The 71677-nt window shown below is 47.1% G+C and overlaps 2 protein-coding genes and 1 long non-coding RNA gene across 3 annotated transcripts; all 3 read right to left on the bottom strand.

Moving 5' to 3' along the window:
- Positions 1-22446: 22446 nt before the first annotated feature.
- Positions 22447-29328, bottom strand: LOC126539173 (uncharacterized). The gene is made up of 3 exons (XR_007601247.3): positions 28002-29328; positions 25529-25676; positions 22447-22694 (listed from the first exon to the last, which is right to left on the bottom strand). It is a non-coding gene; the product is annotated as an uncharacterized lncRNA (long non-coding RNA).
- Positions 29329-31955: 2627 nt separating this feature from the next.
- LOC126539166 (A disintegrin and metalloproteinase with thrombospondin motifs 18-like) lies at positions 31956-45477 on the bottom strand. The gene is made up of 8 exons (XM_050185916.3): positions 45077-45477; positions 43885-44002; positions 43678-43758; positions 42387-42533; positions 40778-41034; positions 39084-39243; positions 36545-36634; positions 31956-34160 (listed from the first exon to the last, which is right to left on the bottom strand). The coding sequence occupies exons 1-8, from the start codon at positions 45436-45438 to the stop codon at positions 33969-33971; spliced, it is 1407 nt and encodes a 468-aa protein (XP_050041873.2). The 5' UTR covers positions 45439-45477; the 3' UTR covers positions 31956-33968.
- Positions 45478-53099: 7622 nt separating this feature from the next.
- On the bottom strand, positions 53100-71276 carry LOC126539167 (A disintegrin and metalloproteinase with thrombospondin motifs adt-2-like). Its single transcript, XM_050185917.2, has 9 exons — positions 70906-71276; positions 67821-68230; positions 67292-67424; positions 63817-63897; positions 63014-63160; positions 60878-61137; positions 57790-57949; positions 57288-57377; positions 53100-56806 (listed from the first exon to the last, which is right to left on the bottom strand). Exons 1-9 carry the CDS (start codon positions 71038-71040, stop codon positions 56594-56596), a joined length of 1629 nt encoding a protein of 542 aa, XP_050041874.1. The 5' UTR covers positions 71041-71276; the 3' UTR covers positions 53100-56593.
- Between the last annotated feature and the right edge of the window lie 401 nt (positions 71277-71677).

Below are 71677 nucleotides of genomic sequence, written 5' to 3'. Positions count from 1 at the left end.
TTCACGCTATTTTCCGATTAATTTCACTTGTCAGGCTGTTCACATTTTCCGCTTTCTTTGTACGGAGTTCTTTTGTGTTGCTTCATTGAATAAGTTCCAGCTCACCCAATTGGTAATTTTTGGTAGTGGTATCATTGGTCACGCAATATAAATGTGGCATCGCTAGTTCTAAATTTTTATTTCTTTAATTTTTGAAATAGAAATTTGGTAATAAACATTTCTAGTGCCTTCTTAATACTTCATTCCGAAAGACTACAAGAAGCATTGGCATACTCGATTTTAGTGTGTGCGAAACTGTTTTATAGGCAATTAGCAGAGCGATAAACAATGGAAAGATCACCTTGCCGGCCTGGCTTGTACAGTACGCCACAGTGTTGCCCGGACCCTTGACCCGGTGATGACACACGAAAGGCCAACGTCGTTTTCTCCCGACAGATGCGTGCAGGACACGACCATGTCGATCTTGTGCGGTTCGTTCTCGGCACCGATGAAACAAAATAGAAAAGAAAGGACATCGTATGTCCATGTGAGAAGCACGGTGAAAGAGACGAAGACACGGGACCTTGACTTTCTTCTATACACCACCAGATAGCGAGCTAGGCACAGATCCAGAAACGCTTTCAGCTCTATACTTGCACTAATCCGGTGTGATCGCCTCTGAAAATTACCGCCCGAGACGTGATAACCCATAACACAAGATGTCACTCCCAAACCTCTAGCTGTCATCGCCTCGATGATAGTTCTTCGCCTAAGTAGTCATATACACAGCAAGGCCAGCTTAAATGCAAAGGTACGGGCCGTGGTCCTCTCTGGCAAAACATTAATATGGTGATGGACAGTAAAAAAACACAGGCAAACGGAGTGAAGCACACGAACAAAGCGCTAACCCTATACAAATGAATCATTCTGAAAAAGGAGAGGATAAGTACTATGTGTTATGAGAAAGAAAAATCGAAACGGATGAACAAGGAGCGAAATTGTAGGTTCTGCAGAAGGGCTTAGGCGACACACTCCATGATACCGCAACTCCTGACGTGACAGCATAGCCGAACCCATGCGATGCTAACACATTGTAAACCCAACCGCCATATGTTTTTTTTTTTTTTTAGGGAAGAAAATTAGTGGCGTAAGGAAGTTTGAAATCATAAGATGGAATCAGATGGCTCAAGTCAAGTGTTATCAGAAATTGCTGGTAGAACAACACAAATACGTTGATAGTGATGATAATGACAGCTTAATTTTGTTATTCTGTGGGTTGGCTCCCTATACTTATTGATGCCCGTCACCTTGGGCTACTAATGCTATGAAGTGGAATGGATAACCAGACGAAACGACAGGGTGAGTTTGGGCAAGAACTAACAAAAAGCAACAAATACTCGTGAAGAAAGGAAATATGCCAGTTGGTTTTGTTGTGCGTGAGCGTGAAGGAGGTTGCCCTAGCGCAGTTAAGGTTTCCCAGAATTCTATTGGGTTATATTGTACTTTTTTTCAATTATTTGTCTAAAATTTGCCCTGTATTCATACGCATGGCTTGTACGTATTTGCCCATTTTTGCACTGTCAGGGTGCTTGTTATATACTACAAACTAGCAAAGTCGTAACGTTTCTATTTAACAAATCTGAAATAGTGACCTACTGATAACATTTCGACCAATAAGACCAGTGTTACACGACCATCAGGATAGCTGCAATGCATCCTCCAAATCGCCCAATTGTGTAAAACTAAATTTCTTCTTTCAAATATTACCACAGGTGAAAAGCACAACTAGGCTTCTTTTCCATTCCTGTAACATTTCTACGCTCTCCAATGTCCCATTTTCGCAACTGCGATCGCTTGGCTACGCTCATCGTAAGAACAATGAGTCATGAATTAAGTAGGATAAAATGGTTTCTCGATTAGCAATATGAACAGCAGAAATTACACACGTTTGACTAGTATTTGATTGGTTTTTCCCAGAACAGCGTAGGATACATATCAGCGGCTAATATATAAAGAAAATACGGCAGACAAAATGTAGTAAGGTACAAGGAATAAATCTATGGTTTGGTATCGAATTTTGTTTCCTGCATTGTCACGCTGTTGTGCAACTTCCAATGAGCCAGTCGGCCCGAATTTACACTGATAGATGTCTGATACATGACAGAGGAAGAAAATGTGCAGATCCGATGCACTTTTTGGAATCTATGTTAAACGAAGCTGAAGTGAAGCGTGTAAATAAAAGTCACGCATCAAAAGGCGATGTATAAAATCGTGCTTACTTCAACCTTTGCAGCGTTTAATCTCGAACACTGTATATGTTTATCCACCAGAATGGTCACAATTTAAATCTGCTGCAATATTTTATGTTCATAGACTACACCGTTCACAAGCTATGGCCAATTTCCACCAGAAATCAGGGGGCTACTCAGTATTGGAAGTCTACGCTGCGATGTCATGTGGATAAAGGCTACTTATGCTTCTCGATGCAAGAATGGCGATGACAGGTGTATTCACAGAAAAGTACGACACATGTCTAGATACATTTAGAGTTCTGTACCTCTTGTGTCGCAGTGGCACATAACCGTACTGAAATATTGACCAAGAATCGCCACACACCTAGTGAAACATACCGAATGGCTAATTCAAAGAAAATCAAGTGCACTAAAGGATGACTTTATTGTAATGACCTTCTTCATTAGGATGTCTGTGTGTTTCGAATATATATAACCGCTGAGGTGCCGACCGACCCAGCACCAGCAGCCATGCCAACCACAGGAGGGTATGGACAAAAAGGCGCCAATCTATATGTAAATCTTTGCGAAACCTGTGGATTGCGCGTATAAGGTTAGTCGTACTACACTGTTGAGGTTCTTCGGATGATCGTTACGCTTGTCTCCACTCCGGCTAGCCTTTCTGCATGCAACCTAAGGTGAAGCTCCACGCTGTGTTACCAGATGGTTCAACTCTCAGAGTAAGGCGAATAATTTGTGTACGCATGTACGTGTGCGCGCGTGTGAGAGAAAAATAAAAATTGAGATGGCAAAGGTTTAACGAAGACCACGCATTGTGAACGACGGCAACGGCATTGAAGTACGGCACAAATGGTGAGGACTTCATGGCGACAGTGATAGCTCGAAGACTGCGATGATGTCACGAGTACGACCGCGGCAAGACAACGATATGCCCGACCCGGTGATGTTTTACTGCAACGGCAACATGACGTCGATGACATCACCATTTCAGTGGTGTGACGAAGCACCACAAAAGCGAAGATAAAGATACGGAAACGACGACGATGACATGGCGCCATTGACAAGTAGATGATGAAGACACCGGCATGCTGAGCAGGACAACTACAAGATTACGAAACGACGGCGATATGACAACAGAACACCTATAACACTTAGAGAGGGGAACTGCACCTTCCGCATTGCAACTGAAGGAAAAGTAGCGGTGGCATCGTGTACTTAACCATACGACTGAGAGATGGCACAGAAAAAAATCTAAACTAATATCATCATCACTATATAGTGAGTAATATGGCCGCTGCTTGAGCGGCTAATCGCACTGCCCACTCGCTGATTTTGGGCGTTTTATTAGCGCTGGCGGTATTCGCTTGTATGGTACTCCAACATGGCTACATTAATCTTTATTATATTGCCAAGTAACCGAGATGTTTCAACCGGCAAAAAAAACTTCGAACAAGAAGGCTGACATTGTTTATTGTCAATGGTGAATGAAGTTGCACATGCTCACAATTTCCGCGCAGGTCATGTGGACCTCATGCTGTCAGTCGCTGAGTTTGCAACATATAGAAACAAGATAGCCATTTATTTATTTGACTTCAAGGCTAAAATGAACGAATCTTTCCCATCTTCTTCGGCATGCCGCATAAAGCAGGAAGAATGAAGTTTCATACAACGATATTCATGCTGGGCTATCCTTGCACTGAAATTGCGTACAGTGCTACTTAGAGTGTTTCACACTGTGCGTATGTAGTCTGCGTCCTATCATTTCAGATGGTTAAAAAAAGGAGAAAAAGCGGTCGGTAAAGATTAAGCGTCAGCAAGCTCCCGCTGAAATGTCCTATTCTGTTCATAAAACAATGGCGAGAGGCACGCAGTGTAGGAAAACAGAACTGCTAAATTTTCTGGCACATATAATCTCATCTCGATATTTCAGCAGCACACTTAGTGTACAGGTGCGGGCAGTAAAGGCTTTGACACAAATGAAGTACTCGCAAGGAACGTTGTGGAGACAACAGTGCTTACAAGGACTCCTGCAAAGGTTGTGTGAATAAACAAGGAGACTAATTAAACAGATACACAAGCCTAATTAATGCTCACATATCCTTCAAAAACTTAAGTCATGGTTTCATATAATAAAACAAAAATCTCAGTTTATGTATGTATTCAAACATGGCATATACGTTGCAAGGAGATGAAAACTTCAATTGAGTAACAGAGGGTAGCAAGAGAAGCCTTAGCCTGGAACCAACGTATCAACAAACACACATATTTGTGATGGCCATGATGAAGACAAGTTCCCACACTGAGACTTTACACTGTTGACTGACTAAACGTTAAGCCAAACTAACTATTTTCCGAGTATCTTTCAAATTTTGGGGGCGGGGACGCACTGCTCAGGTTTATCGTCTGTTGTTTGAAGGGAAAGAAAAATAGTGTGTAATGATATGTCATAGTTGTAAAATCTGGAGTAGGCCAGTTTTGTGAGCTTGCCTTTTCTAGCATCTCTTATCTTAGTGGGCAGGGCTAGCCTGATTATTTATTTTATGCTAACTTCTCATGAATCATGTAAGAGCGACTGCCAGAGATTCAGTCACCATGAGCTGCAATTTCCTGAAAATTGCATTCAACGCTTTTGATAGCTTTAAATTTCTTTTTATTTTCATGTAAAAAATTATCGTTTTAAGGGAGCATGTGTCACTGAAGTAAGGCTTGTTGTTGAGGAAGTCAGTTCATAATATCAGCAAAATTTTTACCTAGGTGAATTCTAAACTGTGTGTGCGTCTATGTTTCTGTTCACGTCGTGTCTTCCTCAAGCAGTTGAAATTTTGCTGAAGAATGTGATTGTTGGTGGCAATGCCCGCCAAGCTTATCTGCAAAGAGCAGATGACACAGTTTCTGCATTAGCAAGTACTAACTGGCTATCTTGTTCTGTTCTGCTTGTCATCGTTCTGATGGCCAGAAACGAAACAAGTTGGGATTCAACGTCTTTGGGAAATTTGAGATCCGACGGCCTTATAAGCAAGTAGACTTGTATGTCGAATTTTAGTATTCTTGATTGGTACGATACAAAACTCTAGACTGCTGCTTTCCTGATTGGGCTCCCACCATTCTACATGGGAAACTTCCAAACATTTCATGGTGAAGCACATGGTTCATGAAGACCTGTTGTTATCGTGGTGACCATTGAGCTTCTTACGGCTTGACGTGGGCAGCTTGCGCATCAATCATCTCTTTTGTCAGTCTTCCTGAAAATATAAATGATGAAGCCATGACAAACATGCAAGAAAAGCATGATGAAACACATGTTTGTTCATTGAATGAACAAGTCATGGTTCTAGGTGTTCAGAAACATACCTTGTGAGGATTCTGGCCCTTGTTACTTCCAGTGGCGACACTTTCACTGTCAACTTGTTCGTCCAGAGACAATGAAGTCCAAAGGGGTCAAAAAAATATGGGCAGCGTCTTGAAGGCTGGAGTCGGAAGAAACCTTTGAATTACTATGGTGGAAGTGTGGGCGGTTTGTGATTCATGTCTAAGAATAGTGCAAAAAACGCTCTATGACTGAAAAGCACACACACGCACACAACACTCTTTTGCGTGTACACATTATTTAATGGCGTACTTGGGTCGGCTGTGCTTAGTCAAGCCTCGATTACATGGTAATTTCTTCTGCCAGATTTTAGTACTATTTTATTATCTGTCAAATGCAAAACTTTACCACACGAAGTTACTTTACCACTAATGTGCAATAAATGTAACATTTATGCAGAAATAGACAAACTACTTATTATTTATGCTGTACCCCGTGTTAGGAATTTTTTGAACATGGCATAATAACAATAGACTCGTTCGGATTGTCTTTGATGGGCACAAGTTAAATAATTATTACCCGCTTTGAAGAAATGACTACAGGAATCTGTTTTATCCGCCTCGCATGCAAAGCAATTCAATGTTGAAAACAAAGCAGTGCTTTTTTACTCACCGTTGCATACGGCCAAAGGCTGAAAGGTTAATCCGCTGTCGTTCGTAGCCTCCAAGCAGACTGTGCTCAGTTCCAGCAATGAATTTTCGCTCTAGCTAGTGTTTTTGTTTTTGAGCACCATGTCATTATGCGTCCAGATGCAGCAGGTCAATAATGATGAATGTAGAGCAGCCGTTATGCCAGTGAAACACCGCAGATGATAAAATTCACCGTCTTTAAACCTTTTCGGTTGGTGGCGGCTATCGAAGTTGGATGTATAAACTGAAGATATTCATATCAAAGAAAGCTTCTTTAAAACGAGCCTGCTTGATGATTCTTTAAGGAAACGACCACCCCGTTCGCAAAATTTGCCGTAAAACTGGAATCTATTGACGGCCCGTACTCCAATCGATACCAATGGGCTGCGGGTTATCGCGTGTCAGCGAGGTCTAAAACCCTTTGTTCAAGTAATAAAGCACAGATTTTAAGAACGGAACTCGTACAAAATCTATGGCTTACTTATTTTGTAAAATAATGGCATTTTAACTATGGTTGTCGGTTGTTATATGTACATTTATAATCAAATATTCAGCCGCGTTTAGCGCCCCTAGCAGAAAAAGTACGAGTTAAGGTATACGACTCAATTAGAGTTACTCCACTTATGCGTTTATGCTAGAACGCGGCGCGGTTGATTTCTCGCCCGCTGTGGTGATCGCTGAAACTTGAGAATGTGCGAGGCGTGCTATGACGAAGATGTCATCACTATGACATCGGTGCATGATTACTGAAGTACTGTGCCAAAACCACCACAAAATATTTACAGTGGGCCAACTAATGAAACACTGAAAGAGAGAACTAACTAAGCAATGAACGAATGACTGAACGAACTACCGAACGAAATAATGAACAACTGAACGAACTAATTGCTGAACGAACTAATGAACGACTGAACGAACGAAATAATAAAAGACTGAGTGACCAAAGTAGCGAACGAATCAACAAATGAACGAGCGTTTTCCTTGCCATGTCCAAACTCCTACCGCCGAGCATCCAAGAAAACGGGTGAAAGAGGCAAAAAAGCTGCTAGCTAGAAGGCCCAAACAGAAACACAGTGCGCGCTGCAGGGCCGCTGCTTTAGTATCATCGTCAATGATGACGCGCGCGCTGTACAAGTGCCGCCAATGTCAGTTAACGTCACGTCGTCAATTCGTCAAAAACTGTATGAGGTGAAGGCTGCGGCCTTCACTTTGCATAAAGATTCATGAAATTACTCGTTGCATCCACGAAAACGGGCGAAAGAGGGGAAAAAAGCTATTGGCTTAAATGTTGCGACCATAAACATTCTACACGCCGCACTGCAGCTGCTTGCTGCCACAGAAGCAAATAGCCTAGCCTACGACGACACACTCATCATCACGTTATCTCAACGTCGTTGTGTCGTAACTTTGTCGTGCTCAGCATATCATCGACGAGTTACATATACTCACAGGTTCCTAATAGAATGAAACGTAAATCCCTGGGATCCACAAATAACTCCTAAACAAGGACGTCACAATAGAAGTAAAACAAAGTTCGCGAAACAGAAACAGAATTCCCAAACTGCACACAAAGCATAGTTTCAAGGATCGTCCACAAGGAAAACAGGCACAGCAAAAAAACGCTCTGGTATGCGATACACTGGAATCACTCTTAAAGCAGCATGGACAACGTAAACTCGATTATTCCTAATCTTAGCCTACTGCGTCGACGAACACCGAAGAAACTCTTTCCCACATTGATGAGATCGCTCTTCAACGTTACTCAGCGACATGAGCACGTGGCCGCAACAGCAAAGGGCAGTCTGTTACCGCCTAGGCAGACCTGCCGAACCACTTTCTGTCAAGGTTGCAGCTGCCTCGAATACGCGCGACTACAAATCTGTTCTAGCTCTCTGTGCATACACCTGTCATCAGCATTCTTATCCCTCGACAAGCGTAACACATCGCCTTTGTCCTCGTGACATCGCTACACGGACGTGTCACACCGTGCATCTGCCTGAATGGGTGTTTGCATATTTCGGAATGCCTTCTTTACCGTCTGCTGCACAATTATAAAAATTGGCCACTGTGAAGGTTCTGCATAAACATTGCATAAGTTTACTCCTTGTATAGGACGAAATTAATAATTGTACGCATCACCATTAGTTGTCTGCATTTATATAAAAAGCTTCGCTTCAAGTACGTTCCAGCATGTGCCTTGAGCCCTTCATAACGTTTTTCTTTCGGCATAATTTTATCGTTCTCGGCACGCACCTGATTCTGCATGCTTTCTGCCCATAGTGCCACAGCAGAAACCAGCAAAAACATGAAGAAAGGTCGGCAAACGTAAAGCTGCCGCAATCACCCTTGAATTTGCCTTCAGCAAGGTTTCAATCGTGTTTCGGAATATGGAACGAACTGGTTACGCTTTCAGCGCGCCGACATCAAATTCTACGACGTGCTGCATTGAATTGGCAGATCTAGTGCGCTTGTCTAACGGTTGATACACCGACTTCGCGAGCAGGAAAAAAAGCATTTTACAGCAAAAATCAAACGAAGGGAAGCATGGCATAGCTGCTACAGAAAAAGTTAATTGAGAGTAATTGCTTCTCTTCAAAGCAATCGAAATGATTGCGCTCACCTTGTCACTTGGGAAAAGGAACTTGGCCCGTTTTTTCCGTCCCCCCCACTGTTCGAACCATGAGCCACATGGAAGTCGTCCTACATGCACGAGCAGGCAGCATTCTTTTAACCAATTTGTGAGGCCATCGAAAAAAATTGAGGCCTCGCGGCACAATCTAATGTTCACGAAAGCATGTAAACCTTCTTGCGCTAAATCACATCCACCAACAAATTGAAATGGCAGCCAACGCAAAAGCAAGCCGCGATATTGCTGCAGGCTACATCGCTTGCCACTGTGGCAAAGGCAACGTTGAAGTACGAGTAAATGGCCGCAACCAAAAAACGCGATGGGGATGAATTTATATTTTCGACACGTCGACATCAGATTCAGTGGAATACTGCACTGGACTGGCAGCTGTATGGATTTCGTCTAATAGTTGATAAACCTGATTGGCGAGCAGCAGAAAGAAAGCCTTTTACAGAAAAAGGTGTGGAAGACACTTCACATAGCTGCTACGCGAAATGTTCATTGTGCGTAATTATTTCAAAACAATTGCAAGAATCGATCTCACCGCGTCTGCTTGGAAACGCAGCTTGACCCGGCCGGCCGTCCCCAAGTTGTTCGAGCCACGAGCCACGGGAATGTCCTAGAAAGATGAGCAGCCAGCATTCTTTTAGTCAGTCTGTGGTCCCTTCGAAAAAGCGGCGTGAATTGTGGCGTTACGCCGGAAGCTAAATCTATTCACGAAATCAGGTGAGCACTCTTGCACGCAACCACATGCACCGAAAAGGGCAAAATGACAGCCAAGCCGCGATATTAGTGCAGGCTGCATCGCCCGCTATTGCTGCGAAGTCCCAGTGCAAAAAAAAAAAAACTGTCAAAATCAAACAACGCCAAAGGAATAAAGAAAAAGACGCTGATTGGGACGATGGTAGCCTACCAAGTCGCCCAATCTACTGTTTTGAGAAAGAAATTGCGATATAAAAGCAGGGAGAGAGGGAAACAATCTTTTGCCGCATGCGATTCTTTAGCGTGCGCTAAAGTTTAAATTTAGTTCTGATTACCAGCACAACTAAATACATTGGCCTTCTTTGTATGTCGCCATACGTAGTTGCAGTATATATTCCGTTCAATATGTACCAACGTCCGTATTTAGGATACCCGAAGCATAATGGATTAAGGAAACCGGCTCTTACGAAAACTTTGCACGCGTCTTGCCACCTTTTAAGTCAATATGGTTTAAAGGGCGGTGACTCCGACTAAGACGTTCGAGTTGGGCGACGGCGACTGAAGGTCTGGCGTGAAAGCTCTTAATGTCGCACATAGGATGCAGTACTTTTGGCGAAGAGTGAATGAAGTTATGTGCTATTGTTAACGCCTTTTAGGTAGTCATGAACGTTGCTATATCACGGAAAGCGGGAAATAGCTGAAAGCGAGACAACACAGACAGAGCTGCCTGCCATCTGTGTTCTCTGAAGGTACTGCACTCGGAATATACGTGGACGGCTCATCTTTACAAAAACTGACGGCATAATTACCTGAACGAACAAGACATGCGCCCTTATATGGCAGTAAAATAAATATTCAACAATGTTCTCAGTATTTTTCAACTTGCTGGCATCTGTGTTGCCGGTTTTGATATTGTGCGCCTAGGTTCAAGCGCGGCCACATAAGACTTCGTACGTTGCTCTTCCCGAGCGACAACGCTTGATCAGAGTGTTCGTTTCGCCCTAGCGAAGTGCTCGCGCGCTTTACACATCAACAGATGGGTCTGCATAAACATTTAGGACCGTCCAGCAATTACTCCAATCTTACTAGGCGAATAACTGCAGTGAAGTTAGGCTCCTATTCAAGTAAATTTCTCGAAGCGCCATTGTTCTTCTGTGTTTTAAGAAGCACGCTCAAAAACAAAAGCGCACCTCCTCCGAGGTGCGGCTTTCACAGAAGTCGCCCTGGGTGCTATTGCTTGCTCGTTGGTCATGAGAAGAGTTTTGTACAACACTGTCCCGTCATGTCTCCCTTTTCGCTGTCCTTCACGTGCGTCGGGAGTGGCTACTACAGAGTTCTCGAACTTTCTCGAAGACAACGAGGTTGAACCTGGTCGAGCAATCCTTTCCGTCAGCGTCATCTGAAGAGCGCGCTCGAACCTATGGCGCACCCGCGGTTCGAGTTGACAAAGTAATTTTTTTAATAAATTGAGAGCCACTTTAGCGAACTCCAAAGAGGGTGACGGCGAAATCCTGCGTACTCAAGAGACATTCAATAAATTACGTGACATTCTCATTCGAATGCGTTGTTACTTCTTATTACTTGTTTTCTCCCAACAAAGGTCGGGGGTTCGAGTGCCTTAATTGACGCTACCTAAATAATTGTGTATTAATTATCTTCGCTCCAATTAGCCTCGAAGATCATGGGTTAGAGCGGCTTAATTAACTCTACCCAAATTAACTTTGCCTTTTTTTCTTTTTGGCATGACGAGCGGCATCGGAGCCAGCTGTGCAAGAAGACGACGACGAATTCTCGAGCAGCGGCACGAGCGCATGTGTGCGCCAGGCGAGCTCACGTTATTTTTTTTCGATTGCACGCCGTGTTTTCCAGAGCATCGGAATCGTGAGCCACTTAAGGCTTTCGCCTCTAAAGAAGGGCAAGATCGTGGGCCTCACTTGCCTGTCAGTATCAGTATCGCCAGTATCAACAGTAAATCAATATCTGTCTGACGCAATCCGCGCGGTAAACTCGTATCAATCGAGCCAACGTGCGTTGCGATCGTGTGTGTCGTGGCACATGAGACTTGACTGTGCAATTAGTATCTCGTAAAGATTAGCCTTATCCCTGTAATGCCCAGCGTATCATTTATACTAGATTTAAGCAAATGAACTTAACCCGTAGCCCATCCTGGCGTCTTTAGTACGCTGGAACGATGTTTTACTGAAATATAGTGTAAAGCAATAGTTAATAAGAAAACGAATTACTATTCTAATAAAACTTTTACTGATACAACAATTTAATGGGCCCTTGTTTTTTATTTTTACAAATGTGCTCTTCATGGCCAGAAATGAAGGGGAACAAGTTGTTTTTATTATCTGTAATATTTAACTGTGTTTGGGCGTTACGGGATTAAGCGGCAAGATATTGCTCGTATATAATGCGTTTTTCTAGAGTAGCAACTAATTTACAAAATTTTGTCCACTAAATATATTATTGCTATTTAATTTACTGTAAGGGGACGTTAGAGAAGTGAGGGGCCGGATTTTTATTAATTAAATCACAAGAAGCCAACAAACAAACACACCAAGCGGGCCGTTGTTTTTTCATCCACTTACATTTCCATTAATTTATGATTTCTTTAATTCTATGAGTAAGTACAAGTAAGTTCCCCTATGTTGTCATTGGTGTCATTGTTTGTTGGCTTCTTATTCTTATGTTTGTTGGCTTCTTGTTGAAATGTCACAATAAAAGTAAGCCAGTGCTTAAAGTGTAGCAGTTCACTATAGAATCATTGTGTCTTGCAATGTTTCGCGAAATGCCGACTTTAATATATGCGACGACATGCAGTGCTGCCCCAGCAACTTAGTAGCAACGTAGTGTGTATTTGCGCTGGCAGCGGGAACGCATTCCCTGCAAAAACAAAGCATTTCTTTGCACATTCCGATGTTCGATGTTGGCGCGAGCCACAGGGTTTCAGGATTGCGCTTTCAGTCCTAGCTGACATCAGCTCTGCAATTACACCACTCGTTTCGAAACAAGTCTTCATTACTGAAATTAAGTTGCTCTAGTTCTATTCCCTGAGCTAAATGAAAAAGTTATTCTACACGTGGAATATACTTCCATTGCTCTGTATTACACTGCAGTTATTGTACCAACATCTATTGCGTAGATTAGAATTTCCGCCACTTCTACGTAGTGCGGCCAGTAGTAATTATTTTCTTAAGAACCCCCGCTCTTTTTTCGTTTCTTTTTTATTATTACGGATCTAAGATAGACGTCGCCGAATAACACGCGGAAATAATGCAGCGAACAATTTTTTATCGACAAATACACTAAGCAGGTTGTGTTTTTTTTTCTCGCTTTTTTAAATAACGCACTGTCTCTATTGCATTCATTTCGCTCCACACACTTTTGAGTAGTCTTCAAACTATAGTTGAGTAGTCATACGCATTATATTCATCCTGTTTACGAATGTTTGGAAGCACAGAACACGCCAGAAGTGAGAGGCGCCGCATGCATCAGGCTCGTATTCCTGCGTCCAGTAGGTTAACAACTGGCAAAGCCTAGCAACTGCATTATGAGAAGCGAGACACCACAAAAATAAGTGGAAAAAGGATTGGAATGGTACTCACCGTCGACGCCTGGTCCCGCCCATGGCTGGTAATGTTTAGGCCGTTACACAAACGCCGGCTGGATGCCGCAGCTTTTCTAATGCTCGTTTCATCTTGGCCGATTTGGCTTTTCGTAAAATACTATTAAAACACAAAAGAAACGTGCTTACATCCCTCAAGGCAAGGTAGCGGACCGACGCCCTCCACTGTCCAAGCGCCATTTGCAAAGTGAGGGGCCGGATGTTCTCAAGCACACCCAACTTCCGGCAAGCTTGTACTAACAGAAAAAAAAATTGAATCCGGCGGATCTTAAGCGCCAAATGACGAAGCAATGCGTGTAGCTCACGCGCGTTCCACCCCCCGCAGGTATGCGGCGTTTGGCAGCCGGGTTCGAACCCTTGACCTCGTGGACAGCAGCGCAACGCCTTAACCACTGCGCTACCGCGGCTTATGCGCCTCGCGTTTTATTTGCTGGGAATAACATGCCCGAAAACATTTCTGCGTGAATTAACAGGTTTAGCGTATCAGTTAGTGTCATTGTGGCGCAGAAGCGAACAAAGTGCGCACAACCGCTAGCAAACGTGCCCCGAGGCCGTATGAATAACGCCATATCCCGTACAAACAACGTGATCTTGCTAGTAAATTACCGTTCTACAATAATATATATATATATGCTAATTTCTTGAGAGGTAGCCTGCTAAGCCAAAAGAGACGGGAAGTCGAACGAGAGGTGTGGTCCAGGCGCCAGATCGCTGTGACGTCATTACTCATGGCATGTGCTCGGGCTCGGTTAATTTTTCATTGATCCTTATGGACTATTTGGCATTCTGAAAGAACGAAAGAGTGAACTCGGCAACTTTTAACACTTTTTAATGGGCCAGAACGACCCAAATAGCGAAATCATATTTTGAAATCCGTGACGTCACACTGACGTACGGCCTTGTGCTTACGCGCGAAATCTGAAAAAAAAAAAAAACTTCGAACCCCATTTTTTCTTCGAATAACCAACCTATTAACGCGAAATTAAAGAAAATACAATTTTAACGAATGCTTTATTCATCTAAACATATTTTCATGTTTCTCTTTAGTGTCGCTTTAAATATAGATTGTTACGGCACTTCAGGCAGACAGTATCATATCTCTAGGAGGCGTGTCTGTATGTACAGAAAATGGGCTCTGAATAAAATAAGATAATATACTAAAATGATGCACCCTGCGAAATTAAAATAAAAAGGAAAGATTTTCAGTTATACTAGGGCTTGAACCACGGACCTGCGAAGTTTCGGCGAGTCCAGAATCGAACCCGTGACCTTGAGGTCCGCGAGGGAGCGGCGTAGCCACTGCACTACCGAGGCGGACGAAAGAAGCCGCGCTCATTTAGGCTTTTTGGTGGCCGTTAACGGTTGGCTTAGGCACTGCTTCACCGCAAGGAGCAAATAGGAGGCAGGCTCTCGACTTTTTATACATCTTATTGAGGTGATATAAGGAGACGCTGGCAGAAAAGTACGGCGCAGGCGACTTTAATTCGCTCTTGAATACAACATCAAGTTGCAACTCACAACACGCAAAAATTAACATGCCGTTACAACAAGGTTGCGTTTTCGCATACAAGTCCAAATAGCACCACGACATTACAGAGACACGCTTAAAGCAATAATGCGAGCAACAGTATCACATAAGAAGCCCTGAAGCAAAGATGTTAGTTAATTTAGACCACCCGAGGTCGACCCAAAGCGCGGGTATGCGCTTGTTTTCGCGAAAGCAACAAACGGAATACGGCCCGGGCAGTTGGCAATCGAACCTGCGACCTCGTGCTCAGCAGCAGCCGCTTGATCGAAGAAAATGTTTGCTCGTAAAGGCTATCCTCAGCTGGAGGAGTTATTTGCCGGCATGGAACCTGCTGTCCTGGCCACTTCACGACGTGCCGTCTTCAACGAGTTGAGCGCAAGATCGTAACCAAGCGTTGTAAAAAACACGCATTCACTTTCTTTTCCTGCTTTCACGTGTAGAGTGTACGGCTTGGCTGCTATACGTAACGTTCTAGAGTCGCTTCCAGGATAATGTCGAAAGGAATTATGTAAAAACTTAGAACCCTAAAGGAAACACGGCATCTTGCGCTATATCGACATTAAGCGGATATATGCCCGCGAACGGTGGTCAGGTCTTTCTTTTTTTTTTAGAAAGATGTGGTTCGCATGTACATTATTCTGCATAACCTATCGCATGCGGCGGTACTGGTGTGTGAAAGCAATCCTTAAAGAAAAAGATACTGGCAGACACCCCTGAGTTTTTGGTTCGATTAACTCAATTACTGCGCACAGCAATTGTACGAAGGCAAACGCCTGCCGCTCTCCATTGGTGGCGTGGAGCAGTGACAGGGCGAGCTGGCTCGAAGCGTCTTGCCTATCGCGGTGCCAAATCGCACTGGTAGAGCCGCGCGGAACGGATGGCCACGGCACCCGACATGACTCGGCGGTCGGAGAGGCACGTGATCGGTTCTGCATCGGCGCTTGGAAAGAAATGAAAGTACGCTCACGCGAAACACGGGTCCACTTGGCAGAACGAGGATCATTTTTCTATTTTTTTTTCTTTTAATGCTTCTTTCTATCCTTACAATCACCATGTCGAAGTCCTTTCTTTCGTACTGCGCATTGTTCTGCGCAGCCTTGTAAGTTCACTCAGCCGAGAATGACACCGTAAAGAAAGAAATTCGATAAGAGCAGACACTGCTATACAGCCCAGCGGCCGAATCGACTAGCGCAACAAGCCGCCGGCATTAATCGCTGAACCTCACTTCCGGTTTCGGTTTTGGGCGCGCGCGTTTTGAACGGTACTGGTACGCGTCACGCGTGACATTCTTTCTTTTTTTTTCGCTTCTACTGCTCAAACGCACTCGGTCTGTGCGCTATCGTTTCTTTATTTAGCAAAAATGACTGCGAACGATCTTTACAAGCCTCCATCGAATCTGTGCGACGTGCAATTTTATAAGGTAGACGCAAGACGCCTTGTGAAATGGGGAAATGTTTATTTTGCTCTAAGTGGATGCTCGTTCCGGGCTCTTCGTCCCTTCGTCCAACTCTCTGTCACCACGTAAACAGCAGTGTTTCCAGTACCAAGCTCTACCGGACGGTCTCAGCTGAAAGAAGTAAATTACAAGCATGTGGCATTTTAGTATTTAGACCTTATAGGAAAACGGCGCGTAGAGGCAAATGGGTGGCATTACAAACGAAAATTCGCTTTTACATACATGGCGTAGAAAATACCCGACTCATTGCGAACAATATCATAAGATATGAAGAAAACATTTGATTTCCAATCATTCCCGGGCACTACTTCCTGTACTTTAAAAGCGTGGGTGCAAAGCCTGTTTTCAGTTGCTCAGAAGGCAGAATCTTCGAGTTAAAATTGTGCCTGGCGTAATTGTATCGAACATTCGCCCATATCTACGATAAGTACGCCACGCGCTGGAATCGAACCATTAACCTCGCCTTCACGTTATCAGGAAGTCTGATCAACGCCAGTCGAAACCACTCGGCTACAGCTGGAACAGTTTCTTCGGGTGACCAGCAGGCATCGTGAGCTTGATTTGGAGACCACGTTACGAAAACAGCAATTTTGGAACAACAGTGCGACGAGTGCAGTGTGCATTCTAACTTTTTCTCGCGATGTTACGAACCAAGCAAGCCCCTGTTTTTTAAGTGAAACTTTGCCTGTCGGTTCTTTACGGGAGTTGGTGTGAGCCACTTGCGCTAATAACGTTGTAACACACTGCGAGTCATTTCATGTTTCATTACACTCCAAAACGTTTCAATAGGAAAGAAACTTTTGATAATATGAATTTCCCGCCTGTAAAACATTTAGATGGCAAACGTGTGCTGGTGTTTATTGGAACTAAAGTACGGAATAGCATACCGCGTAATATTAGGATGGTACAAAACTTGTTAAGATCACTGAAAAGGTATTATTTTTAACTAATATTTCTTGCTTCCTGAAGTCATTGGTTTTTCTGTTTTGATTTTGTCAATTGCTGTGTAATTTTTGCGCCTTGTAGACTTGTACTTATTGTCAAATGTTGTATGCTTCTATTATATTTATCAGCTCAAGAGCCTCACCGCGGCGTCTGTGCTGATCCGTGCTCCCTCAAGGGCTGCAGAAGAGTGCCAACTTTTTCCTTCTTCATAAAGAACTACATCTCTCTCTCTCTCTATCTATATCTTTCTGTAACGTATATTTTTTCTTTTTTTCTTTTCCTTCTCTATTGGGCGACATGTTTTGACATCTCTTCGTAATTAACTCCTGTTTCTGTATTCGCTGTACTATTGTACTGACAGTCCTACAAATGTATTTTTGCACCAGTACTAGCCTTTTTTCTATGGGGCCACAACCATGTTGTGTACCTTCCCGAATAAAGTGATGCGCAATAAAGAACTCGGAACTTTATCGTCGTTTCTTGACTAGTTACTGCAGCGGGGTGAAAGCTGTTTCACTGAAGCTGGCAAAACCCCTACAAGATTCCTATCGGCAAAGTAGTCCAATCAAAGGTCGGCTTCCTTAAATTCAGTCAGTCTGGTCAAAAGCTCAACCCCGCAATGAGTAAGTATGTCCTCTCGGCTATCCTCTATATCCCAGTCATTTCACTCCTCTGTCACCCACTCTGGCGACAGTCATTCTGGTGTTAGTAGCCTCGCGGGAGATGATTACAGCGTTGTCTGCAGTGATTTCCCTCTTTCCCTCCTTTTTATTTTACTTTTATATTTTATTAGACAATGCAAGCGCGTACATTTTATACTACGCAGTGGCTTTACTGCCAGAGATTGCAAGTAGTTGGCTTCACACAGCACAGACCATGGGAAAAAATTTTTGGCCTGATTTCTCGAAAGATAAGCCTCGCGCTGCATGAGTAACGCCACCGTTTAAAGTTTCGCGCCACTAAACTTTTTCCCCGTCTTCCTCCTTTCCTCGGGCCTCACCCTCCCGTTCGCCTTCTTCCTATTCGACTATACGTCACGTGACGCCACTTCTTTCTTGTATATTAATCGACTCTCCGGTAGAAGGCGCCGCTTAACTTTACTAAGCATTGGCTTCACTGCAAGGCAAAACGCTGCAAGTAGTCGGCTTCACTACAGCACAGACCGTGGGTAAAAAGTTTTGCCCTGATTTCGCGAAAGATAAGCTTCTCGCTGCGTAAGTAACGCCACCGTTTAAAGTTTAACTTTTTCCGCGTCTTCCTCCTTTCCTCGGGCCTCACCCTCCCCTTCGCCTTCTTCCTATTCGACTATACGTCACGTAACGCCCCTTCTTTCTTGTATTTTAATCGACTCTCCGGTAGAAGGCGCCGCTTAACTTTACTAAGCATCGGCTTCACTGCAAGGCAAAACGCTGCAAGTAGTCGGCTTCACTACAGCACAGACCGTGGGAAAAAATTTTTGCCCTGATTTCGCGAAATATAAGCTTCGCGCTGCGTAAGTAACGCCACCATTTAAAGTTTCGCGCCACTAAACTTTTTCCCCGTCTTCCTCCTTTCCTCGGGCCTCACCCTACCGTTCGCCTTCTTCCTATTCCACTATACGTCACGTGACGACACTCCTTTCTTTTTTTTTTAATCGACTCTCCGGTAGAAGGCGCTGCTTAACTTTACTAAGCATTGGCTTCACTGCAAGGCAAAACGCTGCAAGTAGCCGGCTTCACTACAGCACAGACCGTGGGAAAAAAATTTTGCCCTGATTTCGCGAAAGATAAGCTTCGCGCTGCGTAAGTAACGCCACCGTTTAAAGTTTCGCGCCACTAAACTTTTTCCCCGTCTTCCTCCTTTCCTCGGGCCTCACCCTCCCCTTCGCCTTCTTCCTATTCGACTATACGTCACGTAACGCCCCTTCTTTCTTGTATTTTAATCGACTCTCCGGTAGAAGGCGCCGCTTAACTTTACTAAGCATTGGCTTCACTGCAAGGCAAAACGCTGCAAGTAGTCGGCTTCACTACAGCACAGACCGTGGGAAAAAATTTTTGCCCTGATTTCGCGAAAGATAAGCTTCGCGCTGCGTAAGTAACGCCACCATTTAAAGTTTCGCGCCACTAAACTTTTTCCCCGTCTTCCTCCTTTCCTCGGGCCTCACCCTACCGTTCGCCTTCTTCCTATTCCACTATACGTCACGTGACGACACTCCTTTCTTTTTTTTTAATCGACTCTCCGGTAGAAGGCGCTGCTTAACTTTACTAAGCATTGGCTTCACTGCAAGGCAAAACGCTGCAAGTAGTCGGCTTCACTACAGCACAGACCGTGGGAAAAAAATTTTGCCCTGATTTCGCGAAAGATAAGCTTCGCGCTGCGTAAGTAACGCCACCGTTTAAAGTTTCGCGCCACTAAACTTTTTCCCCGTCTTTCTCCTTTCCTCGGGCCTCACCCTCCCGTTCGCCTTCTTCCTATTCGACTATACGTCACGTGACGCCCCTTCTTTCTTGTATTTTAATCGACTCTCCGGTAGAAGGCGCTGCTTAACTTTAGTAAGCCTTGGCTTCACTGCAAGGCAAAACGCTGCAAGTAGTCGGCTTCACTACAGCACAGACCGTGGGAAAATATTTTTGCACTGATTTCGCGAAAGATAAGCTTCGCGCTGCGTAAGTAACGCCACCGTTTAAAGTTTCGCGCCACTAAACGTTTTCCCCGTCTTTCTCCTTTCCTCGGGCCTCACCCTCCCGTTCGCCTTCTTCCTATTCGACTATACGTCACGTGACGCCACTCGTCTCTTGTTTTTTTTTAAGCTCCTCTCCGGTGGAGGGCACTGCTTAACTTTAGAAAGCATTGGCTTCATTGCAAGACAAAACGCTGCAAGTAGTTGGCTTCACTACAGGACAGACCGTGGGAAAAAATTTTTGGCCGGATTTCGCGAAAGATAAGCTTCGCGCTGCGTAAGTAACGCCACCGTTTAATGTTTCGCGCCACTAAACTTTTCCCCGTCTTTCTCCTTTCCTCGGCCCTCGCCCTCCCGTTCGCCTTCTTCCTATTCGACTATACGTCACGTGACGCCACTCCTTTCTTTTTTTTTAATCGCCTCTCCGGTAGAGGGCGCTGGAACAGGAAGCAAAATAGGAACACGTGCTGTGGGAACACTGGCGCCAAGTTTAAATGAATGGAATGTGTACGTACTCACGGGCTTCTAATGGGCCCAAATCGGCCTAAAAAATTTTCCCACGGTCTGTGCTGTGGCGAAGCCTACTTCTAGCGGAACTTTGTATTGCGGTGCAGTCAACGTACGCAAGCGTACCTTTCGCTCAAATTACATGACTATTTTTGCGCAGCCTTTATTATACATATCGTGCTGAGGTCGACGCATTCTCTATGTCGTTGGCATCTTTGTGGCGTCAGTCGGAATACTATTATCCGCATCGATTGTGACGTGAATACGTGTTTTTTAAACCTGACCTTGATGTCTTAAGCGATAATCTGAACCGCCGCTTGGCTTATCTATTTGTCTGCTTGCAGGCACAATTAGTTACAACATTTATTCGACGTTACTACAGTGCGTTCAAGGGAAGGACAATCGTGAGCGTTACTTGCGTTAACATTCGAGCCTTCCTGTGAAATGGCGAATCGTTGCATAACATTAGAGCTTCTTTAGACAATCATTGACCCGGAACTGATGGTACAGCTATTGCTCTGTGCAGCCATAAATTAAATATGAGCGCAACTACTTAAAAATGAAGTTAACAATGAAGAACCAAAGCGCTGGAATCGATCCAACGACCTCGCCTTCATCTTATCTGACAGCATGTGTCAACGTTCGTCGAAACCACTCGTCCACGACCTGAAGTGGTACCTAAGCTCAGCAACAGGCTTATATAGATAATATTGCGTTTGATTCCCATATTCCCTTACCCCAGCGCAGGGTAGCCAACAGGACTCTTGACTGGTTAACATCCCCGTCTTCCTTTTATCTCTCTCTCTCACTCTCGCGTTTGATTGAGCGACGAAGTTACCAAAACCACAATTTTTTAGCAAGTTTTCGGTCGTTTCGCGAGTAGCTCTGGAACATTCGGCCTCGCCTCCTTGAGCATATTGTGCATGATATTCCAAGTATCAGGGCACAGCCATAATAAGTAATTAATGTTTGCCGTATAAAGATGCGGTAGTGTTTTTTTCCTACCTTTCCCCGTGGTTTGGCAGTTTCTCGACGATCGTGCAGGCAGGGCTAATTTGACTTACTGTTCTACGGAGGTTGCAGTCTGCGTCGTGCTTGCTCTGATGTCCGTCGCTATTTCTGGATGATCCTACTTACCTTGTTTCAGTCTTGCCTTGAAACGACGGCTTTCGTTCCCGTGAGACTTCTTTGTTAGTAAGGACTTGTGTTCGGAAGCCTTAGTGACGATTTTGATGTACTATGCTGTGAATCACACTTCTCTAGAGTGATCAATTGGTCTATTTAGCCATCTTCGTTAAAAGAAAGAAAGAAAGAAAGAAAGAAAGATAGAAAGAAAGAAGGAAGGAAAGAAAGAAAGAAAGAAAGAAAGAAAGATAGAAAGAAAGAAGGAAGGAAAGAAAGAAAGAAAGAAAGAAAGAAAGAAAGAAAGAAAGAAAGAAAGAAAGAAGGAAAGAAAGAAAGAAGGAAAGAAAGAAAGAAAGCAAGAAAGAAAGAAAGCACAGGCCGACGTTGAATGAGACCGCGCATGGTCAGACCCCACTCTTGGTCAATATGCTGAAGCACAAACATAAGTAGAATCTTGCAAAAAAAGGGCCACTCGACCACTCCAGACAAGTGTTGTTCACACTGCACTACAGTAGAGTGACTCACTCTTGTTCTTCTCTTTTCCCCTTTTGTCTCCAAGTGTGTGCGATTGCTGGCACGTCGTTAGGTGAGCATTTTTGCATTATCGTTATTTTTCGGACCACCTTAAAGTTCAGTCTTAATCTGAGTAAAGGCTCGTCAGCAAGGAAAGACTCGAGACTAAATACTGGTGGCGATGCCTCCTCGGAGATCCTGGAGAAGCTCATGGTTACCTCATGGGTTTGGGCGCCGGCTTGGGACTGTTTGTCGATTGAAAGTTCGATTAGATTGCCTTCTAACGCTGCTTAGAGACTTCTACCGACAACTTTGCAAAATTACCGCGCAGAAATAACTGATACTTAAATGTATAAATAAAAGGCCCGAGGATGGGGAAATAATGAAATTCGTGACGTTTTGGAAGACCAGAAAAAAAAAGAAGTTGGTCTTCAGTTCCTCCGTTGTAACAACCAACCTTTGGACCCCAAATAAACAACATCAGCGTGATGGAAGAACATTTTACCAGCACAATTTGACTGAGTGTTCCCTCTTTATTTGTTCCTTTATTATCAAGGCAGTGTCATCCCGTGTCAGTGGGGCGGTTTGCGCCTTGTATGCAGTCTACCACATGTCTTCTCCTTGAGCGCTATCCGCATAGTTCCCGGCGTTCCTCAGCCGTCGCGTCTTGGCACAGGGCCTCGGCTGGAGCCCTCGACGCGGGTCTGGGCCTCGGCGGGCACTGCTGCTTCGTGGTCCTCGTGAAGTGGTCGCCGACCACCGTCTGGATGAGCTGCAAACATACGTTTCCGAACTAGGAAAACACGGCACAAGGGAGCTTCTTTAGAGTGTCTCGATAATAAACTGAGGGACTTCATTCATTCATTCATTCATTCATTCATTCATTCATTCATTCATTCATTCATTCGTTCGTTCGTTCGTTCATTCATTCATTCGCTGCACAAGAAGTTCGCAAATTCAGCGCTCCTTTTGAGTGTTTTGTTAATAAATGGAGGCCTTTCACTGCATTCATTCATTTCCAACAAAAAAACACCGCACGTCCGTGTTTCTCTTGAGTGCCTGGTTAACGAATTGAGGTATTTTGTTGCGTTATTTAAAAAATAATTATTTCGGCGTACTTCTAAAGGCCGTTCTCCCATTTGCACAATACATGGAGGAAGGGAGGTGGGGAGAGGGTTCAAGAATAATTAGCACGCAAACTGGTGTGCAGGCGTTACGATTTCCTCACACTTAACAATTGTGAATTATCTTAAATGTGAGTAAGCAGCTAGTACAAGCAAGAAAGCCGCAGTGGCACCTAGATGAGGCACGACACCATCAAAATCTGGAGCGCGGCCCCGCCATGTGCAACGCCGCTTTTTTTTTCTTTCTTTTTTTAATGTACTCGGCGATCTCTACGCCCACCATTTTCCCCTCCTCTTCACCCATTTTCCAACCCCTACCATTTCTTTAGCAGTAAGCCGGTATTAAGACGAGCTAAGTTAAGGCAAACTATCGGATATAATGAACGCTGTACATTTAGTGAGTTTCCGAGAGCCCCAAAGTGAAACAAATTAGCTTAAAACAAAACGCTAATTCGGTTGAATCGAACTTCCTTGGTCTTACCGACGCCTGGTACTGGGCCGAGCGAAAGGCCCTGATCGGTAAACGTGGAGGCGACTCTGATAGCCACCGAAGAAGCAAGGGATGATTCTGTAAGCAAAAAACAGCTATGCAAGTGTCGGTGATGATGCGGAAAGCTGAAGGGCCGACACTAAAAACAGTGATTGAAAAAGCCCTCAATGTGCCTCTGCAGTCTAACGAATGTGGTGAGGCCACCGCCCAGCGGTGCTGACCACATCAATCTGATAATGGCCCGGATCCTCTGGTACGTTTTTTTTTTTCAGCAAATAAGAACAATTAAGACATGTTTATCGGGGGGGGGGGGGGTGCGGAGTATTCTGTAAGAGTCAGCCTTGTGGCCTGCCCATTTCGGCTTCTGCTGACTCGCGAGGGCCGCTCGTTTCGTCCTCTCTCTCGCAGCTACACCCAATCAGCAGCGTCCGAAATGGACAGTCTACTAGGTGGACTCTCATCAGCTTGAAGTGCATAAACCAATTCTTTGTACCATGAAAATCTAACAAATTACTTTTTAAGGCAAAAGCCGGTGTGCCCCACGAAGCGAAAAATCCAGCGTCCGGTGTTGACATCTGATGGCTAGAAAATTCACGTGATTCACGTGAAGACGTCACATTCCCGGCGCTGGACCTGCTGCAGCTCGCACTGCGAAATCCCACGGTGAACAGCCACGGCCTCGGCATAACGCCGTGGCCCACACCCAAAACTGGATTAAGGTGGATTGAGATGGATTAAGGTGAATTAAAGAGGATTAAGACGGTTGAAAGGGAAATATGGTGGATTAATGTTGGTACAAATTAGAGTAAGGTGGATTAGGATAGACTTTCAATTTAAGGTGATAATTTACACAAGTGTTATCGCTTTGGCATTCACGGTTTCGATTTACGTATGCTTCCAGTGCTCCTTGACTGTGCAATGCTTCTATGACTTTTGGTGTCCCTTATGAATCAAATGCATTTTCTTTCGCTATGAAAGCCATTGTATTCCGCAGATTTCTCAATTACCTGATAGACGACACGAATGTCAATCAGGTAATTAAATGTAAACGTTCAAAAACAGATATTGGTTGTGGTTCTTAGAGGCTGGAGGGCGTGCCGTAGGTATCTTAAGAGTGGGGAGCCTGCCTACGCACGTCTGGCTCAGGTTATTAGTCATCGAGAGTGTGCAGCGATGTCTTTGCCGGAGGCACAGCGCGTTGGCTGCCCGTCACTCCCTGACGTAAGCAGTGACGTCACCCAGAGGAGGATGGCTGCGCGCGCTGTTCCGCCTCCGCGTTTGTTTCGCATGCTCTCAGAGCTGCAATTTGCCGCTCTATAGATAGATATTTTTCAGAATGAAAAGTTGATTTTCCTTGTACAAAGAGCTCGCCTCAATTCCCAATAATGATGAGCCCGCTGAAATTAAATGTTCGAAGGTTAATTAGGAGATTTGTGCTAATTAGTGGCTCATTGCCACAAGCCACTTGTAACCGCCTAATCACCACGGCTGAAGGCATGTCTTCGCTGGACCCGTACTTTTATTTAAAAGTAGCAATTTTTAAATGTTGCTTATGTTATTCGTAGAAACACCCAAAATAGCGGCTCGCGATGATGACTGCCGCTGAAGTGCCATAGGTTCGCGAATGACATGGGCAACCGGAGACTGGGGGAAGCCAACGTTCCTGCAGTAAACTTAAGAGTATGATGATTATGATTATTAAGCGAAAAGATACGGTGAAACCGCACTTGCTTATAGGTAAGTTTGCCGGTGAAAATGAAGGGTACGTGTGGTATACTAAAGTGGAGATGTTCTCGCACGCGGAGGTTTTCAGGTTTCAATTGTTCAGGCCCGTTTAGGTGCCTTTAGAGCTGACTCCCGGGAGCAAGCCGTTTACGAGTTGTGTGACGGCATAGACAGAAAAAAAAATTTTTGAAAAGAGCTTCGAGCACTGGCACGGAATAAAGTAGTGCCACCGTGCTCAATTTTTTTTATCTCAATTGTCTGGTTTACCTGTGTACGAACAGTTGGCTCAGCATCGAAGAGGCGTGGTTGCCGAGGCCTCCTTGGTTCATGAGCCGCGTGGCACGTTCTCGTCGAACGAGGGAAAGGAGGGCGCGTACGGAAGCACCGCCAGGTGGCGGCCCTGAAGCAGCACGGTCTAGGATATTTTGGAAAAACATAAACTTATCAGGCAGGAGGTCAACAATAATACAACAACATATCCTAGGCTAAGAAGGAAACAAAGTGGAAGGAGGTGCGGTATTAAATTACATGCGAAAATTAACAGCCGAATCTTTTCAAGGCAACGACTAGGTTGTATCTGAGGGGAAAAAAAGAGCACGAAAGAGAACCAGATGAAAAAGGAGCTGGCCCTGAACAATTTCAACTAGAAGAAAGCCGAAGAAAATATTCTTAAGAGCACACCTACAGGGCTAGGCGAGATTCCAGTTAGGCTGATTAGTGAACTAGGACCAAAAAGCAAGGAAGTTCTGTTGAAAGCAGAACAAAAAAAAGACCTTAGAAGGTAGGCGAACACCAGATAGTTGACGATAAAGTCGAATGAATTTAATTTATGAAGGTAAAGGGGAAAAAGACAGAATTCACGCATGTATAGCGTTGACCACTATATCGGTAATGTACATATTAGCAATGCAGGCGATTAAATAAAAGCTGCAAGCATGACTAGTGAATAGTGTCATACTGGGAGAACTTCAGAATGGCTTCAGAATCGATAGGATGATAACCTGGATGATAATTTATCTGTCCTCATTTAAGGTATTGAAATATCCAGAGGAAAAAAAGGAGACCGCTATATGCGACCTTTTTTAGGCATTACAGGAGCGTATGACAACGTAGACCACAACATTTGTGGGATATTTTGGAAGGGGAAGGCTTAGGCGACGATCGTTTATAGATTTCGAAAGAGATTTACCTAGAAAATACAATTTGCGTTTAAAGGTAAGGGATGAGGAGCGAGGAGAAAGTTCAGAAAGTGAAAGTTTAGAAAGTGCCCTTTATCCCCACTTCTGTTTATGATGTACTAGGTAAGAATGGAAAGGGCACTAGAGCGAAGTAATGTGGGGTTTAATCTCTCATACAAACAGGCAGCAACAGTAGTAGAGCAGCAGCTTCCAGGTTTGTTTTATGCAGACGACACCATATTGCTAGCTAACAAGCAAAGTGAGATGCAACGTCTGGCTAATATCTGTGGACAGGAAGGCGAGGAGGCCTGAAATTCAGCGTTCAAAACTCAGGTGGTATAATACCCAATGAAAACAGTGAACAGACAGTTTCAATACAGGGCCTGGAAATACTTCGGGTAAAATAATGTAAATACCCTGGTATATAGATAAACGAAGGCAATATATATATATATATATGTATATATATATATATATATATATATATATATATATATATATATATATATATATATATATATATATATATATATATGGAAACACAGAAAAATACAATAACAGTAAAGTGGATGAGAAGTGCAGTCATGAAACACAGAGCGCTACAGGAACACAATAGGTACGAGTTGCTCCGAGGCGTGTATAAAGGTGCAATGGTTCGAAGAGTTACATTTGGAAATGCGGTTGTGTTTTTGAAATCAGGGGTACAATCAGGACTCGATGGAAACCAAAGGTAAGTGGGACGCTTTGCATTGGGAGCACACGGGAAGACTACAAGTGAAGCAATGCAGGGTGATGTAGGCTGGATAAGCTATGAAGTGACAGAAGCACACAGTAAAATTCATTATGAAGAACGACTGAGGGAATATGGAAGAAAGTAAATGGGCTGGGAGAGTGTACAAGTATTTGTACGTGAAAAACATCGATTCACAGTGGAGGAAAACAACTCGGAAGCTTATTAGCAATTATACGACCGGTATGGAGAGCAACATGGCAACAAAGAAGGTCAAGCGGAAAGTCAGAGAGGCTGAGATAATCTCGTGGGCGGCGGCAATGGAAAGGAAACCTGCTATGAGTAACAACTTAAGAGGAAAAAGCGAAATCATGAAAGAAACAATTTATGATAACTCAAACGAAAGCTCTTTACTTTTCGAAGCAAGATCAGGACGCCTTAGAACACGCACGTATAAAGCGAGATACAACAAGGAAGAAGAAGCATATGCTTGCTGAGGTAAAGCTAGGGAAATTATTGTGCATGCTTTATTAGAATGTGAAGAAATCTGCCCAGTGGTCGAATTAGGCGGCTCTGGCCTCCTTGAAGCCCTTAGGTTCAGCGAGAGCAGGAGGAAAGTAAACATGCCCGCAATAGAGATTAGTAAGAAGCGATCGGAGGATTAGTGGAAGTAGGGAAACGACAAACAACAGAGGCGTACAAAAACAAAGTTCCCAATAGGGGTCCAGAAAGTTTGGTGATGAGAATTCTTCGTGGTCTTTTTCTTCTTTTTTTTTAAATATAGGTAGGACTTTAGGCAATATAGTAACAAGAGCTTGGTGGCACAACTCACCACTCCGTTCCAAGGGAGACGCTTATAGCATCCATCCAGCATCCATCCGTCCATCCGGTCCACTGGGCGAACCCGAACTGTCCGGCGGCTGCCTAGCGGTCGAGAATATCACCGCGATTCAGGGCGACCGACTGCCAGTTCTCGACCAGAGAGTTCCCGAGACTGCACAAGGTTAACGCCGTTTGCTCTCTTCACGTCGCTGCATATAAGGCACCGCCGAGAATCGGTAAGTTAAGATGGAAACACAATATATGGTAGAAAGCGCCTTCAGACACTTCGAACGAGTAACAGTGGTGCTTATTTCGCTAAGCCATAAAAAAGTAGGTGAAACTACAGCACTTTCGAGACAGTTAAAATCACACGCATTATTAGGTACACATATCTCCCCTGCGTATGGTCTAACACTGCGGTGTATAATGCGTCATGATGAACGGCCAATGCCTGGTCATGAGTGCGACACAATTTACTGTACGCTTAGTCTAATTCCTAGGTTTATGTACGTATGTATTCCTATGTTTAGTTCGTGTTCTTCCTGATTATTTCATTCGTAGTTAATAATCAACTATTTAAGTACTATGTTTATAGCAGACATATCGAGATCATGTGTCAGAGCGACTTCAAAAACACAAATTTTAATTGTTTGCGACAAGCTATATTTTGCGCGGTTCTTTCCGTGTGTCCCGCTTGTCACGTGGTGTATTGTTATATTTGGAGGGCTTTCTTCTTACACAATTAAAACTGATCCCATTCGTAGTAGCCCTAAAGTCAAGTATCGATATGTCAGCCGTAAATATACTAATTAGAAAGTTAGTCGATAACTAATTACAAATTAATTAGTAAAACCACAAAACGTACGAGACACTCCTCCAAATTGCTGCTAACGACAAGTGATTGGTTTCATCCATGTAGATATAATTTAAAATACGCCATACGTCATACCATAACATGTCAAAATGCGGGCCGATGTTGAAAATAGTCGTCTAAAAATGTAAGCCGATCCCGAAGTTATTACGGTCAAAATTTAAAAAAAAAATATCAGGAGTCCGATGCTCCTACTCCCATCACGCGAGGAGTGACGCGGTAAAGTGCCGTGCGCAGCGACTCCGCTCCTATCTCATCCCTAACTTGCTCAGGAAGGCTGTCTTTTATCGGCTTCAGCTGAGGGTTGAATCCCCTTCCAAGATTTTTTTATACTCATTGATAATTACGTCTCTAGAGCGAAAAATCGGGACTCCGACACAGATGGGATTTTTCACTGTTCTGTAATGTTTATTTATTTACTTATTTATTTGTTCTTGTTCTTTGTTTGCCTGCTTGTTTGTTTGTTTGCTTAAAAATCCATCATCGTGATGGTGCAGCGGCAAAACGCAACAGTAGAGTTGCCTGACTATAGGCTTCCAGCACCACCCAACAGGAGAAGCACACCAAGCAGGCCGCCGCCGCAAGACCATGCACCATGGTAGTGGAAGTGCCCTTAACAACTTCGTTCTAAAAGAAAGGGGTGTGCATGGGAGGGAAACGAGCGTTTAACCAAAGGGAACTCACCTCCAGTACTGCCTCTGCTCATTGACCCGGGTCTCGTCGCAGTTGTCGCTGCTGCAGTTGTCCCGTCGCCTTGTCGAACGGGAACCGCTTTCGTCCCGTTCTGCGCCAACGTTTTCCCGGTTCCTTGGCGCTATATCACGCACCAGAGTATGTTGCAGGCAGGAAGCGTTCTGGGTACAATCCGACGGCGCGTTGCGCCGACTGTCGCGCTGCTCCAAAATACTGACCACTCACCCGCCTACTCTCCGGACGATGACTCCCGACTACTCCGACTACTCGCCGACTCACCCTTAATCTCCAACGATAAATTCAGCGACAGATCTGCGATAGAGGCGCTCGATCTTCTCAAGCTACCGAAGTTCTGCCTTGAGAACACACACTTTTGTGTTTCGGGATGTTGTCTACAAACAAGCGCACGGAACCGCGATGGGTGCTTCAACTTCACAGTTACGGCGGCTAACCTTGCCATCGAGTTAGTGGAGAAACGGGCTTTGACTTCCTTCGGCCGCTCCTCACCCCCACCCCCTCCCCCGAAAGATTTGTCTGCACTGTATTGATGTCTGTTTTTGCATCATCAAGAAGGAATCTTTCGATGCATTCCCGGCGGATCTAAACAGCATAGAGACAGCCATTCAGTTTACAACTGAAACGGAAGTCTATGGTCGTCTTCCTTTTCTAGATGTGCTGGTAGAAGGCAAAAAACGGCCGCCTTTCTTTTGGTGTCTTCAGGAAGGAGACGCACACCAGTCGCTCGTTACGAGTCTATTCACCAGGCCTGCCACAAACGCTCAATTACCTCCTCCTTGATAGAAAGAACGCATAGGATTTGATCCAGCGAAGATGACCTTGCCTCTGACCTGTTCAAAATGCACCGCGAGCTTCCCGGTTGCGTTTACCCTATTAGTTTTATTCATTCCGTAGAACGGCGCACAAGCAAATGGCGCTTTGTCGCGCACGATGCGGCCCCGGGCCCACGCAGCCGTCGCCTATGCGCCAAGGGGTCGGCGAGACGTTGGCACGGGTTCTGCGGACATTTGACGTACACGTGGCGCATGTTCCCGCCTGGAGCTGGTGCACGTGAAAGACCGGCTCAAGAAAGACAAGTTTCCAGTCGTTGTTTATAAAACTCCCTGCGTGACTATGTTTATTTCGGCAAAAGCGGAAATCTCGAAAGACGGCTGAAAGACCATATGAATGATGTCCGAAAGATGAACGTTCTCTCCAACGCACATACGAAGCACGTGGCAACTTCTGATCACATGATAATCAAAATCAAATTTACTTTTCTTGTTCGAACCCTTCTACCGCCCGATTCATCGGCGATGTCCCAGACTGCGTTTTGCACCCTTTCACTGAGGAACGACCAATCAACCAACACGTTAGCGTGCCCGGTCCGAGCGTCCGCGCCGATAGGCGTCGATAGTGCTCGAAGACATGTGCGCATATAGTGCATTTAATTCGTTTTGTACTAATGCGCAATGTGTTTAAGGGGCCTACGTACGAATAGATGAACTTGAAGGTACACCCGTGAGCAAAAGTATACTGACCACAGGGTTACCGAAAAAATACAGAATTTCTTTGTAATTGACACACATAAACGCAAACTGACAAGTGCACTAGAAAACTCATAATGCCAAGTTTGGCCTTCACTCTACTTTCAAGCTGCATTCGCCGACAGAGGAGAAAATGAGTTTTATCGCGCAATCCCTGGTCCGTATACTTTTGCTCGCGGGTGTACATACGCCAACACAGATAACGGGTTGCTGCTTATAGCCGAATGACATGTCTTATAAGGGTTATAAACGGGGAAAAAGTGCCTCAGAAAGGCTGGCCCCCGTTTCGATAAGAGGACCTATCTTCGTCAAAGGCGGCCTCGTCATCCTCGGCATGTTAGTTTTAAAGGGTTAGTAGAGTGACGTCAAGTGCGGTTGTTGTCGGTGGCGGCTTCTTGTAAAGGGAGAGGTCTCAAAGAGAATGAGCGCTGTCACCTGACGTCTGTAAGCGTGGTTCCTAAGACGAGGGGACAAGAGCGGGAGAGTGGGATGGCGGGGAGAAAAGAAAGAAAAGGAAAGAATGGCATGGGAAGGTGTTCGGGAAGCAAGAGGTAAGGGAGCATTCAGGGGCGTCGTTGGCGGCATGTTTTTGTGGCTTTAGAAGAGCCGGTCAGGCGGTCAGTGCGCGAGTAACAAAGACGTAAAAATACATCAGTTGAAAGAATTACCTGAGTAGCGTAGCAGCAATGCGTCGGGTAGTTTTGAAGGAGCTAAGATGGCGACAAGGAGTCTGGGGTGCAATACATGGGGTAGCTGGAAGGCAGCGGTATGGTCTTTGCAGGGACGTTCTGTCAGCCCCTTTCTTGATTTTGGATGTTTTATAAGAAACCTTTAAAAATATTGCAGGGTTACATACTTCACTCGTGCACATTCTTTATTGCATAATTGTCACAACGCTGCGGAAAAAGCCCAAGAGGCCTACACGATCGGAAGACATCATTTCGCAATTATATGCGTATGCTCTAGCAGTAGAGTTCTGTTTCGTTATCTGCATATGGCACTCATACGTTTCACATCACCAGGAGAGCATCGCCACCACAATCCCCGCCACAAGGGGTCGGCCAGTGTCACATGGCGCACGGTCCTGAACACCCCCGGTGGCGCTAGGTGACTTGCATAGTTTTGATAGATTACATACGCTACCTAGAAAGCATGCGCAGCATGGGCAGCTGGGCTGTGCCTCTGAAACGTATAGCCAGGCATTTAAATTGATGAATTCGATTCTGGACTTTTACGTGCCAAAACCACGACACGATTATGAGGCACGCCGTAGCGGGAGACTCCGGATTGATTTTGACTACCTGGGATTCTTTAACGAACACTCAATGCACGGCACACGTTTTTGGGTTTTTCTTTTTTTTTTTTTTTGCATTTCGCTCCCGTCGAAATGCGGCCGCTGCGACCAGGATTTGATCCCGTGACCTTGTGCTTGGCCGCACAAAGCCAGGCATGTAAGACTATTATTACAATTTTTTCTCTTTTTTTGACTAATTTTGACCAAACGTGGTGCTTTAACGTGCACCCACTGTACAGTACACGAGCGTTCTTGCATTGCGCCCCCGTCGGAATGCGGCCTTCGCGACGGAATCGAACCCACGACCTCGAGCTGAGCAACGCAACGGCGTAGCCGCTAAGCTACCGCGGCGGGACGTGAGGATGAGGGGGGGGGGGGGAGGTAACGCAGGCGATAACCGACCGCAGTATACAACCTGCAAGCACTGCAGGTTGGCGACAACTGCCCAATTTTAGCCACTACTTGCCACCAGGTTCGGCAGGCCGTCATTTCGTGGCCCAAACTAGCTAGAAGTGGCGGCACACTGCCACTTCCTTTTGTTATGCGCTGTACATGTTAATGGCATGCTTTTAATTGAATTTTCTTAAAGCTAATTTCATTGCAATGCGCGCACGAAGTCTTTAACACATCAAATTTATTCGTTTAGAAATGTACGTCGCTCGAAACATCGAGAGCAAGAAATTCGGAAGCACGGTGATGCACAATTGGGTAGCATCACCTCTTCTCGTCAAGTATGTGAAGCCGCGTGGTTGCTCTGCGTTTGCATGTAAAATAAGCTTTAAACAAACGCGTTTTTCAAGGTGCTCCTTAATGAAGATTGTGCTTACTAGCCTGTCGAACAATAAGGTGTAAAAGCGTATAAGCGTGCCGCGCATCCAGCCCACATGTGCTATGTTTTAAAGCAAATACCTTTCGTTGGCCCGTTTTCGTGGTTGAAATTTCACCGCCCATGCGAAGGGCGCGTAATGTCGTGCGGCCGAGTTCGTTGAGACGCACATGCGGTCGCGCGAGAGCTCTGTGACGTCCGATAGGTTTACATGCTGTGGTGAAGTGCCCGGGAAGGACAGACTCTCCTGCTTTCTCGCTGCCCTTCCCCAGAGTGACAGCTGTGGGAGAGGGCTCGGGCGGGAGAGGAAGATGGCAGTCGTCTTCCACGCAAGCGCTCGCGCCGCTGTAGGCAATGGGGACGACAACGCGCGTATGAAGCATCGGCTTACATGTTAGCCACTTGCACTGCCGCTACAGATGCTCTGCTTAACGGCTCGTTCGAACCTTTGCGAGACGTGGCGCCTGGAGCTGTGCCGAACGACGGGGAATTGTGTGCGCTGCGTGGCTTCAATCGGCGTGAGCTGAACGTGATACTTTAGAAATCGACATATAGAGAATGCCGTTGTTGATTCGCTATCCATATACGCACGCAATTTCGCTATCCATATGCTACACTACAAAGTTGCCTCGTAGCAATGGGCTTCTGTGATACACACGTCGCTATTCACGCCTTAAATGGCGCGGAAACTGTCAACAGATACGCACATTAGCACGTGGCGTGAGAAGTCGCAAGCGCAACGCTTCCGCTCAGAACCACCTAGAAATCCCTTGACGGAACCAGCGGTCCCAAATGTTCGTGATGTCGGGGAAGAGGCCAGGGTTGCGTCGCCTCGGCACTGGGGTCGTCTTGGTAGTCTTAGTGGTTCGAGTGGCCGTTTTCAACGTAGCCGCGCTGCCGCCATCTTGAGCTGCGACCACGCACGAGCCCTCGCGGCAGTACTGCGTTCGACAGAAAGAACGAATAAGGCATGTGATTAATCAGGAATTCGAGCGATGATGATTCGCATTCGCAAACAAAAATGCCAAGCACAATGCTGGAACTACGTTCGTTCGTTCGTTCGTTCGTTCGTTCGTTCGTTCGTTCGTTCGTTCGTTCGTTCGTTCGTTCGTTCGTTTGTTCGTTCGTTCGTTCGTTCGTTCGTTCATTCGTTCATTCGTTCGTTCGTTCGTGCGTTCTTTCTATCTTTCTTTCGTTCTTTCTTTCGTTCTTTCGTTCGTTCGTTCGTTCATTCGTTCGTTCGTTCGTGCGTTCTTTCTATCTTTCTTTCTTTCGTTCTTTCGTTCGTTCGTTCGTTCGTTCGTTCGTTCGTTCGTTCTTTCTTTCTTTCGTTCTTTCGTTCGTTCGTTCGTTCGTTCGTTCGTTCGTTCGTTCGTTCGTTCGTTCGTTCGTTCGTTCGTTCGTTCGTTCGTTCGTTCGTTCGTTCGTTCGTTCGTTCGTTCGTTCGTTCGCTCGCTTACTGAGCAGCGCTACACTGTAGCAGTTTCTTCGTCTGACACACAGTTGACTCGGGAACGAACCTTCGGGTGAAAGGGGCGAGTTTGTGTTAACGGTTTTTATTGTGATAGAAATTATACGGACATTCCAAGCAAATTTTTGCCATCGTCATCGCCATCGCCGTGACGTTCCGTCTATATTTAGGTATAGGTATGCTATATGCTATGCCATGTTATATGACATGCGCTATATGCGAGTTACATTTCGACACCATTCCATCACTAAAGCTGCTCATAACAGGTTTTACATTTTTGAGAATGGTATTCCTCAGAATTTGGAAATTGCAGCCCACAAACAAATGTCATGAAATAAAACACCGACAGGGCATGCCTTTTATCTTAAATCTTGTCTGACTTAAATCTTAAAAGTGCGAAACAATAACAGGGCTCAAACCTTCAGATGACGTAATTTTGTTGGCGCGGCTTTGCATTACCTTTGGCATCGGCCCAAGAAAGATATTTCAAACGCACTAGATACGTAAAAGTGGTGGTAAACTAGCTAAGAAACGCGTTGGCTTTAATTAATAAATACAAATGAAATTGTCCGATCAGGATTCAGACAGAGGACTCCTAGCACAACAGCTCGTGTTTACTTAGTCAGGTTACGTTTACTTCAATTCATAATGCCACTGCAGCTACGAGGCTTACACTTCCCGTAATATTCTAATATGTTGCTATCAAATTCATTGCTTTACCCTTATGGCGGAACTGTGATTTCTCCCCTTTTTTTTTCGGCTCCTGACTGATTTAACGTGCGGCCGCCACTGTATTCCCTACTACGGAAGGTTGTAGAAGACCGGTAACAGCTACCAATGCAAAATAATTTGCACATCCCTTAGCGCTATGAAAAGGTCTGTAGACTGCTCGATTTCCTTCCAGCTGCTCTTCCGGGGGCGCGACGGGAACGGAGTGATAGGGCGCGGTCCGGTATGCCGCTAGTTACGCTTGCCCCTTTCATCTCCTCCTTCCCCATTCACCTGCCGCTTGCTTTCCTCCTTTCTTCCAGTTTCAAATAGGTAGGCGCGCTTTGCGGGGCACATGTTTATTTATTTATTTTATTTCTTTATTCAAGTACCCTAAAGGCCCGGGCAGGCGTTACATTAACTTTAAAGACATGCGGTATACACTTTAGACAAGACAGGACAAGCCCCTCGATTTGTCTCCTTTCCTCGTACACGTCTTTGTGCGCTAATACAGTTCCAAGGCGCAAGTAAACCAACTAGCCCAGTGGTACATTCTGTTACACATACGGTACAAACAAGCTGCCCCACCCTGTCCTAAATATATCTCTATACCCCTCTTCATTATCCCTCTACCATCGCGCGGCGGTCGATTTCGCGGCCGAGTGTAACTTCACCGTATGTGCAGACGTGCGTGGGTTTGCGTTCGCGTTCATGTTTATTGTGACGCGCTCTAACCGCAGACTGTTCTTTGTGGGGTTAATATTGGGATAGCTAGCAGGACCGATGTTTGGGCTAGTTGGTTAAAATGCACACATTAATTCTGGGGTGTTGCGCGTCAAAATAACGATGCGATTTTGAGGAACGCCGCGGTTGGAGACTTCGGATCGATGTTGACCACATGAAATTCCTTGACGTGCACCTAAATCTAGGCATACGAGCGCTTTCGTTTTTTTTTTCTTTTCTTTCCGGCTTCATAAGCATTACTCTGTAACCGCGAACGAACCTGCCACCTCGAGCACAGCAACGCAATACGCCATAGCCACTAGGCTACCGCAGCTGGCTGAACTCGTTGGCGACGATTCGTACTCATCTTTTATATTTTTTTTTAACTACGCAACTCAGTGAATATAAGGGACGTGGATATACCTTTCCAGCGGCACAGGTTGTGCCATCCAGAGCGGGGTGCGCCAAACTAGCCCACTGCCCTGCCTGGCACCACAGTTCCTGGCACACGTCCTACAGACAGAGAGAGAGAGAGAGAAAGTATGTGTGTGTAATCAGTATCTCAGAGTAAGGCACTGTAAGTAGATCGCTACACATTTAGTAAACGAGAGCGTCTCTAAGGCAACCTATCTTAATCGCACACGACACGCCGAGGAATGGCACATCATCCGTGCGCGCGCGCGTGCGCTTGCCCAGCATAAGTGTAAAATGTAGCGTTACGCATTACCAACACTGCCGCAGGCAATTAAATGATGGTAACTTTTCCCGGTAAAATGATAAAGTTCCTTTCCAACCGGAGCATACGTGCTTTGGGACACATTATACTCAAATCATTGTTTCTTCCCGCAGCGTTTTCACCGGACCGCTCCGCGTAATGGCTAACGACGATGTGAACACGTGTAGGGCAATAATAAAGAAACAATAAAGAGAAAGACTAAGTTAGTTTAGGCTGACAAATTATTCTTTCGAAGGTACATATTCTTTAACTTCACGGTAATAGGTTGTTTCCTGAGAAAAAAGAAATGAAAGTCAAAATACCATTTTTCGTGCAGCTGCCATGCGTGTCGAGAATACAGCCTTTACTGTGGACTTGCCCAGCTACAACCCCAGTTAGACGCCATCATGACGCACAAGCCAATGACAGCCTGCAAGACGAAGGCGGCCTACAGACCCAGCTCAACGTAACCTCCTATCAAACACTCCTTTCTTACATTTGGGAAGCCGGTAACTTAGAGTTTCTGCTAAGAGTACACGAGCGTGACGATATTTTGCTGTGAAGCTGTATACGGCTAGCCGATTCGTCCATCCGTCTGTCGCCTGCACGACGAAAACCCCTCCGGCGCAACCCCGTGCGCATGCGCGAAATAAAATGGAGAAAGAGAGCGCGCGATTTCCTGCACCAGTAATGACGTCGTTGCTCTCCGTCGCAGCCTAGTGCGCGCGCAGCAGTTTTTCTCCGGCTCCGAAATGGGTAGGCCACGTGTCATGCGCATTCACTACTGAGGAGCAGGCAGCCTTCGATCAGCAACGCCGCGAGCAGAACCGGGAACGAGTTCGTCTACGCAGTGCCGATGCTGCAACCCGGGTACAAGAACAGGCTCGACAAACTCACGCAGCAACTACGTACCGAGGATCCGGCAGCCCACCAAGCCGTCGTTTAATGAACCGTCGGGATTAACCCAGTAATAAACACCGGGGCCGCACGTTTCAGCTTCGCTGGTTAAACCTCTGTACGGAGTGCTTGGGCGGTAATGTTTCCCCATCCCCTCGCAGGCCTTCGACAAAGACGCCGACCAGCAATAAAGACGTTTTCAACGCGATAGGGTCTAAAGGCCCAGTCGCAGCTAAATTCGGCATCGGCGTCGGACGTCCAGTGCCGACCGTCTTAAGAGCATACCCAACCACGCAGGTCCTCCGTATAGCGCAGAGACACTACTGAACTAACTGAATTTCTCAAAGTAAAATGCGTCAGAAAAATCGTAAAGTACGACACACAACCTACAGACATGATAGCGTCGGATTGTAATTTGAATATACGAGAAAACATAATCATGTTACCCGGAAACGCAAACAGAAACTACTTTTTTTTGCAACATTCGTACCATTCATAGCGCGGCCTGCGCGGTTCCTTGCAACACCAGGCAGATGGCGCTCGCCTCCACGCATCCGCGGCCCATGCAAGAGGCTGCGTTTCTATCAGAAAATTCGTATTCGTGCATAGCGTTCGCCGTAAGCGTATCCAGGTAAACATTACGCTTACATAAACTGCAGTTGCTGGGAAGCGTGAGAAGCAGTCATGAATCTTTTAATGCTATCGCGCTTCACTCTTAAACGCAAAGCTTAAGCGTACTCCAAATTTTTACTCCACTTACCGACAAAAAATAATTACGCCGTAATAATTCATTACGTCATGGACTGGCTCGTGCAGAAACTCCAAGTCAGCGTCGCCAAATGTCTGTCGTATTTTCGCGCCTTTTCCAACTTATCCACTCTCCTCTCACGGCAAGATCTTTTTCTTCTTCATTTTCGAAAGGTAATTTACTGATACAGTCCCAAGTGATTTTTCTATTTAGTGGCCTTTAAGAATACGCAGCTTTGGGAAATGAACAGACGCACAGTTAGCGTACGCTTTCAGCCCTGGCGAACGAAAAGGCGTCGAGAGTTCAGACTGTGCGCAGTCAGTCTCACAAACTTTATTTCTTTCATGGTGGAGGCAGTACGCTAAGGTTGAATCAGCGCGCGAATGCCACTTTGCCACCCCTAGCTAAAGCTCCCCAATGTTCCTACTGAGACAGCGGCACGTTCTCGCGGAATTCTGTTAGCTCAGCGACGCTATTCATGCCCTGTGCAGTCTCCAGCTGCCTAATTAGAGTTGTACCGCAAAGTGAGCTGGTTGGCCGAGTTGTGAACGTAACAGCAAATAAAGACGTAAACTAAGTCCTTCTATGTAAGTGCAGCTTACATTGAAGGGGCTCTTGGACGAAGTGTACGCGATGTACTTTGTTCCCAGCGCCAGCTTGCACTGGTCGTCCGCCGGAAACACCTGGCCAGGGAGCGGGTCTTCGCTCAACTTCTCAACTGGGTGACTGGTCTTCGACGCCAGGCAGGACGACGTTCGGCTCCTGCAACAGGAAGTCACACGTGAGTCGCCAAGGGCCGTAATACCATACCGTTTCTCCATTCCCTATGTAGCCTTTGGCTGAAGATGCAACGTTCTCGAGTGACCATACTGTAAGAACAAAATAAAGTTGAATACCCCTACGCCTACTGAAATTGATGCTGCTGCCACTACTACTAGAACTATTATTACTACTAGCTACTGCTACTACTACAGCTACTATGACTACTGATGCTACTGCTACTAGACTGCACCGCCTCTTCTTCAAATGACTTCCAGTACTACTACTAGTACTACCACTACTTCTACTTGTGCACCTATTCCTCCTGTTGCTGCAACTGCTACTACGGCTGCTGATGCTACTTACTACTACTACTACTACTACTACTACTACTACTACTACTACTACTACTACTACTACTACTACTACAACTACTACTACTACTACTACTACTACTAACACTATTATGTTATTGGCGATCCTTTCGATCGTCCGTTCACTTTCACATACACGCGCGCGGGGCATACAACGCAATGCCGCACTGTAAACATTCGTTGGCGTCACGGTATTTCAGCGGTGCACAATTATATTTCGCTGCACGGCAAAGAAACATATGGACAATAAATAAAGGACAGGAAGCTTAAAGCGAGAGCTATATGTTCAAGGGTCTCAACTCTCTGCGCCAGCGTTGTACAGGTATGGTCACGTGCCACATACGCGCGCGCGCACGTACAAAAATCTAATCGCGATGGATGGTCGAAAGGGGAATCGAATGAATAATTAGAGATAGGCGTAAAATACCTTACAATTAAGCATCCTGCCAGATGCACCTAGAGCCCACTAACTGCAAGCGTAACATATCGTGTTCAGTGGCGAACTAGTCCTAGTACCTGTTCTGCTTAACTGCCTTTTCAAGCAGTTTTAATTCGTTCTTCAGTTATGAGAGGATATGTTCGTAAACAAGCGACACGGCTTTGAAATAAATTTTGTTGGACTTAAAGCTTAAATTTATTCTAAAGCAGTAAATAGTATAAACGTTCGTATGAATAGTTCGTTTTCCTTATTTATTTATTTATTTATTTATTTATTTATTTATTTATTTATATAATTTATTTATTTTTACATTAGCCCTACATAACTGTGCGTCCGCCGTGACCAGGAATCGAACCCACGACCGCGTTCTCAGCAGATGAACGGTATAGCCCTTGAGGAACCGAGGCAGGCCGTCTATAGATTGAGAACACTAATAAAGCTTATAGGATGTCTGCACACAGCATTTAAACCTGTAGTTTTACGCTTTTTATCAGCTATTCTCTACAGACTGTGTTCAAAAAACCAGTTAGAAAGTCTATATATATAGACCTCAAATATCTTTTGTTGGAAGGAGATCTGTATTAGGCACACAGAAGGACCAATCTGAAGGGAGACACACTAGCCAGCTTCACAGGTCATTCGAACATGGACTGTGCAATAACTATCCCATAAATCCCGTTGCACTCAGCCGTTTCTTTATGACCAAGGACGCGACAGCACTCACTTGAGAAAGTCGTCGAGGTATTGTCTCGAGCAGGCAGACCAGCTGGTCCTTCCTGCGCCTACGCTGGGTGACATGATGAAGCGGCTCGGGTTACATCTGTTTCCGGTTCCGTCGTGATCCATGCCCAGATTGTGCCCCATCTCGTGCGCCGCCTCCAGGGCCGCCTGGAAGTTCTCCGCCTGGATGATGCTGCAGCTGAAGCGGCACTGGCACATGCCTCCCACAAACGCCAGACCTATCACGTTGTTGCTCTTGCCCTGCATGCACGCGTGCGATGTGCGGATAAGCTGCACGTCTGCAAAGAGGGCACTGGGTTCTTGAATTTTTTTTTTATTTCAATAGCGCCCGGCCGAATTGCCGCCGTCCGCGTCTGGCGTCGGCGTCGCCGTGAGGTTCCACAAAAACCAAATGCAATAAGACAGCGGCCGCACGCCGTATGCTGGAGGTGTGAGGGAAAACATACGAGGGTGAGCGGCGAAGGGCAGTGGCTGGGTGCGGCGGCGTCTTCTCGCGCACGCAAGGGAGGAAAGTGGGGAATGTGCGCGCCGACTCTTCGCGCAAGCAAGAGGGGCAAGCGGGGAGACATGCACGCGCTAGGAGGGATGTGGGAATTAATTGGGCAGGTTAGCATGCATCTCCGCTTCTACTCCGGCCGCGACTGCGCATGCTACGAGTGAGCGCAGCCGCGCGCGTCCTATCCTGCAAGTAATTTGTGGTGAGTTCGAAGGCTAGGCAACCTGAGATAGTAGATGGCTTCGCGTGCGCTGTGTTCTCGCTCGCCTAGTTCGCGTTGAAGCGAGATGCAGCAGGAAAGAAAATTCACTCGTCGCTGCTGCCGCTCTTCATCATGCCAGCGTTCTGACAGCGAGGGTCCGCGGTCATCGAGTGAGATGTGTTCGCGTTTGCCAGCGTTCTGACAGCGAGTGTCTGCGTTCATCGAGTGAGATGTGTCCGAGTTTGCAGCGTTCTGACAGCAAGTGTCCATGGCCATAGAGTGATATGTGTTTGAGTTTGCCTGTGTACGCGTGACATCATGCTTGTTAACTTAGTAAGCGAATGTTTACAGTAGATTATACAGCTGATAAAATAACTAACCTTACTGCGTATTGCTGTCTAATAATTTGCTATCGCAATCAATGCTTCGCCTTTCGGGCGAAACAGCGACTTTTTCAGCCTATAGGTAGTTCAAAGAAACTTCACAGACAACGTGAGCCATAGTCAATGACAACATCATTACGCGGTCGCAGCCAGACTTGAGCACCGTTGCATAAGCCCCTGACTAATCGCTACCTGTATACATCGTTATGTCTGCTAATTCGTTTCCCCGGAGTTGGCCAGAGAACTAAGTTTCACAGGTGAAGTTTTCACATTTTTAAGATTACATTATACAAAGTGGAGGCCAAGTCTGGAGAGCGCGCACGCAATAAGGAATTTCAGGCCCGACAGCGCCATCGTGTTTTCATACATTCCCAGTCCGGGTCTAGCTACCGGCTGTAAGATTACTTCGCTATAACAGACAATTTACTACATCGAGGCTCCTTAAAGAATGCGATCCGACTTTTACGCCGCACGCTAGAGCAAATGGTGCCCACATTCAAGCAATACGCACACTGTGTAGGTCGAGTCCGGACATCAGTATCGCGTGGTCCCACTGTCCACGTCCTTGGCTGGCCGCTTCCTTGTTTCGCCTGCACTGCCACGTGCAGAAGTTGTCTAAGTAGTCGTCGATCTCACCACCGGCAGTGCTGGGACCAGACTGCGATGATAGAGTATGCATTTGCATTAACTGCGTAGCGCAATCTGGATGCTTGCTTTGACCGCTGCGGGCACATGCAAGTGCATAGCGCCTGCATGGTTCGGTAATTTTCTGATACGTACACGAAGTGGATTAAAGACAGTGATAACATCGTGACATCTATGACGTCACATGGATACTCGAAATTATACAAAATGGTGGAACAAGCTTGATGTTTGTTACTAAGTTATTTCTTATCCGCACCGGAGAGCACAATATAGAAAGTTCCGGAAGCGTGACCTGAAAGCCTAGATTGATGTAATGATTCCCGCAGTCTATCGACAATATTAGTCGAAATAATAACAATTAAAGCCCTCGTCGAATAACCAGCAGGCTGAACGGTATATTCAACTGAAGTTACCCTAAGGCCACGTATGAGTCTCTATAGCCCAGAAAGCAACGCGGTAGTTGATGCACTTCCTGAATCTTAATGTGCACTTCCATATGTGAACAACTCGCTAGCGTTTTCTCTGTCCCTCTCCTTGCACGCTTTTATTTAGTTTCATCGCTTTACCGATGTCCCTGTAGATAGGGTAGAAAACCAGACTTGCGTCTGGTCGATGTCCCTGCCCTTTCTTCTCTCTCGCCGAAAGGTTACCTGCCACGACACGAATGCCATGCGGCTTCCGCATGACATTCATGTCGTGGCCAATTGCCTTCGTTGACCAGTTGCCTTCACCCAATATGATCACATACTCGTGACGCTTGCGGCAGAAAGGATGTTCCACATCCGCCGCCAAGGCTTGTGAGTGGTGGCACTGGCTAACACTCCCAAGGTTAGATGTAGTAGTAAAACATAAATTCGCAAGAAAGTGGATGGGGAAACGGCGCCGCGGTAGCTCAACTGATTAGAGCATCGCACACGTAACGCGAAGACGTGGGATCATTCCTCACCTGCAGCAAGTTGTTTTTTCATCCACTTTCACTTTCATTAATTTATCATTTCTTTAATTTCAATTAGTACGTACAATTAATTTCCCCGATGTTGTCCTTGGCGTATTTGTTTGTTGGCCTCTCATAATACGATTAATAATAATCGGGCCCCTCGGTTAACCCCTTTCTTCTCGTTCGTGCGTCTTCCGCAGTAATTCCCGCAAGACCTCACCCTCGAGTCGAGGACTTCAAGGTGGACGATATCCAGCCCGATCGGTATTCCAAGTGACCTGTACTCCAGAATAAGCTGGATCTGCAACGAAAAGGTAACGAGAAACGTATTTCAGAGAGGTGTTTCGATATAGTTAAACTCCCAAATAGAAATGTAACGCCACTAAGGGCCTCATTTGGCTGGGTCGCTTGGTTGGTGAACGCCCACCTGTTCCAGCATGGCTATTAGCCGCTTGTGCAGCTCGTTCTCGTTGGGACTTCTGTTCCTGAGAGCGGCATCCACGAAGACTGCCAGCTCGATGGCACGACGATTGGACGCAGTAGCTCTGCAGATGAAGTACCGGTCATCATCATCATCATCATCATCATCATCAAACACAACAACCACAACCTAGTGTGCTTTAAACTTTACTGCTCCTTACTCAATGCACAGACGCTAACCTTCATTGTGTTGTAAAATCACGAAAAATTGGCCGAGATTGAGAGATAGAAAGATACATGGGATGGGAAAGGTAGCGAGGTCAACCGGAAGAGATTCTTGTTTGCCACCCTGCACTGGAGGAAGTGAAAAGGAAAATCAAACACGGAGTTTAAATGTGCTTGCAGCTTTGCCTTCCTCATAAAGTCTTGTATCCATCCACATGTTTATAACAACTTTATCACAAATATGTATATTATTATTATTGATCGAGCAAACAATACCGGGTAATTATTATTTATCTCAGGAACACATATTGCATATATAGCTGGACGCTTAAAACCAGCAGAAAAATCTGAACGAGCCTGAGTAGTTTCATCAAAATTCGTAAAGAAATGGCAAATTATCCCCACAACACATGCCCCCCACCATCTTTAAATTGCCAGTATAAGCATTAGAGACCCTAAAGCAACGCTCAGAGGCAACGATCTACAGAGGCATGACCGTAACGAAACTCATCGATTAGCAGGGCGATCTTGGGGTTGGTATGTACGACATCCGAATGACAATGTGCAATTTTATGGTTATAATACTACAAAAAAAAAACGTCACAACGGTAAAAGCCCTTTCCAAAGAAGTACAGCAGTCCCAAAGAGTTATACGAATAGGTGAAAAGTACGAACAGGCGCAACGACAGATCATGCAAGAACTTCAGTAAATTTCTATAATGGGAATCCGCTTGAATCCACGTGCTTAAGTCAGCAGGGCAGGTAACTGCGGGGCGCAGTCTCTCTCGCAAAGCACCCGCACAATGAGTACCAAGTGCGACATTTGCTCTTAAGGTGAACAGCACGGAAGAGCGACGGACATGAACGTATGGACACGAGACGTAACTAGGCTCAAACGAACCGGCAATGCGGTACGTCACGAAGTGGATAGAACAGATCCAAGAGGGAAACCTCGTGCTCGAATGGCGGCTTACCTGCGTCTTCTGGTGGACAGCTTGCTCCAAGAGGTCAGCAACTTGGACGTTGAAGGTACGCGGCGCACCACGTGTCTTCCTTCGTCTTCGCTTCTGTCGGCGACACCCCCACTGCGGTTCCGGTTGGGGGCCACCGAGATCGCTTCACCCTGAGCCGTGATAATCATGGCGTGCACTTCCTTGTCGCCGGGACACGCAATCACCACCGCCCTGCCCGTACCGCTGACACCCTGTTCGTAGACGGCGCCTTCGAAGGTGCAGTTGGCCGGCGACACCCCAGGTCCGGCGAAGGACTCGATGGCAGCCCGCTTACGCCGAAGCGGCACGTACAACCTGCGCTCTCCGGTGCGCAGTGACAGCATTTCTGGCCTGATGGCCACTCGTGCGTGCTCGTCGGGGAGTTCTGGTTCCTGAGTGAAAAAGAAAGTAAGTTGAGGCGAACGCTCTGTTTGTGTAGTAACAGGTATGTACAGGGCAAAGTTTGTCAGCGCGCTTGTTGCTTCAACGTAACTTCAAGTCGTGCGCCAAGTTACGAAAATACCTGGACGGATGGGGAAAATCACAGACACGTGACACATAGGCCGTGTCATATGCCTCTGTGATACTCTCCACTAGTCTAGATCTCTGGGTAATTTCAGAGTGCAAAGCCACTTTATGAACAGAGTCCGATTCAGAAGCCATTATTCTATAAAACAAACACACCGACCTGCTGCATCACCTACGCATCCAATAATCACAAGCAAATTGTAATATGGAATCAGACGGCACTAACATTGTGCTTCGAAAGCCAGACACATTAATCCTCAGTTGAGAAAAAAAAACTATTTACGAGTTCGATCATCACCTCTTAAAGAAAATTGATACCTTTCAACTCACCTGAGCAGCGGACACTCCATCCAAGAGAAGTACTTGCAGTGCCGCGCAGATGGCCAACAAAGCTAACGTTACACTCGATGGCAAATGGGCGACGGGGCGGGCTGAGCGTACTTCACCAGTTGCCATTTTCTTTCTTCTCGAGTAGTGCTCGCTGAAGCACTTTCTAGGTTTCAAAGATGATACTCCAGACAAAACAAGAGCAGAGGAGCGCACGTTCACCAGCGGTAGAACTCGCGCGCATGTAGCCTTGGCCCTGACTCCTATCGATAGGTAGCTGCATACGCGCATGTTATATATCCGTGCGCGCCACTCACGCTGTCTCACGGGCACACGCGCGTGGGTGGCGTGCGGAGTGAACAAAGCGTGACTCCGCGGTACCGTACACAGCGGGGCACGCCGCGGAGTCACCTGCTGTCGATAATGTCACCCACCGGAAGGTGTTGCCACACTCGGGTGCATGCCAGTGACTCGGTGTCGAAACCCTGCTCGTTACACGCCTTGTGGTCCTGCGTTGACGAATGTGACCTTTTTTGTTGTTTTCGCCCGAGTCTGTCTCCCTTTGTAGAGAATTGAGGACTTCTCGGTAGCCAACAACATTTGCGTGCACCTCCTGGGCTGCAATCGGAGTCAGATACAGGCTTGCTTTTTCAGACCGCGTGAAATTTACGTTTGGCCACAACACTTCATCGAGAATGCTGCTGCCGAAGTATGAACTTTTCACATGGTTGACAATACCCATTGGTAGGACATGTAAAATACTGCTTTCTCCAGCCTCTTCCAGACTTCTTGCCTCCGCTATCTGTCAATGGATTCGTACAGTGAAATACAGAAAACACAACACTCTGGCAATCATCAACTGTGGTCGCGCAAAGACTGTCGTTAGGCGTCTACGTTATAAAAAGTATCCTTCTCTACGCCGAGACCAAGGCAAGTTCGTTTGTCACAACGCCGGATAGAGTGACATTCCTTCTACGACCACTCTCTACGAACTCAAACCTCCCGGTTCATTAACTTCTGTGTCGTAAGATTCTGACAAATTATCTGTTAAGAATACTTCGTCTATGTTCCCTGGCCTCTACCGCAGGTATTATCATGTATGGCATCATCGTGTTGCCTTGGCAGAAGGTGTCGCCCAACATTTACTTGTCCCCGTCAGCTTTTAATCAAAAATGCACGACGTGTGAGCGGTCGTGATCGTCGGTGTCGTCATCGAATCATAATTTTCATCGTAGACGTCAGGCCATCTCTTTTCTTGGATGGCACTTTAGACTTTCACGGCTCGAATGGACATCTACAATGTTTTCAGGTTCCAAGCTTTTTTTTTTTCTTTGGGCAAGATCCCTCACGTAGAAGACCCAGTTCGAGGCGCAAGTCCGAGGTTCACTGTTGGTGCCCAAGGCTTATTCTGTTGAAGACGGTTTGAACATTTTGTGAGACCATAAGCTTGCTCCCTCCGCACTTCCTGTAGTTATGAGCATCACTTTCATGGTTGTGGAGGTGAACGAATACGCTTTACTCTCCGTTCATTTGAGATACATTCATGCTCTTGAGGTAGTAGAATAATGGCACAAAGAAAAAGACGAGGACATCGCTGTTCTTTTTTTTTTCTGTCGCTCGCTTGCGCGGTTATCCCGTCACGGCGAGTAACGACATACTCCAAACCAACGCTTTGCTTAATTACATAACGATGGAGCATGCTAGAAGCGAGAAGATGGATGAAGTTAGGCACTTCACTAACCGTTGGTGTTACTATGGCTGTAACTTGAGAAATTGGAGCGGGTAACATGACGCAGGTTTCGTTGTCCCGATGTCCACAATGCGACGTGTTTTCCATCAGTGCAATCCGCTCGTTATGGCTGAATGATTCAGCGGACGTACGATCGCGTTGTCTGGAAGTCGTGGCAATAAGCAAGAAAAAAAAAACATTTACTTAAAAGGGTTCTCAACAAATTACAGATTACCTCGCAGTCTAAATAGATGCTTAGTCGGCGCCTGATAATTTCGTCTGGGCAAAGCTACTGGCTCAAAGTATTAGCAGGAACTCAATGACTTTATGTGGGTAGCAGGGTTCGCAAAACTAACTCCAACCTAAATTTTCACAATTTTAACCTGTATGCATCTTTTTTAAGTTGAATATGAAGCTTTCTTCTAAACGTTCTTATTAGATTACCATAACGCCACGCTGAGTGCATCTTCACTCAGCCTGCTTGTGTTCGACGTTTTCTTCTTTTTTTTTCCCCTATGCACGTGCGCTGTCTAAAGGTGTGTTACTCTATCCAAGCGTCGTGGTATACATGTGCTGTCGACTATTGTTTTAAATTTCGGTTGAAATACTCGGGTGTATGCAGAAATGCTGAAACCCTTCGCTTCACTTTATTAGAACTTAAACAGTGTGTTGGCTTTTGCAATGTATACTGGTTTTTCTATAATGTTTTCTTTTGCAAAAAGATGCGTCGCCGAACAGACATAGACTGATCGACTGCTTGTCCATACGTGACATACTTACGCGCACTTGCCATCATAAGCAGAGTGTTACATATTCAGCGCGAACGCTCTCCATGGACCGTGCTAAGCCAACGCGAGGGACGCGCGTTATTACCTACTTATGTATGCGCACGTTGCGTTATCTGCGCGTGCAATTTACGTCAGCTGGCAGTGTTGGCGCCTAACGGAACCACGGCAGTAGCGGGCCACGGAGGATTTCCTTTGCAGTAAGCCAGGCATGAGGGTGCAGGTGACACACAATGGTTCGTCATGCGACTGAGAGAACAAGCAAACGCACAAAGAACGCCCTGTTGACGAATCATCCGGCGAGAAGGCATGGCGCGCAGGGGGGCGCGTGGCAAAAATAAAAAGGTGTTGGAATGTGACGCGGCTTCCACGTAGCGTTGCCTGTGGGATAACACCTACAGTGCCAGTGCGTGTGCCAAATGGTTAGGAACCGAGGTACAAGAGGCGAAGAACAAAGGCTTTGTGACTCAACAATCTGTCAGCGGTTCAACCGTATACCATTACAGCGTGAGGCATAGGACTGCGGTACTGTGCGAGTGCTGGTATAAAGACTTGCGTAATGTATACCTGGACACCGCGACACATGTAACGCCGTCGACTTTCGGATGCATCCGGGTGAGGTTCTTCTTGCTGACTGCACGACCATGAAAGGTAAGGTAAACTTTATTCATCCGGAGTCCGGGGCCTGAAGTACGCTTCAACAGCTGTGGTGGCTCACTGACTATGATGTTCTCCTGCTGAACATAAAGCTGCGCGTTCGATTCCTGATCTCGAAAGCCACATTCAGATGAGGCAGAATCTCACAGGGCCTTGTATATTCAGATCTAAGTACACGGTAAGCAACCCTAGGTGGCCCAAAACTAGTGATAGGCTTTCCCGCGACCTACGGCGGCTGACACTTTGGGACGTCAAGTCTGATCAGTCATCATGTGGCAGTATGCTTTAATAATTTATAAATAGTAACTATTATGTTTCTCATCGTGTACGTCGGAAATGTATCAGATAACTCCGTTACTTACACGCAGTGCCAGATATGTACACTATAAGAACTGGTGCTCAAACGGTAAGCGATGGCCGCACGACATTAGACATAGCGTTTACTCGTGTGAAAGGTTAGGCCTCTCACCACTCTTCTTTTTTAAACCCAGCCATTTATTGATATGGCGAAACAGGTAATAAAGTTAACGACACCTCACGAAAGCAGCTGCAGGCAAAGAATTGCCGCGCTTGCGTGTAATGGAGTACGCACACGTAAACAACCACAGACGTGCTATCGACTTCGCGCACCAGTTGTAAAGCCACCAGAGCAAAACATGTGTCGACGCTCGCGGGCCAATCCTCCATTTTCAAGAAATTTTGAAGGGTAAGGCGGGTAGTCGTACATCGGAAGACCAGGGGCGGCTTGCACGAACATTTAATAACGAAAATAATAAAGCATTTAAGAACGCTTTCTTGTGCGGACTAGGCGTTGTCTATGGAACATTTAAGAACGCGTTCTTCAACTCGTTATTATTTTCGTTACTAATTATTCGTGCAAGCCGCCCATGGAAAGCGACGGGAGCGCCACCGCGAGGTCTCGCGCGGCATCCACGAAGCGACCTGCGCGTTTTCTACACTGAGTGCACATCTCCCGGGAAGCTTACACTCGAAGCGCTGCGCCCTACTGCTCTCTCTACGTTCAGCTTGTACGTGACATGTGCGCGCCCGAATCACTGTGGTGCGACACGTCGGCGCGTCTATCCCTTGCGAATATATTACCGTAGCACTACCGACGCTCCGTCTCTCATTCTCTGCAACGACATCTGCCACCCAGGTATAAGAGCCACACAACGGCATGTCATTGAGCGCTACAGGTGTGGCCGCACACGAACGCGGATATCCGCCAATGTGCCCCGTCTGTAAAAGTTGCGGTCGGGCACGTCAAAAAGGGGTAGCTGGCCCATGCGGTCGTCGCACTCATCCAAGCTAAGGACGTTGTTGAAGGGAGGAACTCGTTCTCGTCGAGAACGAGAAGTACGGGATTTATTTACAACATCCACATGAAGGGTGGAGAACGTTACATCTAATCAGTCTAGCACGACTGAAACGAAGCACACCAAGGAGCCGGAAACGGCTGCTTAAAACCCCCTCTGTCTTCCCTAGGTCCCTAGGCCCGGGAAACTGCCGTCCAACTTTCATCCAATGCGAGAGTCCAAAGTCGTCGAAGGACTCGCCTCTGAAGGCGAGGCTTCACACACTCGCTCCCGCACTTCTGTTTGACTGAACACACCGAAAGGAGTGGGGCCTCGCAGACACGTTTTGTCACGCTTGACTCAAGCTGGCACGTCTTGGTTCATGAGAAGACCCCGTAGTTAGCTGCAGCGTCTGCCAAACGACCGTGACCATTACCGGAGTCCGTGGGGGAACGCCGTAGAACACCCTTTTCCAGGAGTTTTCATGCTCCAATTGGTCCGCGAAGGTGACTGCGAACCAGCTAACAATACTCGGTCCGCACATCGTGTCTCGCCTTGCGGCACCGGCAATCCGTCCGAGGGAGGCGCATTGTTGGCTTCACGAGGCGATTCGTCACAGAGGGCTAGGAGAGGATAGAAGGTTACTACCCCCGCTGGCCGATCATAACAGCCCACAGTCGCGTGCCATGCCAGTGTACCAAAATGACACGTCACACACAAAGAGACCCCCATTAAGGCTTCCTTTTTTTCCCCACCAGCCGACGTTTCGATCCCGTGCTCATTGACGTCGTTGGCGCTCTTCCCTCGTCACACGGTCTCAGATATACTTGCGCACGACGGTCAATCGTTTTACACGCGGTCCTATGAAGCTGTGCCGATTGCGGACGTCACAGCTGAGAATGCTGCCTATGCCTTTGTCTCCGTTCCGATCTCACGGTTTTGGTGACTGACTGGGGACGCCAATTTGAGCCCGCGTTATTCACGTCCCTCCCTCATATCATCTCGACATTGAAACGCTGCCGCGATACGACTTGCCACATATCTGCGACCGGCATGGCCTATACACTCCATGGCCAGATGAAGGCTGCCCTCACCGCTCGTCTTTACCGCGACGACTGGTTCGATGATATGTCAGTGGTGGTGCGAGGTCTACGAGCCGTCTACCACAGGTATCTCGGATGCTCGGTGGCTGAACTAGTACTCGGCGTTCCCTTGCGGCTTCTAGGCGATTTCCTTGCCCCCAGGGACTTACCATCATAGGACTGCATCAGTTGCATTTATTTATTTATTTATTTATTTATTTATTTATTTTATTTTATTTTATTTATTTTATTTTATTTATTTTATTTATATCGAAATACTGCGAACCACAGACTGGCTCATGGTGTTCATGTGCTGCTGAGCACGAGGTCGTGGGATCGAATCCCGGCCACGGCGGCCGCATTTCGATGGGGGCGAAATGCGAAAACACCCCTGTACTTAGATTTAGGTGCACGTTAAACAACCCCAGGTGGTCGAAATTTCCGGAGTCCTCCACTACGGCGTGCCTCATAATCACAAAGTGGTTTTGGCACGTAAAACCCCATAATTTAATTTTTGAATGGTGTTCATGTAGAATTACCCTGTGAGTTCATAGGGTAATTGCAGTGCCAAGATATTACATGCTTTAGTAATACTCGCAGGGTATGTGTGTGTGTGTTTGTTTTTTTTTCTCTCTCTCACCTATCGCATCCCTTTGCCGCTCCGCCGGTACTGGGTAGCCAACCGGAGATAACATCTGGTTAACCCCCCTGTCTTTCCTTTGCCTCTCTCTCTCTCCCTCGCAGGGTATTACAATCGATCGTGCTCAGTCTTATACATTATAATGACTCGATCGAGCCACTGAAGAGACTGTTGAGTCACAGAGGCTTTGTCACAAAATAACAAGGCCTGAGGCACTAGACTCTCAGGAGGCATGGGTTCGAATCTCACCGCTGTCAGTATGCCACGTGACTGACGGGTGGGAGGGGACTACGTGTAGGCAGGACGGATATTTATTAAGGTCCGAGAACCTGCTAGTCCCCGCTAGACTACGAGTTAAGCAGGCAGTTTCTTAGCACATGCGCTCGTGCCTAGTCGTCGTCGGCGTGGTGGTGATGATGATAGCGGATACTGATATACGCACTCGTATGTCTGCGTACGCCATCCTGCACCTCTTATACCTCTGTTCCTCGTTCACGAGCAGAAGCACGCGCACTGTGAGTGTTTTCCCACAGGCTAGGCAGCCTGCAAGCCGCCTCACATTTCAGTACTTTTACAGCAGGATCGCACAGAATTTCGTTCCGGAATGAAACGGAAACTATGTCATGGTCTGACTTTAAAAAATAATGACTTTAAAATAAAAATGTCACTTTACTTTTGAGTAGATTTTAGCCGATTTCAGCAGCATAATCTTTTTTTTTTTTTTCGTTCTTGTGTGTAATAAATTTCAGCTTAAAGCAAGTGCTCGTTCTTTCTTTACCTCGCTTCGCGCCTTCGTTGTCTTTCCCTTTTCTTTCCGCGCTGTGCAGCAACCATGCAGTCTTACGAACTCGCTCAAGTTTCCGAGTTCCCATGTACGAAGTATTTTGACGCGGAAAAGCGTTACTCTTTCTCGATAAGAGCTCAAATAACAAACGCTCATGAAAAGCACGCAGAGAGCAAACTGGAAACATTTTACATCTTTATTACTTCGGTAAACAAACAAAAACTTCGCGGTAACGTGCGAAATTCCGCGTCGCTCAGTATAACAACTCCATTATAATCCGTTCCTTACATAGCAGTCAACGCTGTGGAAGCTACGCAAGAAGTTCGGTCAAGAAAAGTTATCAGCTATCAGTATGGGCGTTCCGTCTATATTTCGCTGCGCGCCAATGACGTTCGCTCGCGCTAGCATGCACGTGAGGCTCCTCGCGAGGGTTACAAAAATCCGAAAAGAACCACAAAAATAAAAACCATATAGAACAACGCATTAGCAGCCGTATACCACAGTGTGCTTCTTTCTAAGGAATAAAACTTGTTTCATTCAATACCGAGCCCATATAAACAACAGTTGCGCCTAACTGCGGTCAAAAAGCATCGAAATACATCCAAGGGCGAACGAAGCCACTGCAAGAAGTATCTCTAGCCTCCACTGCGTTGACTGCTATGTATGGAACGGCGCATAGCTCCCAGCGACAGCAACGTACAAGTACAGGACATCGTAGGACTAAACCACATCTATACGAGCAACAGCTCCGCTGTTCTTAAGATCGTGCAAACACTCGTACATCAATGGACACCAGCTGCCGTGTGTGTACAGTCGCAACAACAGATGAGTGGGTCCGCGAAGCAGGAAATATGTGAACACGAGCGAGAAGCTATAATCCCGGACGCGTAGGGGTAACGTCGCCCACTACAGAATGCTGGGAGCCAAACTTCGGCGCCTGTATAAGGCGTGGCACCCGGCGGTACAATGAGCATCGGCCTGTTGCAACAAAACCCCGGCAGCCGCGTGTTTCGCGTTAGGGGGCGTGTAAGCTTGCGTAAATATATGGCCCAATTTTCATTTAAGAAACTGCTCTGTCAAGCATCACTGCGATGTCGACACTGGCATAGAGAAACTACACGCTTTCGGCAAAGGGGGCCTGCGACACGTAATAGTATTGGCAAAATAAACGATCATACTAAGCGACAGTCCTATTCTTTTTGTTTATATTTGTTACTTAGTGCATTCACCAGAAAATTTTGTAAACTTGTCCCCAAGCCTTGCCCTTCTAAAATATATATCTCCGGTAGAATTTGTCGAAAAATGTTTGTTCTTTCTTGCAAAAAAAACAGAGGCGACTCCACCGTCTCTTCGCAGCGTCATTATCCGCAACTTGTCATTGTGTCGTCGATCAGGCGTTTCTAAGGTCATGGTCAAAATTATTACTGGAAGAATAGCTACGACAGACTTCGCACGGTCTATACAACGCCTGGGTGCTCTTTACGTCGAGGAAGTAAACATAAAGGAAGAGTGTTTTTATGTCTTTGCAATGAAAGGCATTAATTATTGCATTCAGTGTCCTTGTATGCGGGAACAACTAGATCTACACTACGGGCGTATCTTACTTCATGTCTTACTTTAACTTAATCTCTTACTCGAGCTGTAATCAGCGCTCGAATATCAGTTAGACGCTCCCTTTTGGTTTGGTCCGTTCTGTGTGTTCAGAATAGTTACTGGTGCTCATGGACAAAATTAAGCTGCTGGTCCACCTGCAAGTAATTACACAATACTCGATGGTCAGGCCACCTGATACCAGTCGCTCATGTTTCGCCACTGTTCGATCGCGCCGTTCGTTATTGGCTCCACTGCTCTCGGTCGACCAACGCGACGCCTAACTTACGTTGGTTACGTTGGCAGTGACGCGACACAGATGCGTAACGTAGGCGCACACCGGAAAGGGCAGCTCTCTCTCTCAAGTCGAAGTCGCGATCAACAGCAACGCAAAGTCTAGCCTCCTTTGCTCCTGATTACGAAATGAGCGACATATTCGCAGCAGCAGGCATAGGTTAACTGCCGCTCGCACAAATATGCCATATAATAAACAAACGTAAATAATTTTCCAAACGCACCCTACATGATTTCGCGCACTACAACTAAATCCACCTTGGCCTGCATGTGAGGCTCATGAGAGCCTCGTGATGTTGCAGAGGTCTGAAGAGTGACCTCCAGGAGCCTCACCAACTCTCTAGTATTCCTACATAGAGTAATCATACCCTCTAGGGCATAGGAAGACCTGGAAAGATACGGGGGCGCCCCCACGCGGACCCTTCGGCACGCGCGGAACGGCCTGCGTATAAGAGTACTTTTCACATCGACGTCACGTCTACCAAAAAGCTTGAGTCGGAGTTGACAGCAAGCGCCGCTTGTCAACCGAGAATTGTCCACTATGCAAAAGGGCCTGAGACAGGGCCGGGAAAGCCACGATAATTCTGTATCATTGAGGTCTGGTCTATCAAGTATGATATCGAGTACGAAAAGAGAAACTTCAGGCGTTGCGTCTGACGACTTTCTCCGGTCGGTTCCGCAGCGCGCTTTATCGGCGACTATAAGAAAATTCCACTGCATCGGCGCTGCAGTTGTGCTGTTCCTGCACTACATGTGCACGACTTAAAGCGCGAAGATCAAGTCGAATCTCAGCATGAGAAGCGCTTTTACGTTGCCTATTTTGTTTGCACTATAAGCGGCACAGATGAAACACCAACTAGGCATTTTCATCGCTTGACTCGCGGTGTAAGAAATGTTAGAAGCACCAGAGTACTTCGAACGCGAAGGCTTTGCGGCCGCTGCAAGTACCACGACGCAATTTGACCGTGTGTCGGTTTCGGCAAGAAAAGAAGCGAGGGCTTCTTTGTCACGTTTTTTTTTTTAATGTTTTCGGAGTAACTGAGCATCAACAATAAATTATTGCAGGATTTTATCTGGCATCTAACGGGCAGCTTGGCGTGGAAGATGTGGCGGCAAGCTGCTGCGCGTCACGTGATGGGACACACGTCCAAGAAACAACACTTTATGAACAGGCCTTCAGCAGGTCTTTCGCGTTCGCCGTTCGCGAGTGCTGTGATCATGCATTCAAAGCCTCGTGAAGTGGCATCGCATCATGCGTCGCAGTAGCAGCCCGCGGAACTCAATGCAGTAAAAATGTATATAGCGAACTGATTTTGTCGGTGTGTGTTCACTTAACGTGGGAACACAGCGACAGAAAAAAAAAAGGCATCGAAAGACAGGCCACACGAGCACTGAATAAGCAACCTGCACGTGGCTAGTACTTCCTATCATGTGTTTCGCGCAATTCACGAGCAACACAACTTGCTGGCACGCCTCACTGTGACCTGCAGCAAGGCCCAGTTTTACAACAAATGGCTTCTTCTGCGAAAGACGAGACGTCCCAAATAAGTGCTCTAGGTCAAGTCTGAACGAACTTGATACCCTGTTCGGCGAGCCAGGATTAGCTCCGTGCCCCTTTTTTTTTTTTTTTTTTTTTTTTTTTTTAACGTTTCGCACCGGTAAACATGCAAGGCGACACTACGGCTAATACCACGCCTTTCGGCACTGTATGCCTTGCCTTAAATTAAGCAGGAACCTTCAACACAGAACTGCTTGTACTATAGGGCTGTCGGAAACGCAACGTCCCTCTCAGAACCAACTGGGAAAGCCGCGGCGGAACCAGTTGTTCCAGATTCTCGTGATGTCGGGAAATACCACGTTGACCACGGACCGCCGCGTCGACGTCGTGGGGTTCGTCGTCGTGGTGACCACGGTGCTTCGTGGCGCCCTCTTTGTCGAGGCCGCGAGGCTGCCGCCTTGCTGGCCTGCCGGACGCACCACGCACGACCCCTCGCGGCAGTACTGCGCACGAAGAGAGGAATCGGAGGTCTCAGAGCGAGGGTGGTGTGAAGATGTCACTGAGAACTGAAGCCGAGAGACGGCAGTGCTAAGTTCGCAGTGAGCTTACTGTTTAACTTGAAACAAGATCTAATACATTGTTGTTGTCCTTTCTTTTTTTTTTTCGAAGGCGATTGCCGTGTTGAAGACTTGAGCAAAAATATACCCATCTGAGTACAATCCTTCACATATTGGCACACCTCCAACACTGATTGGCCTCTTGTGCGCATTTCTTTCTATCGTGTCCTATCTCGTTCTCGATCCTTTAATTTCTAAAGCTCATCACTAAAATCGTGGCACCGACGGCTAGCTGTGTCTGGCATCTTTTACTACGCAATCATACAATCGCGGTGACATCTAGCAATTCTAGATGGAGTTAGAATTTTGTTTTATAGTGTCTACCAGGAACGTACGCCCGTCAACTAAGGCGCGCATGTATGCGTACCTTGCCCTTTGCGCATGTGGTGCCGTCGAGAGCCGGATGAGCGGGGCTGGCCCAGGATCCTTTCAGGCACCACAGTTCACGGCATACGTTCTGTAGAGAGGTACAAACAAGAAAGCGTTACGCGTGTTTCTAGTTAACACGATCACAAATGTCAAGAACACTTCCTGTCCTTCTGTGCTAAATACTTTAAATGGCCGCAATGTTTATTCAGCGCTATCGCGAACAAACCCTTGACTGACGAAGTCCCCGTGTCAGAACGTTGGCTCCAGGCCGACGTTTCTGTCTTTCGCCCACTGCCGGTCAATTCATCTCCACCTTCCTGTTACCCACTTTGCTTTAAGCCCACACACAGCATCATCAGTTCTCGCAAAAATTCGAACGTTAACACTGCCGAACAACAGTTTGATAGCTTGAAACAGGCTTAATCGCGCTACCTGTGTGCAACGTAACATGCTGTCGCGCACTCGAAAATCGGAGTGTCAGACGATGGGCGTATACTTGCATTGAAGGGGCTCCTGGACGAAGTGTACGCACTGTAGTCCGTTCCCAGAGCCAGCTTGCACTGGGCGTCATCCGGGAAAAGCTGACCGGGCAGGGGTTCTCCGTCCAACTCGGCCACTGGCTGGCTGGTGCGAGAGGCCAGGCACGACGACGTTCGGCTTCTGCGACCGGACACGACTATTGTGCAACCTGGTCCGTTACGTCATATCGGCACTACGCAGCTGCTATAAACTGGCAAATTCAGCCCAGGGGACCCAGCAGAAGAAAAGATCGATCAATCGATTCATTCGTTCGTTCTTGTGTTCGTTCGTTCGTCAATTGACTGATTATTGTCCCAAAGCAGGTGAGAGACCATAATGGCGAGCTCCGAATTAATTTTGACCACCTGGACTTGTTTAGCGTGCACCTAAATCTAAGTACCCTAGCGATCTTGCGTTCCGCCGCCGTCGAAATGCGGCTTACGGGAATAAAAACCGCGAGGTAGTACTCAACAGCAGAAAGCCGTAGTCACCAAACCGCAACGTCGGGTTACAAAGTGTGTAATCAGCATACTTCTACAAATGGGACTTTCACAGGAACATTTTGCGAGCGCAGTGACTTCTAAATTCTTTCGCTGTACGTGCTCCGGGTTGTGCCGCTTGCATAATCTTGCCTACCATTACACGCAATTGGTCGCGCTCGGTCTGCTCGAGGAGACAGACGTCGACACTTACCGCGTGAACAACTTAAGTGTCGCGAACAACTTAAGTGAACAACTTAAGAGGACAACTTAAGTGTCGCTGCGACTCTTCGGCACGCAAAGCAGGAGTCAGCTGAAGCCTCGCCTAAACGGCGGCGTCGTCTGGGCGAGGCAGCAGTGCGCCAAATTGGGCCGGTTGGATACACACTTGGGCGAAGAAACAGCATTTTTTGAACGGGACAGAGAGAGAGAGAGAGAGAGACAACATACGCGAGCGTTGTGCATACGCCGCCTCCCCTATAGCACCGTTCAAATAGCGCTGCTTCTTCACCCAAGTCTGAGCGCGACCTCCTCACTGACGCCGTCGATCGACTGACGACGCATCATCTCTGTTGACCTAAACTTTTGGCGCACAAGACGAGTCACCCAGATATGAATAAACAAATGTATACCTTTCAGAGTGCGGTAATCATGTCCGTCGGCTGACCCGCTCTAAAGTTTGTCAGGCTCAGAGCGGCACCTGAGCCGGAGCCGCTGTCACCGTGGGCAACACTGCCCACAAACAACCTGCTTTGTTGAAGGTTCTGCCATGCATGCTGAATGATTGCATGCATGCTGACTGATGCAAGCCAGTGATAGCAGTAAACGCCTTAGCATAATGCCTACGTTACGAGAGATGACTGTAGCGGATCGCTACATGATGATTTTGGCCACCCGGGACTTTTCTTTTTCTTTTTCACGTGCGCCGAATCTAAACAGGCGGACGTTTCTGCATCCCGCCTCCGTCGCAATAAAATTGGCGCTACCGGTAATCGGACCCGGGACGACTTGTTCAGCAGCACAACGCCTAAAAGCTGTTGTGCTGCTGCACCGTTACGGGTGAAGCTCCGCAGTCAAACCGAACCAACCACCGTCGTTCGTCGCGAAAACGTGCATATTAAGTATTGCTAAATTCGTGGCGACACGAATATTCGAACGAACACTTATACAATTTCTTTTTTATGCTATCTGTTATTACTATAATGACACTTTTCCTGAGACAAGGATCTATTTCCTTTCTTTTCCTTCCACTATGCGGCTGCTGCCCTGCACGATAGGCCGGTCCCGGAAATAGTGCAAACCAAGTTAGTATATGGCCATCATACACCGGCACCAGGCATGACAGGGGCTTGGAAGAAGCGTGGAACGGAGCAAGAACATCTTCGATACGCGGCGAAGCGTTGTTCGAAACGTAAGTCCATGTTGCTGGCTCGAAGACGCCGCAAACGGAGCAGCGTCGAGCGGTGCCAATTGAGCACCGAAGATCTGTGGTCAGCATTTCACCCAGAAACGCGAAGCGGAGCGGCGTTGATATGTAGTGGATAACGGCTTGGAATATGAACGCATTCTTTTTCATCTTTTTTTTTTTTTTTTGCACGCCAACGTCAAGCCGGATTGCATCAATACGCAGTGACATATGGCGATACGCAAAGTCGGGGCCGAAAGCGAGTGGTGAGACACCAGTGGAACGGGATATAAGGGTGTCGGTGTCGTTTACGGGTGGAAACAGACTGATTTCCGTCGGACGTGTGTGCGGTGCTGGAGCACTAGAAAGTTACGTCGAAAGACGAGCCGTTTCCGGTGAAAACGCGTCCAACTACGTCGTGTGCTTCATAATTGCAAATGCTTGCTAAAGAAGAACAGCCTTCCTCACAAACACGAAAAAGGAGAAAAAACTACTCTTACGCAACGCGTGGGATACGCGTAACATTTTTAAATTCGTCTCCATTTAATAATGATACGTGCTTTCAACTTAAATTGATGTTTCTTTTTCTAATACGATATCGTAATAGCTCGAATCAGTGAATGATACAATTTCGTTCTAATCACGTCATTCTTCAGTATGGAGTAGCCATTAACAGTTCTTTGGGATCTCCAGTGCGCACTGCTCATCATAAGCCCACTTTCCTGCACAAGTGATATTTAACAACGCTGAGCGGACGAACTCGATCCCGGGTGCTGACAACGTGTTGTTTGCGAACATTGCCGGTCAACTTACTGGCCAGCCTGACTGACGGCGCATTACTGCGTTGAGGTCGTCTCCGCTCGTTTTGAGCAAACACAAGGTGTGAAATCAGGGAGGGGCGGGGGGTGTATTCTGTAAGAGTCCACCTAGTGGACTGTCCATTTCGGCCGCTGCTCTCTCGTACAGCTGCATCCAATCAGCAGCGGCCGAAATGGACAGTCCACTAGGTGAACTTTTACAGAATACCCCCTCAGGACTGAAAACAGGGCTAATCATACAGGTTGCATGCGCGACAACAACCAAAAACTCAGCGCCAAGACAAAAAAGGACGAAGAACGTCCTCCGCTTAGCGCTGAGTTTTTGTTTGCCGCCACGAAACAAGGTGCCAAAAAGAGGGCCGCTCACGAGAGGAAGTCCTCGAGGTACTGCCCCGAGCAGGCGGACCACCGGGTCTTCCCGGCGCCCGTCTTGGCCGACATGATGAAGCTGTCCGGGTCGCAGCGGTTGTCGGGCGGCCCGTCGTGGTGCATTCCCAGCGAGTGGCCCAGCTCGTGCGCCACCACCAGCGCCGCCTCGAGGCTGCGCGCCTCGCTCAGCGTGCAGCTGTAGCGGCATCGGCACATGCCGTTCACCCACGCCAGGCCCAGCACGCGGCTGTTGTTGCCCTGCGAGCGGCCCACGTGCGGCGTGAACTCGCGCTCCGCTCGCGAAAGAACTAGGGTGTCACCGTAGCGGTGTCACTTCCTGTCCCCTTCAGTCACGAATGACGTTAGACTGTCGATAAACGTGTGAAATTTACGTAACTTTATGCCGAGGGGCTGGAGACTCCATAGAAAGCAAGTCGAGGTGGGATGAGAATGACTCTGTGCATTTTATAGAGAGCCACCATAGTTACACAGTAACTAAATATTCATTTATTGTACAGTCAGTCATGCTACGCTTCTTCATTAAAAAGTATTGAATCACCCATTCGAATTACATGCAGAGGTCGATTATTGGCCACAAGCATCGCAACAAAGGAAAAACATCTTTCGAAATTACTACCGAAACGCCCCACTTCAAACGTCCGTCAGACACGGTAGTGCCTTCACCAAAGCGGTCGTCTGAAGCAAAATGGTGTATTTTAGGAAAACAGAACGTTCAATTTACTCACAGCTTAATGTTCGCTGTCTCTTCCTTGCAACCACTGCGCAGTAACGGCAAAAATAAGTCGCGTCCACAAACGTGTACGCCGTGACTGAAGGGCCTATTTTGACAGCGCGCGCCCCTTACTTTTCGTCCAGTGCCTTCGGGGTCTAGGCGTCGCCTCGCACTTTAGGACGCGGTTAGAAATGGGACGCCGCTGCTACCTGTGAGGGCCTGAACTTCAGAATCCCATTCACCTTTCAAGTTGTCTGAAAAAGACACTACGGTAGCGAAATTAAGAAAGGATTCTATGAAAGAAAAAAAAATAATGACCACGCACTCCTGTGCCAATCCTTGGCCACGTTTACAGTAATGAGACAGTAGCATATCACATTTCTTAGCGCATCACGGTAATTACTGGGATACTGCATTTTCCTCCGACACATGCCGGAATTTGTTTCCGATTAATTTGCGTTCCAACGGCGAGTGCAGGAGTGCGCACAGCGTCAGCCGTCTCACTTTTCGTGTGCCCCTCAATGCGGCACGCCAGCGCTTGCACGCACCGTGCGAGACGACACCCCCCGTCTCCTGCAAGCTACGATCTGCTCCTAGCGCATTACCGCCGTTTACATGGATGCGATGCGCCAGAACTGCGATGCGACACGTCATTAGTTGCATTCACGTAAACGCGCACGCAAAGTAAGATTCACTTAATTGTTTCGCGACCTTTCCATTTCCGTTATGGAAGCGAAATGAAAATAACGTAATGAAAAAACGTGAAAGAAATCGACTCTAGACTCAGAGTGATAACTGCAGCCCATTACGTGACGCTCATGCAACATTGAGCATTTTTATTGTAAACCTGCCATGATCATGAAGTGAGCTTGCGATGACGTTGTACTTAATTCGCTGCGTTGAACATCATGTCGTCACTGCATGTCAGCATGAGCTCATGGTGGTTTTAAAATTTTCCTAAAAAAGTTTAATTTTGGGGTTTTACGTGCCAAAACCACTTTCTGATTATGAGGCACGCCGTAGTGGAGGACTCCGGAAATTTCGACCACCTGGGGTTCTTTAACGTGCACCTAAATCTATTTTCAATCATTTAATGCTGTTGACGACCACCATAACTAGCACCAACGGCAACTACGGAAGTGTCTGCAAGAACGAAATAGCTTATAGAGCTGTAAAACGTGAATAACCAAGCAGCAGAGCTTGAAGTGGGCGAGTTGGTTTTGCATAATTGAAGAAAATAGCGCTACGAAGACGCGGACTAAAAGAGGAACATGTACGACGGACAAGCGCCTTGTCCGTCGTACATGCTCCTCTTTTAGTCCGCATCTCCGTAGCGCTCTCTTCTTCCAAGTGTGAATAACCAAGCCTTCGCTGTCGTAACATTGTTCTAGCATCGCGCACCTTGACGAGGTCGAGTCCCGAGAGCATGAGTGCGTGGTCCCAGCGTCCCAGTCCCTGCTTCGCTGCCAGCTGGTTGCGGTTGCACTGCCATACGCAGAAGTTATCCAGGTAAGTGTCGATGTCACCACCGCCAGTGCTGGGACCCCGCTGCAACAGAGACGGCCCGATCACGCCGTGGATTATACGTGTTACATCAGCTGAGCGTCGACAAGCAATACAGTTTACCTGGTAGTGAGAACGTAGTGGCACATCATAAAGACACGCAAAGTGGATAATTACGCGGCAAACATTTCTTGCTTGCGCCGTCCTGAGACTGTACCGTCATCGTTAAACCATTTATCTCCCCCCCCCCCCCCCCCGCGCGCACACACAAATTCATAAAAGCATGCTTCGAGAATGAACGGTTCTTTTCTTGCACTTTCCTGGTCATTATTTTTGTTGTGCGTTCGTCTGACGTTTTACGTCGCTACGTTTACAACGGATCAATGCCAATCAATCAAGACGCAGGATAGCTTACACTGGCACATATGCCAAACACATATTACTGTGCGAGCAAGGCATCACGGTCATTCATGTTAAGCGCACTCGGTATCGCAGAAATAAAACCACCTTCAGAAATCTGAGGCTCGGTATCTCGTTAACAAAAAGACCAAAGCGGAAGGTTTTCTACGGAGACCTGTAGACACTCTTGAAGAAATTGTATTGATTTGTGCGCCGTCTTTGCTTATTTCTTGCGCTGAGTACCGATTCCAAACTTCATTATGTGAAGCAACTACCGCTGCGTATACTCCGTGCCAGCTCACCTTGGAGTCGACGAGCTCGAGGTTGACGATCTCCAGTTTGAGCGGCTGTCCCAGAGATCGGTACTCCAGAATCAGCTGTACCTGCGGCGAAGAGAAGACAACGGCCGTATTCGCAAGACGCCTCCTCGAATGCGAAGCTCTAAATATTCACCGAAGTCCGAAATAGTTTGTAAGGCAACAGCTCTGAACGAAACGGAGTAGCTCCAGCAAAAGCCGGCATACAATAAAAAAAACTTATCCGACTACGATTCATCGTCATCGAATACAATTAATGGACGGAGAATATTATCATACGTGAGCCCTCTGAAACGAGCCCTTCGCGGTGCCTTGGCATCTATGGTGTTGCGCTGCTAAGCACTAGGTCGCGGGATCAAATCCCAGCCGCAGCGGCCGCAATTCCATCAGGGCGAAATGCAAAAACGACCGTGTCTCGTGCATTCGGGGCACGTTAAAGATCCCCTGGTGGTCAAAATTATTCCGGAGTCACCCACTACGGCGTGCCTCGAAATCAAATCGTGGTCTTAGAACGTAAAATCCCGCAATTGGTCAATTCACCCTCTGAAACGGGGAGGTACGTGGCAGGTGCCGTACGAAGCTCGTTCATAAAAACCGGCCTACTTCTCTCGGTTTCCGTTTTACACCCAAGCTGTATATGGCTAGCCGATTCGTCCATCCGTCTGTCGCTTGTACGCCAAAAAGTCCTTCCGCGCAAACCCACGCGCATGCGCGAAAGAAAGACAAAAAGAGAAAGTGAGATGCACGCGATTGGCTGCGCCAGTAGTGACGTCCTTGCTTTCCGTCGCAGCCGAGAGCGCGCGCAGCAGTATCTCTCCGGCTCAGAAGTTGGTAAGGCAAGCGTCATACATACTCCTGATGAGCAGGCAGCTTTCGATCAGCAACGCCGCGAGCAGAACCGGGTACGAGTTCGTTTACGCCATATCGATGCTGCAGCCCGGGCGCAAGGACGGGCTCGTGCAGCCGAGCGCAAGCAGCAACTGCGTAGCCATGATCCGGAAGCCTACGAAGCCGTCGTTTAATGAACCATCGGGATCAACCCAGTGATAAAGACCGGGGCCGCACGTTTCAGCTTCGCTGGTTAACCATCTGCACGTAGTGCTTGGGCGGTGATTTTCTGGGATATCGGTTCTCGGAGCACCGCGCTAGCGCTTCAGGGGGCGAGGAGTGGCAAAAGCAGCACGGAAATGGAGGCATGAGGGAGGCGGAGAGAAGTAAAAAAACAACGTCATGCCATCGTCGTCATGACATCATCCTCTAGCTCTATCGACTCTGTCGCTGAGCGCGTTAAAGAACCCCAGGTGGTTCATATTCTGAACGCAAGGGCAAGTATATAGAACCCTAAAATATAAGGCAGAGATATTGACGTATTTTGTTCTAACAAACTGGGCTCTTGAAACTTATGCAGGGTAGATGCACCAACATTATGCTCTCTCTACACAAGGCATAAATCCTGCAGGATCCTTCGTGTAAGTGTTTATGTTATTATGTGTACGGCATCGTCATTGACACGATATAGAAGCGCTCCGTAAAAACCGTAAAAGCGAGCTCGTGTCTAAGCATGCACATTATCACGGACACCTCTTCTAACAAGCGCGCCACGGCGGCTCCGTGGCTACGGCATTCGCGCGCTCAGCAAGAGGTCACAGATTCTATTACATACGACCCAGGGATACGACCCTGGGTCGAATCCTATCAGCGGACACATTTCCCTTTTTGTTGAAGAGAAGGCAAACGAGGCGAGACAGAAAAGACGTCTACCACAAAGCGCCTGTTAAGAAGCAAACAGTGATTCGCGCAAAAAAAAAATACAAGCAATACAATGGCTATTTACCGGCTATCGGCAAAAGTGCATCGACGTCAAGTGAGATAGATTTCGCGGCCCCGTCCCCTAAAAAACAATGTGCAGCGTACCTGGAATGATGGCTGCTCCGACGGTCAGAATTTGGAAATAGTTATAGACTTATTGGGCGCGGTTGCTGGTACAACTTGGCGCCTACGTCGAATCTCAAGCGTACACATCCCGCTTAACCCATCGATGCATTCGTGTGCGCGAACCCGATGCGAGCGGGTCGGACCAAAAGCCAGGCTAAGCTTGCCGGACGCGACAGCGCGTTTGCGTGAACTCGTTGCTGACGGGACGAGATGCCAGCGGCGAACGGCCTGAGAAACGAGAAAGCATCCCGCGAACGCAGCGTCTGGTTTTCAGCTCCTGACTACAAACCGTCGACCCAACTCGTCCGGGCTTACGTGTACCTTGTCAAGCATGCCAGCGCCGTCAGACTACACCACGTATAGGCGGGAAGCCCGACCGGCTATATATCGTTCACACCAGCTCGGCAAACAGAATCCATCACTTTTATCGAGTTTACGTAAACGGCACGAACGGCCGGATTCAAAGCAGCAACTGCTCAACCAATTCAACGTCCCTGCGGTCCTTGAAGTGAGCAAGCGCAAGGTCGCAGTCAAAGCACGGCTCACAAAGAACGGCCCCTACTCATGTCTCGCTGAAGGACATTAACGGATTCACTCACTGCTACAAAAGCTTCCAGAGTATTTGATTTATTGGCTGCTTGATAATATGCATAAGTGCAGTACTAAAGATGTTCCGGATTAAGTACCGGCCGGAACCGCCGACGTCCTTTGATAAATGGACATGGCCAAGGAAGGACTAAACTAAAGAGACCGTAAACCAAGAGCATGAACTATGCTTTCCCCTCTTACTCTTTCTCGGACAGGTCTCACTCACCATGGTTTTAAACAAACTCTTCCAGTCTGATCAGATGCGCTACTAATTGTAGGTCGCCCATCAAGATGAGGTATTATTGTTTGTGCCGCAGGACTGGTGAGCACGGATAGATAATGTATGTAACTTGTGGCCCGAGGCCAAACTCAAATTACCACATGAGTTCTGCGAAAATCTGCAACGTGGCGTTCACCACAGGAAATGTTGACCTGAAAACCTTATCACCTCAAGCAGGCTAGGTGATTACTTTTCCCTGCCCCGTTTTGAAGAAGATGCTATTAGGGATAATCATCATCATCATCGTTAGCGTCCATCATGAATAGTAGCGCTAAGCTACAACACATGGAAACACGCGCGGATTTACCAGGAACAAAAAGACTTCGCTGTTGAAGCTTACGGTCCCGGCGATCGAACTCGACACCATCGCCTTTCGGCGGCAGTCACTCTAGTAACTGGGCCATAACAGGTGGCTGCTAGCCGACGGTAGGGCGAAGGCCAATTAATCTAGAACTCAGAGCGCTGGTACGCTGAATAACCAAGCGAATTGCGAGGAGGGAAATTCTCAAGGCGGAAGAAGATTCATCAAATGGAAAGACAAAATAAAGAGTAAATATACTCACTGAAATGTTATAACTCCAGTATATTATGTTAACACTTTGTCCGGATCTACCCTTTCGCTGTTTCTTGTAGTGTGCGCTGTGCGCAGAAACATACCTGTTCAAGGACAGCCGTGAGCTTCCTCTGCAGTGCCCGCTCCGTGGCCATCGCGTTGCTGAGCGCGGCGTCAACGAACACTGCGAGCTCAATGGCATGCTCCCTGGACACCGCCGCCTTCGTCTTGGTGGCCCTATAGGAGGAAGGCGCGTGCGAGAACGTAATCGCATGCGGTTTTCGGATGGGCAATTTACAACACTCAGTTGAACCTTAGTAACCTTCACGCACGACGTTCAACCGGAGGACTCTTCAAACATGTAAGTGAACATAGTCCCTTTAAGAGCTAAATTTGGTATGTTGTATGCTTTCGCGGTCACTCATAAAAGTCTGCAGAGTCGTTAGTCGCTTTCCTTTCCTTTTTGGAAAAGAAGGACGCAAAGACTACCCCAATCGGTGGTTAGCGTAAGCTAGCGTTAGGGGCGGTGACCATTGACTTTTCTTGTTTTCGTCACGTGTATCAAACCGACGATGGATCGCCGTGCGACCGCTTCTAGAGGCGTCACCGAGAATGATCCGGAACGACTCGTACCTGCGTCTTCTGGTGGACAGCTTGCTCCAGAAAGCGAGGAACTTGGACTTCGGGGATTCGCGGCGCACCACGTGTCCGCCACCATCCTCGATTTCGACGCTCACGTCCCGGGATCCCTGAGACGGCGCCACAGAGATCGCTTCGCCCTGGGCCGTGATGACGAGGGCGTGGACTAGTTTCTCACCGGGACACGCGATCACTACGGCTCGGCCCGCGGTGCCGACACCCTGCTCGTAAACCGGGCCTCTGTAGGCACAGTTCTTCAATGACGCCGCACCGCCCGGGAAGGACTCAACTGCCGCGCGCTTGCTGCGAAGGGGCACGTACAGCCGGCGCTCTCCAATGTGAACCGACAGCAAGTCTGGCTCGAAGAACACCTGGACTGGCTCTTCGCTCGCCGCATCGCCGACCTGGAGAAACGTGGAACAGAAACAGATTGAACTGCGAACTCTAAAGTGCGACGAGCACATCCTCATTAACAGCATCATCATCACCACTTATTCTATGCTCACTGCAGGATAACGATATCCCTCATCGATCTACAATTGCCATTGTGTAGTGCCAGCTGACACCACCTGAAAATGCCCCAATTACATCACACCACCTGCCACCCCTCGATTGAGCTTAACTTCCACTGGCCCTCATTCGGTAACTGCAGTATACTATCGGTTACCTGCCCTAAGTCTGCCTAATCCCTGCCCTTCTTCTTAATTTCAACTAGCATATGGGCTACTCCCGTTTGCTTTTTAATACACGCAGCTGTTCTTCGCGTATCTTAACGTTACGCCAATCACCATTCGTTCCATCGCTCTTTGCGCGGTCCTAGCTTCTTCTCAAGCTTCTTCATCGTCATGACTACTAGTCTAATAAATAGAAAGCCTAACGAGAGGCTTCTTTTAGAGATACCCAATTATTTCCTGTTCGGCGTGAGCCGAACCAAAACAATGCATGCTAATTTCGTAATCTCAACGCTCCATCAAATTCAGTGCACCCCCCCCCCCCCCCCCCTCGACCGCACTCCCATTCTTTCGGAACCAACTTTGTTGCATTAAGACACCGCAGGCCATCTTCATGTTTTACGCATTACATGACCTGCCCAACTAGAACGGCAACAATAGTTGGTGAAGTTGTGTTACACATACGTGTATGCTCCATGCGACAAAACATTTCGTATCCCGTGAACCGAAGAAAAAAGAAAACGAAATTTCGTCACAGCCAATGCATCCAGGCTCGGTTGAAGGGTGCTTCACTTGCCTACGTTCCTGTTTACTGTGAAGTGGCGAGAAAATTTTCCTTTTTTCACGAGAAACTTGGCATTCACCTGTGATTCAACTCGACAGCTCAGAATTTTCACAAAACATTTAATTTCCCTTTGCTTTGCTTCGTTGTCTGTATAGTCCTCATATGGTTGTTAGTTAAACGATGAGTTCGCCGTGAACCGTAGAGAAACCGTAGAGGAACCATAGAAGAACATGATAAAAGCAAATTTGAGGAACACTCGTGGAGCCAGATTCATATTCAAACAAATTCAGTCGGCACTGCCATCACAAGATGACACTTGCGAGCGACGTTGCCGCAAAGCGCCGTCTTTTTCTCAAGTGGCATGAGTACGTCAGCCGTGATTCGACTCACTTATCCGTGGCTGTCCGGAAACTTCTACGTAAGTTGTTCGTTAAGCTCGGCATCCAGATTAACGACCATCAGAGCTAAACTAATAATGTCGTGTGCATCGAGGGCAGAATACATGTGAACTTAATATGGTCGCTGAATTCGGGGGGCAGTTCCGCTCAAGGCTCCGGGATCGTTCGAGGTCACCACAGCCAAATAAGACGGGCAAGCTTCGGTGTTCAAAAATGCAAACTGCCCATCTAGACAAAAAAAAAAGAAAGAAGGGGAAGAAGTTAATTAATTCACTCAAGTCCTTTACGGGCATGCCCGCGCTTATATCGAACAATGACTGCTTCATCAACAGCTTGAGCGTTAGGACACACCGCTTATTCAGGTAGTCCGTTTCGGGTTATCAACAGCCCTCAAAGTCGTCTGAGGCGAACAGGGACAATCTTTTAAGGGCGCTCAGGTTATCCGCCTCCCAAGCTTGCGCAATACGACAGCCGCGAACTGAACTATATACTCGACTACCAAAGTCCTATAGCTTCAAAACGTACGCATCGTTCCAGCAATTTCCCGCAGTAGCACTTGAATCGCATTCGATGATTATAAGTAAGTTAAAATTTTTGTTTCATAAGCGCACACCGAACAGCCGCGCCTAATATGTTTCAAGAGGTCGAAATACATCTAAACTGAGACGTCCCGTATGCATTAACTAATAACTCCACATATTTTCCACATCATCCCCACGGAGATGCGAAACTGACGGTCAATAGCTGTCAGTCAGATGCCGAAAATGGGATGGAAAACATTTGAAGTTCATGGAAGGCGTACCAAAACGGTTTCGGTAGGTATAAATGCGACAAAATGTGCTGAATTCATTATGAACTCTATACTGTGTACTAAATTTTTATGAATATACTGTCCGAGAGTCAAACAAAAAGCTCTGTTTGTTTCAACTACCTTGTCGAAGACTTGAAATGGTGGCAAGGGCCAACGAAAGAAGAAAGTTGTGCTTCGAGTGGACGCGCAGAATAACTTGTCGAGGTTCCGAAGAGACCTCGGCTAACCTAAAACTGCACGCACGTCACACGATGAAAAAAGTTGAAACTGAAGGGTTAGCCGCGTCTTATAGCAGTTCTGAGGAATGAGGTATACCTATAGAAGGCTTCTAGTCGTACCGAAACTCCCTGCCCGGCAAAGCCTAAAAGGTACAAGGTCGCCGACTATAATCAGCACAGCTGATAAGGCGACACAGCAGGCCTGAAGCTCCTCAGTAAATGCAGTTCCAGATTTACGCGTGCGATTCGTTCCATCAATCAGAAGCCAGGACTTGAACAGTTTCAATAGTGCAACGAGAAAGAAAGGCCGAGTTCAGCCTTGAAATTTCCCACATTACATTAGCTGGACATGTGTCCCCAAGCGGAGGCCTTCATTCATTTCCAGCTTGAATAACACGCGTAAAATGTGGGCTTACCTGGGCACGGCACGAGCCAACCAGAAGCAGCACCTGAAGCGTCACGCCGACGGCTAGCGACGTTAGCATTACAGCACTGCGCGGCAAACGAGCGACGACGGGCCGTAGCGCGCGGCGCACATCGCCGGCGGCCATCCTTTTTTCGAATGGCGCTCGCGGCCCTCGGGTCCTTGGGTTCACAAACGGCTGCCTGCTCGGGCGTGACGGTCTCTTCCGGAGACCATCCACCTCGCGTTCGCCGCTTCGCTGTCGGAACCACCGAGCGCGCGCTCCCCAAACCCGGCGAGCAGCGGCACGTCGCACGGCTGGTCTCGCCGACAAAGACAACGAGACCTGCGTCCCGTCACTGACGCTGGCGGCGCTGATGTAGCCTTGGCCCTGAATCCCGACGGGAGCTCGCTACACGCCGCCATATAAACACATACGCGCTCCTGACTCACGGGAACACGCACGTGGGAGGTGCATGGCGCGAACGCAGCGTGACTCTGCAGTATGCAGCATGCGGCCAGGTATGCCGCCTGTCACCGCCGGAAGGCGTTGGCAAACACAGAAGTGCATACCGTGCGTGCCTAGTAACCCGCTGTCAAGACCCCCGTTCGTCGTAACACGCCTTGCGGACCAACCCTGACGACTTGCTGACATTTTTTTTTCCACGCGAGTTGTACGCTGAACACTGTGCCCTCCGATAGACACCGACACAGATGTGGACGCGGGTTCCAAGATCACGGCGAAACTTGGCGTGCGTCAAAGAGGTTCATCGAAAAGCGGCACT

This window comes from Dermacentor andersoni, chromosome 11 (genome assembly GCF_023375885.2).
Source record: "Dermacentor andersoni chromosome 11, qqDerAnde1_hic_scaffold, whole genome shotgun sequence".
NCBI lineage: Eukaryota > Metazoa > Arthropoda > Arachnida > Ixodida > Ixodidae > Dermacentor > Dermacentor andersoni.
Note: the sequence above shows the minus strand (reverse complement) of the source record. Positions and strands in the feature narration are given on the sequence as shown.

Excerpts from the sequence above, each read along its gene's own strand:
- LOC126539167 (XM_050185917.2), bottom strand. The coding sequence starts at position 71,040 with ATGGCCGCCGGCGATGTGCGCCGCGCGCTACGGCCCGTCGTCGCTCGT. Across the intron at positions 67,425-67,820 it reads CTGTCCACCAGAAGACGCAG|GGCCACCAAGACGAAGGCGG; the intron begins GTACGAGTCGTT and ends TTCCTCCTATAG. Across the intron at positions 56,807-57,287 it reads CCACATGCGCAAAGGGCAAG|TACTGCCGCGAGGGGTCGTG; the intron begins GTACGCATACAT and ends CTTCGTGCGCAG.
- LOC126539166 (XM_050185916.3), bottom strand. The coding sequence starts at position 45,438 with ATGCTGTCACTGCGCACCGGAGAGCGCAGGTTGTACGTGCCGCTTCGG. Across the intron at positions 44,003-45,076 it reads CTGTCCACCAGAAGACGCAG|AGCTACTGCGTCCAATCGTC; the intron begins GTAAGCCGCCAT and ends CTTCATCTGCAG. Across the intron at positions 42,534-43,677 it reads TTGAAGTCCTCGACTCGAGG|TCTGGTCCCAGCACTGCCGG; the intron begins GTGAGGTCTTGC and ends CTATCATCGCAG.